Source organism: Arvicola amphibius, chromosome 2 (genome assembly GCF_903992535.2).
Source record: "Arvicola amphibius chromosome 2, mArvAmp1.2, whole genome shotgun sequence".
NCBI classification, from domain to species: domain Eukaryota; kingdom Metazoa; phylum Chordata; class Mammalia; order Rodentia; family Cricetidae; genus Arvicola; species Arvicola amphibius.
In genome coordinates, this window is record NC_052048.2 from 56959382 (window position 1) to 57031470 (window position 72089).

The 72089-nt window shown below is 46.7% G+C and overlaps 1 protein-coding gene across 1 annotated transcript; it reads right to left on the reverse strand.

Moving 5' to 3' along the window:
* Nucleotides 1-9607: 9607 nt before the first annotated feature.
* On the reverse strand, nt 9608-28015 carry Hdac11 (histone deacetylase 11). The gene is made up of 10 exons (XM_038318567.1): nt 27931-28015; nt 27246-27394; nt 25575-25675; nt 19560-19676; nt 18951-18993; nt 16184-16260; nt 15103-15165; nt 14475-14571; nt 11933-12111; nt 9608-11239 (listed from the first exon to the last, which is right to left on the reverse strand). Coding segments are annotated over exons 1-10 (1044 nt in total). The 5' UTR covers nt 27933-28015; the 3' UTR covers nt 9608-11023.
* Nucleotides 28016-72089: the final 44074 nt, after the last annotated feature.

Genomic DNA, 72089 nt, shown 5'->3' on the forward strand with positions numbered 1-72089 from the left:
TCCCTCTGGGCGGGGCTATCACATCCATGAGACTTCACGTGGGTGCTCACGGAGTAAAAAAGGTCCTTATCCGACCCTGGGTTACTTAGCTGCCACCCTCAGAGGTCAGAACCAGCTCCCAAGCTGGAATAAAAGCAGCAATCATGAGGACCTCTGATGCCTGGAACATTCACTGTATCAGGCATATCTGGTGTCTCCTGTGGAGTAGCTCATTGAGAAATAGCCATTAATATTCTTAAAGATGATAGAATTGTGAGACTATGGGATCGTAAATCACTAGTTCAAGACCAAAGGACAGGGCCAGGACCGGCTACTGGCTCAGCTACCCCAGGTGCCATTGCATATAGAGGGGAGTCACATTCCTAATGCATCTGCTGGTGTCTCAAGCTGAGCCACCTCCTGGCTGCCAGTGGTTCCTTGGCCATTGCAGGTGGAAAAACAATTGTGGTGTTGGCTGAGCTGGGGTGGCTGGAGAGCCTGAGTCTCCTCCTCCAGTCCTGCAGTGCCAGGCCTGGCTGACAAACTTGGGAGAGAGGGAGGGAGGGAGGTGGAAGGGCTGTTCAAGGGTGGGCGTGGCCTCACGGACTGGAGGAGCTGCCTCCTCCCCTGCCCCCCCCCCAGCAGGGTGAGACTGGATCAAGTCTCTGGCCCTAGCTGTTGCTGGCTTCTAGCCCCACAGTCTGGAAGAGGGGGAGCCCCAAGACACACTAGCTAATTTCTCTCCCAACAAGCAGATGACAAGATGTTAACTAAGCACCTACTGAGTGTCTGCAGCCTTATTCTGGGATGGTGTCAAAGGCACAGGCTCCAGGACAGCTGCTTACACCTGGCAGGAAGGAACAGTGAAGCCAGAAGTAACTAGAATGTGCTTGTTTCCAGCACCCCAGGAATCTTCTCTGGACAGATGAAGCCAAGCCTCAGAGAGCATATGCCACCCCAGGGTCTCAGCAAGGCACCCAGAATCAAGCTGTGGAGTTCCATATCTTGGCAAGCTCTGGGCACGTAGGGGCAGAAGGTCTTGCTAAGTACCTACAGTGTGCCAAGCTGTTTCCATGCCTACCTGACCCTCCTAAGATCCCTCAGTATAGCCAACATCAGAGGCATGGTATCTGAGGCTTCAGGTGGGGGTACAGCTTTCAAGGGTTCCCCAGCTGGTTGGAAAAGACAGTGTTGGCATGCCTGCTCCTAATCATTGGGCCTCAGGGCCTGTAGCTATCCCCACATTTCCTCTGAAACCTACTATCATTTGGATCATGAGAGGATGCTGTCTTGGCAGGACACAGCAGGATCAGGGCACTGGCTGGAGGGGGTGGTGCTGATCCGCCTGTACAGAGGACACCTGGGAGCTGGACCTTGGCTGACACCATCCTTTCTTTGACAATGGTACATTATTTATCTAGCTCAGCCACACACATGAACTCCCTGGACAATTCTGACCTCTTCTTCTAAGCAACAGCACTGTTAGAATTTAATGGTTGCAAAAGGAAGCAAAGCATATGCAGCGTCTTTTCTGTATTCCTAAAGAATGTGATCATGACTGACACTTGCCTGGACCCAGCATGAGACAGCAGGAGCCCCATGTATCGGAGTAGGAGAGACTCTTGCACCTACACAAATGGTCCCTGCATTAGCCAGTTTGTATTACTATCAGGGTGGCACATGCGGACCATCACCTGTGCCCAACCAGGTTCTTGTCCCAATCTCCTTCAAGAACGTAGTGGGAAGACAACACCACGTAGGTATGTACAAACAGGAGATACTTCATTATCAATTCAGGATCAAGAACCTTAAATGAGGTAGAGGAACTTAAATTGTCTCACAGACATTTGGATGCTGGAAACTGAAGCATGGAGCTTCAGAGGACCGTGTGTGTGTGTGTGTGTGTGTGTGTGTGTGTGTGTGTGTGTATGTGTGGTGGGTGGGTGAGTGGGTGAGTGGGTGTAGGGGACTCTGTCTCCTGTGAGTCCATCCCAGGCAAATCCTGCTTCATCCTCAGTTGAATTCTGATGCCGATTGGCTGACTATGGGCATGGAACTAGAGCGTAAGTGAAGCCCAGTCAGGGAAGAGCCCTCAGACGTGGAGGGGAGAGGAAGAGCACCCCACAGCCCAACCCCCACCCCACAGCACACCAATAGCTGCTAAAGGCTCACAACCAGGCTTGCCAGTCTGTCTGCGGATGCTTGTTAAAATGTTCCCCACAGTTCCCTTGGCCTGCCACTTCCCTGTGTTGTTCAGCCAGGGCTTTCTGTGGTTTTTGCAATGGCTGCTGCATGAACAGCTATCAGCTGCCAGGAGACCGTGGCTCTGTCCTGGAGTCCCACATACACCTAACACTAAGGGAGTAACTTTATAGAAAAGAGCTTTATTGGGTTCACAGTCCTGGAGCATAGGGGCAGGGCTCCACCTGGCTCTGGTGACCACCTTAAGACTCATCACAGTGGCAGAGTGTGTGCAAGAAGGAGAGGCCACAGCACCCGACAGGCAGCCAGAGGGTGATTCAGGAAACAGGCTCTGGTTCTCAAGAGAACACTTTGGGGGTCTCATAAGACCTACCCCAGTTGCTTCTGGGGGTAGCATGACCAGGAATCCCAGCTTCCCCTGCCCTGACCACCTTGTAAAGGTCCCACCATCCCCACACAGCCAGCTAAGCACCAGGCCTCCTACATAGGAGCCTTTGGAGAATGAAAACCACATCCAAACCAGAACAGACCCTTTCTGCTCTGAGATGCTGTGTTTGTCATTACTATTGTTGCGTGTTTTTTTTTTTGTTTTTTTTTTTTTGTTTTTTTTTTTTTGCCCTGGAACCAGAGTGCCAGGTGGAAGCACCTGGGGGCTCTGAGATGCTGTGTTTCTCATTACTATTGTTGCGTGTTATTTTTTTTTTTTTTTTTTTTTTTTTGCCCTGGAACCAGAGTGCCAGGTGGAAGCACCTGGGGGTGACTGGAGGGCTAACATCTAGCAGAGGGTGTTTATCACATGGATACATTCTAACAAGTATCTATCAAGTCTGGAGACCACACAATGGTTGAAACTACAGGCTTGACAGGTATATCTGTCAACCTGCATAGCAATTGCTAGCCAGGTACCGAAGGGCCTTCTTAAGACATTTGCCTACCCTCAGCTAGAAAGCTGCCCTAATCACGAATCTACTGCACCTCCTGGGTAATAGCAGTGTGTAACCTGTGCATCTGCTCATGGTAGCCCTATCGTGACGTGGCCAGGATTCTTATTCTTCTTGCATTTTACCTATCCATTACCAAGACCAGACCTTCTGTGATAGGAAATACGGTTGTTCTAAATGTAATAACCATAGACAAGGTTCCTTCTCCCCTCCCAAAATGAAAATGTATAAGGACTCTATTGTGACATGTCTCAGTAAACTGTAACAAAGAACATGTATCAGTCACCTTGGACAAGATTATGCTATAGAACAAGTCGCCCCAAGGCCTCCTTAGCCCAGACACAAAGGTTTATTTATTACTGTCTCTGGATTCTAACTGGATTCAACTGGAAGCCCTCCTCATCCTGGGATCTCAGAGACCCATAGTGCCCAGCACTGAAGCTTGAATTGAATTCAGCATTGTGCTGGGGGAACAGTCAGGACTGGGCACCGGCTCTAACAGCATGCACAGGAAATCACCCAAACCACTGAGCTCACAAGTTCATAGAACAAGTGTACAGCCACATCAAACCTCAAAGGGAATAAAGAAGGATAGCGCTGCTCAGTCTGAATGATACTGGGCTTCTGTGATAACAGGCGTGGCTGGTGCTGGGCCCAGACAAGGACTCCAGAGTGGAACTACCTCAAGGAAGGGACAGGGTGCCAGCTGGCCCCACACAACTGCCCAGGGCGGCAGCCAAGAGTCAGTCATCCTGGAGGAGAGACAACATGGAGTAGCTCCCCAGTCTCCGGACATTGCAGCCAGATGGACCCCCAAGGGACCCCAAGGGACAAGAATTCCTGGGTAGGAACAAACACACACTCCAGCCAAGGAAGAGTGTAGGCGTGGTCCGCCTAGGCCCTCCAGATGCTTTAGATATGGAGTCTGGGTGTTGGCTCTCCCCTCTGGTTCTTGGGTGGCTGTGGGTGACAAAGGGGTTTAGGCATAAGAAACAGCCACCAGCTTAGCATCCTTCAGGTGGCTTTTCCTGACCAGGCTTGGAGCAGCCAAGGGGCCTGTTCAAGTTTATGGTACCCATTGAGAAACTGGGCAGAGGTTCCAGAGCACCCCAGAGCCAAGGGGGACACCTTTGAAGTATCTGCCCTCCCCCAGCACTCTTGGGGTTTTGGAGGACTTGGGGAAAGAGCAGAGTTCCTTTAAAACAATGATGGGCGTGACCACGACCAAGCAACTGGGGAGCAGATTGGGCGGTTGCCGGCTTGTGTTTAAGTACATTCCTAAGTTACGGAGGAAGAAATAAAAGTGGCCCCTTGTCTGAAGCTGAAGAGACAGCAATATTGTGGTATAACTAGGACCAGATGGGCTCTGGGAATTTCCAAAGGCGTTTAGCATATTAGACAGAATAGCCTTGCAGACACACGCCATAACTGTGTCTGGCTGCCTGCATATCAGTTATGGAGACAACAGACCAGCAGGCTGTGCCTTGGCTGGAGGGTGGAGAAGATCGGCCTCTGAGTGGGCTCTGCCCATTCCTCTCTGCCCAGTGTGGGCCCCCTAGACAAGGCCCCATCACCTCAGCCTGAAAACAGCGAGTCAGAACCAAGAAGGGGCTGACAAGGTTTTCGACCACTTAGTCAGCCTGGTCCAAAGGCCCAAACATTCCACTGACACAGTTATTGGGGTACAGGGGGACCATGTTCCCCAGGGCACTCAGGGGTGGAGCTAGAGCAAGCATAGAAGCTCTAAGATACCTGGAGGAAACCATCAGTGAGACACATAGTTCCCACTGAGCGGACATGGGAATGAAGGCCCCTCACATTCAGGGGTGCCTCAAAGCATTTGTGACACTCTCCAGTCAGTTCTGGCTCTAAGAATGTCCCTCCCACTCCAAACAGCATATTCTTAGTCAATATGGAAAGAACTGAGTCTTTTGGTGAGGTGTGCCAGGCATCAGGAGAACAATAGGCCCAGGTGCTCATGAGGGAAATCCTGGCCTCTGCCTCCCTGTGGTCTCTAGCGCCTGCCTGGGGCAAGGCTCCCTGTCTCTGTGGTCTCAGGTCCCCTGACTGCACTGGATTGCCCTCATTTTCTCTGTTACTGTAATGAAACACTGACCTAGAACAACTTGGGGAGGAGAGGGTTTATTTCAGATCACAAGTCAACCCCCCACTGAAGGAAGTCAGGGCAGAAACTCATGCAGAAACTGAAGCAGAGACCATGGAGGATGCCGCTTACTGGCTTTCTCAGCCTGCTCTCTTATACAGTACAGGCCCTACCTGCCCAGGAATGGCCCCACCCAGGGTGAGCTGGCCCTCCCCACACCTATGGGCCCCATAGGCTTGTCTACAGATCAGTCTGAGGGAGACAACTCCTCAGTTGAGTTCCAGCTTCTCAGATGACTTTAGTTTGACAAAAACCAGCTAGCATAGAGGTTTAGGATCTTTAAGTTGACAAAAACTAGCTAGCATAGAGGCTTAGGACCTTGAGGGTCCCTTCTGTGCTGACCCTTGTCCTGTCCCTGGTTTGCTTCAGCAATGTGACAGCAGTTCTGCTCTCAGGAAATACAGATCATAGTGGGAAGGCAGATGCAATCTATTGCCCATCACCCAGTACCAGACCCTGCATCCGGAAAATCGGGTAAGCATCACAGAGCTCTGTACCAAGGGAAGTGAAGGCTGGTGGCTTACCCTGTCACTGACCCAGGCCATGGGTGACAGAGCTGGTTGTCAGCTGCAGTTTTGGCATCCAAGTGGGTTTGCTCACCTCTCAACCTGAGGGGTTGGTACTTACATAACCCCATTTTATAAACGGGGAAACTGAGGCCTCTCTCTCTCTCTCTCTCTCTCTCTCTCTCTCTCTCTCTCTCTCTCCCTCTCTCTCCCACTTGCCTGAAGGACAGAGGCAAGGCTTGAGCCTGCTGCCCATCCTGCTCACCTGCTTCTCAGAACAAGCAGTGTGAACAGTGGGTTCTGTCCGGGATGGCCAGCAGGGCCTGAGGTAAGGGACATCGGCCAGTGCATTGGCTGCTCGGGCTCCTTCAGTATCAAGCCAAACCTGGGAATGAAGGCGTTAATGCCTACATTAATGCACGGGGTGGGGGGGAAATTGAGGCACAAATAGTGATGTCATTTGCCCACAGAAGCTAAAACCTGGATTCCAGACCATGGTGCCTGAGAAGGCAGCTGCCCCCTGGGATAGCAGCAGAGACTGCTATTGTCACAACAAAAGCTTCAGAGAGGTTCAGAGAGGTTCCCACAGGCCAAGCCCTTGAGTCCCCACACCTGACAACCTTGTTAACTGTCCAGGGCTTACCCAGCCCACAGGTGAGTATGAAACAGAGGTCTCAGCCTGCTCTGTTGCCTAGTGCCCAGGCTACCAACGGAGAAACAGCTTCACCAGTTTCCACAGTAAAGTAGAGGGGAAGAGGCACTTTCACGTGCATTATGCACCTACTGTATGCCAGCTCACTTCCATTATCCCAACAGTCCTAACTAAACATGTTCAGAGGTGGGATGTACTCTATGCGTAGAGAGAATTCAAGCCCAGGGTGTCCATACCCCATTCCACTCCTCAGAGAGCTCATGCTTCCTCCCTGCTCAGGCCCTAACCTAATGACAAGCAAAACCAGGGAAAGTACCCTGGTGGCAGAGCCATTTAGCCAGCTGCCTGTGGCCTCAAGAATGCCTGCAGGCCTCCCTCAGCCTCGGTTTCTAGGCTAGACAGTAGAGCCTCTGAAGTAGTTGGAATGAGCAAAGCTGGGGAGCATACAGGGTGGCGAGGCTTGGGGGAAGGTGGCTTTTGGGGTCTGGTATAGTACAGCATAACCCCACTATCCTGTAACCCCCAGCTCCCCAGGGAATGTAAGAGAGGGAAATCCCAGGAGGTGAGGACCTGCAGAGCACAGAGCCAAGATGCTTCATATCATCCTAGGACAGTCTGTCTCCCAGAGCCCTGTCCAGTCACAGCGCAGAGGCCACCTATGTACTCCCAGAGCCATGAATGGAAGTTCATGTGATCGCCAGGCCTTCTGGTCCTCTGCACATAGCCACCCATGGGCACCTTGTAGTTGCCTGCTTCATTTCTGGAAAAAAAAAAACTCTTGGCACTACAAAACGTTTAGCTGACAGTTCACACTTCAGAAGGCCTGGTGTGTTTTCCATATGAATCTTTTAAAAGTGGCAACCCCCTGCATTCAGTCCTGTAACCCCCACTTCCACCCAGTGCCATCATGGCTGACATTTCTCCAGGCTCCCCACATGGTCTGGACTATGAGGGTGCTGCCACCTGCCTCTCTAAGGATGGCTGGTAAGCTGGGAGCTGGTGGGGTCAGAAGAGGGGGTATAAGGAGACTACATCTCACCAAGACATGTTGTACCAGGGGACCAGATATGAGAAAAGGCACCATATTAGGGTCAGATGACATGGGTCAATTCCTCTCCCCATGGCCTGATTGTGACCATGAATGTATTACTTTATGTCTGTGTTCTTACCTGAAAAATGGTGCAGAGGAGGCTGGGAATATGAAAGCAAGTTGATGTGCTCATTCCTGTCTTTGAACTCTCTACTAAGGCCCTGTTAAGCTAGATTTGGGGTACTCTGTCAGGGCCCCTACAGCTGGGCACTGCTGTTCCTATCCCAAAGGAAGAAAGCTAACTCCAGAGGGGAGATTCTTTCTTGTTCAGACAGCCTGGTAGCCAGGCAGGACACTATGCTGGGGTCTGTGGTGATGAGGCTGAGGAGGCCACATCCAGACAACACAAGCTTAGTGCCAGGTTCTGACTGCCACCTGTGTCAGCCTCCTAGACGCACACACAGCTACTCCAACCCTGCCAGCTTAGCACAAGGGAGGAGGCTGCCAGAGCCAAGGCCCCCACAGCCGGGCCCAGGCCCCCACAAGCCGGGCCCAGGCCAACAGGACTTCTCAGGTAGTAAGTGATGCTTTAAGGTCTGCCCAACCTGTGGGCACAGAGGACTCCATCTCACAAGTGGGGTGGTTGGGGGCACTCCTCAGGAGAGTATCCAGTATTAGGGAGTCACATGTGGGCGTGGCATCTGAGCCTCTGTGAGCCGAGGGTGCCAAGGACTTATGGCTTTCTAGGTTCTCTCTCCCCAGGACCCCGGGGTCTCCAACCAGTCTCTACCTTTGATCCACAGCAGCCCACCAGCCTCTGCAAGAGTCTCCATGTTCTCCTGGGGTTGTTTCCTTCTTATTCTTTATTTCTATTTCTCTAAACTAGGCTCATCTACAGCCAAGAACTCACCATGAAGGCCAGGCTTACCTTGCACTGTCAAATAATCCCACTTCAGCCTCCTGAGTGCTAGGATTGCAGGCCCAGCTCCAATGATTTCATGTTTTGTTTACTTGGAGACAAGTTCTCCTGTAACCCAGGCTGGCTTCAAACTTGATTTGCAGCCAAGGACGACCTGGAACTTCTGATTCTTCTGCATCCACCTCTTGAGATCCAGATTACAGGTGAGTAAGACCACCCTCCTTTTATCCAGTGCTGGGGTGGAGTTCAAGGAGTCATGAAAGTTAGGTAGGTTCTCTACCAACTGCATCATAGCGCTCCCCTGAGAAAATATTCAGAGGGCAATTTACATGGCCCCCAAATCTGAGCACTTGCTTCCAGTGGGCATGATGCTTCCGCTAGTACACGCTGCTGGGTGCAGCAGAATGGTGTCTTACGGGAGGCATTTGGACAAGTCTTTCTGTAGCCCCCATGATACAAATGAGGAGATAGCTTGCAGACTACTTGAGCTGAGACCTTGGTTCAAATCCCCACTCTTTCACTTCAGGACTTTCATCAAGGAGCTAACCCCTTCCTGCCTGCGTTCCTGTACCTATGAAATGGGTACAAAATGGTACATCCTGCCACCCTGAACCAATGCCTGGCACCTGTGCAGTTCTGTCAGTGCCAGCCTTTATCCATGTGCTCACACCCTCATGCCCCCTTGGGGTTTCATCCCAGTTCTCAACCAGCTGTGCCACTGGGGCAAGCCTGGTCACTCTGACAAGCTGTCGTGTTTCTTCTGTCTTCTCTGCCTACCAGGAAACTCGCCCTGGAACAACACAGCCCCATGTGTTCCAACTGCATCACAGGTCTGTAAGACCCTTCCACCCACTTCCCTAGCTGGGCCCCTTCCACTGTGCACAGCCACCATTCTAGCCAAGATCTGCCTGCCTGTCACCCCTCGCTCCCCCAGATCCCACCCCCAGTGATCTTGTTGCCAGAGATGCCACACCTACTCTGACTGTAAGCAACTTCTACCCTTCACCCCTGTAATGGATGAGCCTCAAGCTTCTACAGCTGACGGAACAGGGTTGTAACCCTGCTTGTTATTCGAAAGACATGTGGTCTGGGGCAAACTCCTTACCCTCCGTCTGGGGCTTCAGTTTCCTTATCTGCTAAAATAGGACTTGTGCTATCCACAGGCCTCCATCGATAGAGAAAAAACAACAACCCATCTTGGGCAGCCACCCTGGTTAAGTGTCTGGATTGGTGAATTTTGAATCTTTATTTCCAGTGGTCCTCAGGAGGCAGGACTGTCTACCTCAGAACACACAAACAACCTGGAGCCTGAATGGCATTCTGACAGAAACTCCACAATGACAAACTGCGCTGTCACCACTCCCCAATGTCCTGGGAGAGACCTCCAGTCAGATATGGAGAGGCCATGGCAGAGGGGTGTACTGTGGGGTCTGGTCCAGGTCCATGGTTTGGACAACTGGTGACTTTGGCATCCTCCCCACTCCAGCAGAGGGAGCGTGAAGGACACCACGGTGGTTGTGGGAATACCCCACATGGTAATGAACATGAGTCCTGTAGCTGGGGCAGATCCAGGGCAGGAGAAAGCCCAGTGGGCTCACATCCTCCTACCCCTGTGCCTTTGGTTAAGTTGGCAATCACCGGCCTGGCTAGGGGTGGGTGCTTTCCTGCCTAGGTCATGGAGAGCTCTGACTGTCCCCTTCAAGGCAAAATGGCCAGAGGGCGGTAGACCTTGGGGCCGCAGACAGAGATGGAAACTGGCACTTTAGATGAGGCCAGTGGAAACTGTCACCTGGGGTTTATGCAGTCACTGCACTTAAATGTCACCTTCGCTGCCCTCTCTCTAGGAAGTCCCACCTAGGGCTAGCTTGGCCACCAGCCTCCACATGACTCCTACCTGCTGGGCCTCTGCTTCCTCTCCTCTCTATCCTGGTCAGCAGCCCCTTAAAAGCTCCAGTTTGGAGGGTCACTACTGAGCTAAGCGTCCCCCCAAATCTGCTTCTATGCTGAACAGAGGAGATTACTGCCAAAGTAGGGGCCTTAGGTATCCTCAGTGTCCCACCCTATCATCATAGAGGGGCTTGGAAAAATACAGGTCTGGACCTTGATTTACTGAAGGGAACCCAAACTCGAGAATCCCGGTGTTCTTCCCTAGGCCTCCACATCCTTACCAGGACCGCCTGCCTGTTGGCTGAGAACCCAGCGCCCCCTGGAGGCTGGGTATGGAAACTTTCCTCAGACCCATGGGCATTATCACCCAGCAGGCCCTCTCCATACTGAAGTGAGGGAGTGAACCAACTAGGTCAAGGGAAGGTCCATCTTCTGGATGACTTGGACAGCAGGCTGCCCTATCCTAGGGGTCCCTCCCTGAAGCTGGAGCTAAGCTGTCCTCCCTGACTCTTCATGACCTGCCTGCATCCCACGTGGGATTCCCCCGGGACTCAGCTCTTCCACCCCAGGGCCCAGAGACCCTCGGGCACCTGGTGGGGAGTGGAGGAGCGGCCAACAAGGCTGGCTCCTGCTCTTCCTGCCCCTCCACGCTCTCTGGCAGCTGTCTTCACAGCAACAAACACAGGCGGGTGGGCGGGTGGACGGGGTTGGGGACAGGTATGGTAATGCTCTGTGGGTAGCCGTCAGGGCACAGCACATGGAAGCAGGGGGATGTTGGAGCTGTGCGCAGAGACGCAGGGAAACTCAGGCCCGATGAGCCCCAGGTCATGCAAATTGAGGATGGAGTCGGCGATAATACGGGCTGTGCGCTTCTGGTACCCTCCCGAGGTCACCATTAGGATGGGTATATCGTGGGCTCGGACCAACCGGAAAACCACTTCATCCCGCTTCACAATGCCCTGTGGGAAGACCGAGAGGGTGAGGTCAGACAGGCCCGAGTTGCCACGGTGTCCAAGTCTAGCCCTGCTCTGAACTGCTGCTGCTTCAGCCCATCTTCTCCAGACATAAGACCGCCCATGTTTTCTGTTGCTGCCAAACCTCAGAGCATGGCTTCCCTGCCCCACCATGGCCAGGGCACACAGGTTGGCAGATAGACAAATGCCCAAAATGGCCCCCAGGATCAAGATTTCTGGGCTGACGGATACATGTCCTAGGTGGCCCTAGGGTCAGTGTTGTGGTTTGAATATGAACTGTCCCTCACAGGTTCATGGGTGTGAACACTTGGTCCCCAACTGGTGATACTATCTGGGATGGTTCCAGACCTTTAGTTGGAGAGCTTGCTGGAGAAAGTACACCCACCACTGTGGGTAGGCTTTGACATTTTATAACTGGGCCCCACTTCCTGTTCTTTCTCTCTACTTCCTGTGTGCAGATGAAATGTGGTTTCTCTGCTTCCTGACTGCCCGGTGCTATGCCTTCCCCACCATAATTAACCATATTCCCTCAGGAACCGTGTGTGAGTCAAACTGAACCTCAAAGCTGCCATGTTTATCAGGGTAATCTATCACAGCAGCATAAGGTAACTAATACGGTCAGAAAGCGACCTCTGCTACGGGAAAATCCTCAAGGTGGTCCCCAATGTCAGGACATACCGCTGGGCTGATGGACAGCCCCCCCAGGCGGTCCCCTTCGAGGACGTCTGTGCCTGCGTTGTACACCACCACATCAGGCAGATGCTCCTGGAGGGACCTCCTCACATTCCTCTCCACTTTTTCCAGGTATTCCTCATCTTCTGTGCCCCAGTCCAACTCCACCTTCCGCCTGATGGCCTCTGGGAAAGAGACACAAATAGCCCTGAGTCCAAGGCAGGGAAAACAAGGCTGAGGATGGGAAAGATGTGGGGACTTGAAGCCTGTAGCAGGACTGACTTCATCTCAGTCTGGCCTCTTACATCACCAAAGCTGGCAAAGGGGTGCCCAAGGGAGGGGAGGTGATTAAAGCTGAGACAGTTAGCCTTGAGGGCCTACAGACCTATCCTCAGGCCCTACCAATGCTGGACACCCCCTACACGTTCAAGACCAGGCTCCAAGTAATCCTGAGTAAGCTTCAGCAGAACCAGTGGTGCACTGTGCATAAATGGCCTTGCCATGTTTTCATCTTAAATGTCCCCCAAAGGTCCATCTGTTGCAGGCCCGGTTCACAGCCTATGATTCTACTGGTGACTGGACCTTTAAGAGGTTGAGCCAAGTGGAGGAAGTGATGCACTTGGGAGTAACATATCAGGACCATGCCTCGTGTGCCTCTTTGCCTTCAACAATCATGAGGTGAGCTTTGCCCTATCACGTGTAGCCACAGTGAGAAGATGACAAGCCCAAAGCAACAGGGCCATCTGAACATAACCAGGACCTAAAGCTATGGGCCAAGGCATCCTTTGCTCCTCTCAAGCTGTCATTCAGCTCCACTCCATGGGTGCTGCTGACCCATGGTGCTGGCCTCTTCAAAATTATGCTACATATTCTGCCATCGAGACAGAAGGCTGAGAGTACATTACCTGTGGAACAGGCAGGTGACTGATTTCAAATCAGGTCTCAGAGCCTTTGGGTTATGCATTGAGTCCATTTTGTTGCTTTTAAAAATATTTTACTATATTTTAATTACATGCATATAGAGGTGCATAACATTAGTGCAGTGCCTGCAGAGGCAGAAAAGGGCATCAGATCTCTTGGAGCTGGAACGATAGGTGGTTGTGAGCCACCCGATATGGGAGCTGACTGACTCGACCCATTTTCTTAACCTCATTTTTGGTACCAGGTCATGGGGGTATTGCTGTGACAGACTTTGGGAAAATTTTAACCTTGGGCTAGGAAAGCCACTGAGTACTCAATGGCTCAGTGTGCTTTTCTGTGGGAGCTTGGAAGGCAAGATTGGTACGGAATCTTTTCTCCATGAAGGGGCCATGGAGAAAAGCTGAGGCTTGGCACCATGTGGCAGGATAAGGGTCCCTGAAGAGAGGCCAGGAGAGGCTGCTGGAGTCACAGTGTAGACTCCAGAATTCTGAAGAGCTTAGTGCCACGACATGACCACCAAGGTCAGCAGCAGCTGTGGAACGGAGATTGCCTGATCCTAGGATGCAAACTGTGTATACTGCAGAGGCTGGAGCTGGAGAAGGAGCCTGGGCCCCTCGGAGCCCAGAAGTTGTAGTGAGTCCCAGATGCATTGAACTTCTTCCACTGTTGAAGTTTGGTTTTGCTCTGGTCTGATTGTGATTGTACTCTGGTTCCTTCCTCTCAGAGTAAAATAAAAAAGTGTTTAACTTATTTTGAATTTATAGGAACCCAGTTATCAGACTGTAGATATTTTCAAGAAACTTTGAAGTGTTAGAGAGACTCAAATTTTGGAAAGATTATGGCTATTTTAGAGAAACTTTGAAAGAGATTTTGGATGTTTTAAAGAGACTGAATTTTTAAAGTGCTTGAATCTTTAAAGACTAAGAGCTTTTAAAAGTTGGGAATTTTGATAAGGTGCTATTGCTATTAACATACTATCCTGGGTCACATGAGAAAGGAAAGGCTATAGCTGAATGGTGATGTGTTTGTGTGTCAAGCTGACAAGGGGTCAATTGTGCTGTGTTGTATTTTGTGGGTGATAACACTCCCGGGCAGGTGGTCCTTGGGTTTAAGAAAAGAAACTGAGCAAGCCAGTAAGTAGCATTCCTCCATGGCTTCTGTCTGCTTCAGTTCCTGCCTTGAATTCCTAACCCTCATAATGGACTAAATATAGACTGCCCCTCAAGTTGATTTTTGTCATGATGTTTTATTACAGTCTAGAAATCTAAGGCATAAATCTTCTGAGCTTACTTCTGCCACCTTTATGTTTTCTATTGTTCGCTCTCTCTTGCTCTGTCTCTGTCTCTGTCTCTGTCTCTGTCTCTCTCTCTCTCTCTCTCTCTCTCTCTCTCTCTCTCTCTCTCTCTCTCTCTCTCTCTCTCTCTCCATCTATGCTCATCTCTAATGTGAAGTCCTTGGGTGTATTTCCTGGATGGATTTCTGTGGTCTTGGGGGTTGAGTGACTCTCTCAGGTCTCCATGTGTTTGTGGGTACAGTGGGAGCACCCACTTCCTGGGAATACTGGAGATAAATGAGGTGGCATAATCATACAAGCACACACTGAAGACAGAGGTGGGGCAGAACTTACCTTTAGCAAAGCGGTCCCCGGGGTAGATGTGGCGGTTGTAAACGTCCATGATGTATACACGCCTGTCACCCATGAAGTCTCGCTCGTGGCCATTGCCCTGTGGACAGACACAACTGTCACTTCAGGCAGGAGCTCTCAGGAAGCGGGGATCTAGTGTCACATAGCAGAGCTGCACACACTGCAGGCATGACCCAGTAACCTCCTTCAGAACCTGCAGAACCCTGTCTCTCACCCTCTCTGCGAAACTGGCCCCACCACCCTCGGTGGAACTGGGACTGGAGAACAAAGTGTAAAGGGCTGTGTATGTGTGACTTGGTTTACTTGGTCAGGGAGAGCAGCTGAGGGTTTTGAGGAGTTTCCTGCCCGGTGTACAAGTGGTTATCAGGAGGCAGTGAGCCCCCTTGGAGTCAAGGTCAGGAGCAATGAGAAGGATCTGCCACCCTAGTTGGACTGAGCTGCCAACAGGGAAACTAAGAGCAGATTAAACTAGCTGAAGCACACTTGGGACCATTTCCAGAAGGAGGGCACCCCACAGTGTGGGGCCATTTGATAGACAGAGGCTGCCAGGGACACTGGAAGGGGGACTCTCACCATGGTAAAGTCCCTGGGCTCCCGCAAAGTTACTCACCTGGTGGGCATCAAGATCAATGATGGTGGCCCTGGAGACACCTTCCACCCGCTCAAACAGGAACTGACAGGGAGAGAGGAGGTGTGAGGACCGGACAGGCCAGAGGACCCAGCCCTTTCAGGACTAAGGGTATCAGAAGGACAACGGGCAAGATATGGCTTTCCCAGGAGTGCAGGGTGCTGGGAGAAGTGTGTGTGTGTGTGTGTGTGTGTGTGTGTGTGTGTGTGTGTGCATGTATGTGTGTGTGTGCGTGTGTGTGTGTGTGTGTGTGTGTGTCGGCAAGGCGGGGGTTGGTCAGGGAAGGATCTGGGGACAGGCAGTATACTATAACCTGAAAATTGGGTGATCAAATCCTGGATTCTCCAGAAAATGTGGGGGTTAACAGATGAGCCTCACAGTCGTGGAATTTAACTCCCCAAACTTAGACTCATCCTATATGCTAATCCTAATGCCTCTCCCTCCTCAAGGAGACCTTTCCCTCACTACACTTCCAAGTTCTCCGGTGCCCTGTTCTAACAGCCAGGCCTACTGACAGCCCATCTACATGCCTGTGAGAACAGAGATCCCATTAGCTTGGCACCCAGCATGAGACTAGGCAGAGAGCACATGGGGTGGGGGGGAGAAGAAGGGGTCCATAGAATCTTCCATTTAGGCCAGCTCCGTTCACCAGTTTCCTCATTTGTAATGCTCAAGGGTTCAGTGAGGGGAGATGGGGAGGTTAGAATACGAAATCAACAGCAGCTATGCAGAGTCTCTAGTCTCCTTATCCCCTCCTCCCCTTCCTCCTCTTTTTCCTCCCTCCTGCAGCCATGCCCTTATTCCTGTCCACAGTCCAGAGACCTGCTTGTCCCTCCTCCCACTTTCAACAGAGGCTCCCTCCTGCCACAGACAGGTTTCTAGTGGCAGGAATGTGCCAGACTCAGTTTGAGTCCTGGCCAGGTTTAACAGCTAGGAATGTCCTTCTCCACTGTGAGGAGGCTCCTCCCCGCTGTGAGCCCGCTTCCCTTCCTTGGAGCGTGTGGTAAGCTATGGAAAGCTATGGGAGGACTTTAGAAGTAAGGTACCGCAGGTTCAGACACACCTTGATAGCTAATGTAATGTCTGCATAGGCACAGAAGCCTCCTCCACGGTCACTGGAACAGTGGTGGAAGCCGCCACCTGCAGAAAGGTAGATGGTGGCAATGGTCAGAGCCAGGGCCAAGTACCCTCTAATCCCTACCATGCCCACGTCCCCTTCCTGTTGGGATTCCAGGGCATGACACCACTCTAGGCCAAGAGGCACCTCCGTGTCATATCTGCAGGGTAAAAGGGCCAGCTGAAGAAACCCATCCTGACTCTGAACCCAGAGCCAGTGAAAGAAACACTTTAGTCCTGAACCCAGAACCTAAGAAACACACCCTGACTCTGAAGCCAGAGCCAAAGAAACACAATTTGACCCTGGAACCAGAGCCAGTGAAAGAAATATGCACTGGCCCCCAAACTAGAGCCAAAAAGCTAAAAAAAGAAACAGTTTGGCCCTGAAACCAGAGTCAACTCTGCCACTGATGAGCTGAACACAAAACCAACCAATCCCTGAGCAGGAAAACCAACCAATCCCTGAGCAGGAAAACCAACCAATCCCTGAGCATGAAATCTAACACACTGACTCTGAACCCAGAGCCAATGAAAGGAACACGTTAGCCCTGAACCCAGAACCAAAGAAACACATCTTGACTCTGAACCCAGAACCAAAGAAACACATCCTGACTCTGAAACCAGAACCAAAGAAACACACTTTGGTCCCAGAACCAGAACCAGTGAAGGAAATATGCCTTAGCCTTGACAACAGAGTCAAAAGGTTAAGAAGGGACAGTGAAAGAAACCAGAGCCAACTCTGTCCCTGATCAACTGAACATGAAGCAACCAAGCCCTGAGTAGAAAATCTGGGAAAAGCTCCAGGAAAACTCTGCCCGTAAGAAGCCCCTCTGCCTGTTCAGTTGGGGGCTGTCCTTTCCCACCCTGGCAGAAGCAGCTACTTTCCTGGACTCCTCCTTCCCAAATAATTCTTTCTTAAAAGAGTTTTGGTTGAAGATCTGTCGCCTTCTTGGAGCAGAAGAACCTTTGCTGAGACATTCCCTTAGGGAGTCAGAGTAGAAAAAAACAGAAACAGTTACATCTGCTGGGAAATTCCCTTGGGAGTGGAGCAGGAAAAGTAACTTTTTCGTTTGATCTGAGATTTCTACATTTTCACAGGGGTTTTCCCTTTAGTAGAGAGAAGCAGAAGAAGGAAAATCTTGGACTGGAGAAGATGAAATGGATAGCTCGGCTAAGATGTTCCCTTAGGGGGACCCAACAGAGCTCAGCTGCTCTTTCTAGGAGAGGAGCAGGATTGCTACATCCTGCAGGGAGACCATCCCCCACTGCACCCCAATTTCAGTATAGCCTGACTTCCCAACAGGTCAAGATATCTTTCCCTCCAGAGCTGTAACACAACAGCCACCTCACCCCACAGAAAGGGCCCCTCCCACAGAGACTATGTCAGCCAGCTGAGCTGCCCTGGAACTCCCACGCCAGTAAGGGGCAGCTCTAGCAGGCTTGCCTTGGACCCAGATTCTCCTAGTGGTGGACAGAAAAGACTGGGAAGAATACCTTCTGCTGACCACAGCTGTCCCTGCTATCCCTAACCCTGAGACACAGTCTGGGAGCCCTTTTTGATTTGGACCAAAGAGATGCTGTTGTAAGTTTTCTGCTAGAATGGCTATTAAGCTGCTACTGTCCCCTGTATTCCTGGAGACCCAGGATTATAGGAACCTTCTAAAATGGGATCCAAAACTACCCTACCCCCAGCAGTGGAAGTGGGGCCATACGGACAAAGGGCTTGCTTTACCCCTAGGACTCCTAATGGCACCGGCTTGCTGAAGCCTCTCTATAGCCCAGAAGAGAGCTCCATCTCACCAGTACCTCTTACATGAGCTGCTCAGGCACAGAGAAGATCAACAAGTTTTCCAGAGAACACAACCAAAAATGGCAGCACCATCCATGAAAGCCATGCTTGATCAGGACTCAGATGCTCAACTTTGACAAGGCCCTAGTTTCCACTGTAGAAGTGGCCCTTCATGAACTGGGAACCATGTTAAAGGCACGCAGGGTATGAATCACACAAGTGTTTGTGTGACTGGATATCTTAATACCATGGCTATGCCAGGCCTAATGTTGAACACCTGATAATGCAAGCAAGAAAAAACATGCCCACCCACCATGCAGAATTCACAAAAAGGGCCCAGGGTCCGCTATAGACCGTGCCCAAGCCAGCACCTTCTCACTATGTTCAATTCCCCACAAGATAACAATACCACAGCAAAGTAAAGGCTGCCAAGGAAAAGGTTCTTCAGCTGTCAAGGACTGTGAAGACAGACGTGCAAGGGCCACAAAGAGCCCACGGAGCTGGGGAGCACTAGCTCTCAGGGCCCCTGAGGTGGTACCAAGCCTGGTCTATCCATTCACATGACTAAGCCCTAGCCACTGGCCTAGACCTCAGAAGGATTGAGTCTTTCCGGAGACTAACATGGAGGCAACTAATTCCACACAGACATGCTCGGGGGACCTGCCCAGGGACCTTTCAGAGGGATGGCACAGGCTCTCTGGGTAGGAAAGGACTTCTTATCATTGGAAATGAGTACATATTAGGCAGGGGCATTCTCAGAACAAATATTCCTCAGCAGATAGAAACTGGTCGGGGCTTCACAGGAACAAAAAGGCCGAATACTTACTTCCAGGCTACTGACTGACTCTGGGGTCTTTCCTGTCCCTCTGTCCCTACACCCTTTCCAGCTCCACCAGGCTAGCCATTCTGAAGCCCCACTACTCACCAACATTGATGGCCCAGCCTCGTTCCACAGCCAGCTTCCCCGCCTTTGGAGAAAGCAGAGGGTAGGAGCTCAGGCCTTGCCCTGAGGCAAGCATGCATTCACTCCATCAGTATAGCTCTGGGACACGAATAGGTCACGGGATGGACCAGGCGACACCCTCCCCATCCCTCAGAAGACCAGCCGCAAATTTTATCTGGCCAACATGGGAAAAGAGCCAGAATGCCAGCATGGAGAAGGGTTTGGGACGGCCCTCCTGGTTTTACAAAGAAAACATCAGAAATTCAAGTGAGGTGAACTGAGGATTTCCCTGTGGCTTTCGAGTGGAAAAGAGACGGTTTGCTTGTGGAAATATCATAGGCAGGCGGCTGAATCCCGCAGGTGTTCAGGGTGAGTGTTAATACAAAATGTGGCAGTGTCAGGGCAATGGCCATGGTTGGGACAGACCTCATTGACTGAGACACACAGTGTCCCTCGACCAGCTTTCCAGTCTGTGACTAGCGCTACTGTAGAATATACTTCTGCTGGGTCACACACACAGCAACTCAAATTGTTATTAGGTGGGGAAAGACACTACAGGGCAAAGTAGGGTGCACACCCCACCCAGCCTACCATGATGGTGCCTCCAGTTTGGGTCCGCAGGGGCCTCAGCACCTTCCTCTGCACAAGGAAGTTGGGGAGAAAGATAACCGGGGGTATCTCAGTGATAGTAGCCACCACGAAGGACCACTGTGGAAAGAGACATGGAAGTCAAACTTGGTGCCAGACCTGGGCATGGCGGCTCGCTGCTCTGCGTACTATCTTTGTTGGGGAGCGATAGCTGTGAGCCACCTTGGTACTCCCAGCTTTGATCTAAGCACAATGAAGTTGATGTCGGTGTTCTGAGGCACTCTTCTGCCCTCTTGTGTCCATAAAAAAAACTGCAGATTGCTCTAAGGCTTAGCCTCCATGTGGCTTCTCAGCTCCCCACTGCCCAGCAACTACCAGGATAGTGGCTCTGGTGCCAAGTGCCAGCAAGCACTTCCCAAGTACTTAGGACCTGTAAGACACCCAGGTGTGCTTGAAGTCTTGTCTTGTGCTGGGACACGTAGCCATGGCTAACAAGCCAGCTGGTGCAATAATCCATCTTCGTGGGAAGGAGAGGGCCTTGTGGAGAAGGCAACATCTACAAAAGGTAAACAGTGAACAACAAGTCCCCAGATGCAGGCATTGCGCCAAAGAGGCAATTTAGGGCAAAGCACTGAGTGCAGGAATGACAGAATCTGGGCACAGCAGGGCAGGCTAAATAAGCTTCTCCAGTCGTTCATGGCCTGGTCTCCTAACACAGCATACTCGCAGAAACACAGGAAAACCAAAACCAGAACTGAAAACTCATAGGACCCCCGAGCTCCACATCCAGCTGCTGGGAGCTACTTTGTTGCTTTTCTTGCACTTTCAAGCAGGTGACTCCAATCCTTTCTGCAGGGCATTGCAGAAGCCTGACTGGAAGCCTCTGGCGCTCTCCACTGTCCTGGTTCTTTTACTTTTGTTGGAGACCTGATCCCAACATATCCCTGGATGTCCAAGTGTGATGTAGACCAGGTTGGCCTCTGATTCAAAGAGATCGCCTGCCTTTGCCTCCCGAATGTTTCAATTAAAGGTGTGTGCCACTTTATAATAATAATAAGTATTATTATTTTATAGATAGTTGTTTCTTGCTTTCCCCAGGGGACAACTTCTTGGCCAAGATCCACTGGGACTCCAGGCCCATGTGTAATGGAGTCATATTTACATGGAACCTGGGCACATCCTCATACATAAATCATGCCTAGATTGCCTATGACATAGGCTGTGTTACCGCTCTGGGAGAAGTTTATGCCACGGTTAGGGAGTAAGAAAAGAAATTTGTATGTTAAGATGGATGCAATATTCCTTCTAGAATATTCTCTAAATTTTCAGAGAATGGATGGTTGGGCCTGAGAGCAAAGGACCCAAATATATAGACTCTTTCCTGTATTTATAAGTCACCTGAGCTAAAGGTAGTATGGTAGTGCATGGCCACAATCCCAGGTTGAGATGTGGAGGCAGAAGAATAAGTAGTACAGGACCAACCTTGGCTACACAAGACCCTGACTCAAAGGACAAAACACAAATATATGTTTAATTAGAATCTCATGCCTCAGTTACTTCAGGCATATTTCAAATGCTGGCCAGCCACTGTGGCCAGTGGTGGGATGGAGCAGATCTAGGATGTGCCAATCATGATAGCTTTATCAGGCAGGACTGCTACGGAAAACAAACTGTTGGTGACCGAATAAAACATTGGAGTGGGGCATCCTGTGGCTCTGGAAGAAGAGGGAGAAAGGGCTTGGCAGAGTGGGCTGTGGGTCAGGGAGATGGTAGTTACAGTGGGGGTAAGTGGATATAGGGTCTCACAGTGGCATTGACACAGGGCAGGGTGAGCAGCAGAAGACAGAGCAACTGAGAAAGGCACTGGTGTGGAGGGGACAGCATGGGACAGATACGATTATCTGGGATGTGTAGCAGGATAGCCAAAAGACAGCCAGATTGTTCAGGCAGAACTCACCCAGAATGCTTTGTGACTAACTTGGTAAAGACAAGGGTTTAGGGATGGTCGGATTGGACACAGGGTCGGGACAGGGCTTTCTAGTCAATCCGGGCTCTGCCTCAGCTGTACAGGATGTTTGTGATGGAGCCATTTCCTCTGTGCCTGGCTCCTTATCTGCAGAGCAGGGTCTGGAATGAGGGTGTAACTGTGGAGCCCTGCTGCAGAGGCCTGTCCTCTCCTCGCTGCTCAGAGGCTGTACCAGATCTGCATACCACCACCAGCACACATGTGTCACTATCCAAGGCTACATGACATCTGTGTCTAGCCCCTTCAAAGGGGTACCATCAATCCAATCTAAAGCAAAACTGCTGGGCCTCGGGGCTCACACCTGTAAATCCTGCTGCTCAGGAGGCCAAACTCGAAGACCATGAGCTCAGACCAAACTTGTCTCAAAATGAAAGGCTTTTAAAATTATTTTTTAAAGGGGGGAGATTGATGGAGTGGCTTAGTAATTACGTGCTTGCCTAGGTTTGCTCTTTAGTATGGAGAAAATAAAATTAAATAACTACAAAGGAAAAAACTAAACTCACAGAGACCCCTGGGCTCTGTTACTTCTCTTGCACTGCCAGTCAAGCTAATTCAATGCTTTGTGCTGGGGCTGTTACTTCAATGCTTTGTGTATCAAAATATCCTAGTTTTATATCTTCTTGAGCTCTCTCTCTCTCTCTCTCTCTCTCTCTCTGTTGCTTCTGCTATTTGTTATTTTTGCTTTTGCTTGCCATAAACTTATTCACTCAAAACTCATAACTATGCTTGATCTTTTTGTGGTACAGAAATGGAGTATGTATACCCCAAATAACTGAAACTGGGTATCCAAACAAATATGTATGGGCATATCCACAGCAACACTACCAATGATCACCAAAATGGATAAATAACTCATATGAATATAAACTAATGGATGGGCAAGCAAGATGTGATACACCACATGGTAGAGTATTAAGTATCCAAGAAGAGGGATGTGGAGCGTGGGGCACGGCTTGGTGACAAAGCCCTTGCCTTGCATACTTAAGCTCTGAATCCCAGCCACACTGGGAAGGAGAATGCATGGCACCTGCCCAGTGTGATGTGTAGTGAGGCAAGCCAGACACCAAAGCTCACACACTGCTTGATTCTATCTGTACAAAGTCGGGTACAAAGTACAAAAGTCTGTGGAGGCACGCCACAGCGGGGCGGTGACCGGGCAGAGGGCAGGGAGGACTAAGTGCTCTGTAGGGTCAGGGTTTTCTTTCAGGGTAATCATGATATCACATGGTGGATGATGGAAATGCTGCTTTAAGACGATGGATTGTGTCATAAGTAACTAACCACATTTTTATTTAAGAAAAGGAGAGATGGGTGTCCTAGGGGAAGAACCAACAAAGTCAAAGTCCCAGGTTCCCATCCCCCATAGTCTCTCCCATAGCCCTCCAGGTTCCCTGAGGTTTGCCTCTCTCTCTCCCACAATACCTTTGGACTTGTGGCTCCTATTTAGACTGCCTCCCCTCACTCCAGGCTTGCTGGCCTCACTGTCCTCCACACCCTACCTCACTGTCCCCGTCCCTACCTCACTGTCCCCGTTTCCGTGAGCACCTGGCGCCTGTTCATCTAGTTATGTTTCTTCTCTGCTCTCCATTGGAGAGGCACTTGGTCTCTGCTTCCATCCCTTCCCTGCAGGACCCAGAACAGTGCATGCTGGTTATGAATGTGATGATGGGGTTCATCAGACAATTCAGCTCTGACCTGCTCCCAGGGCACGATTCTAGAGCTCACAGCAAGGAAGGGAACAGTGCTCATGCTGACAAGATGCCACCCTTCATGGGTCCAGCCCCGGGGTGTGCACACAGTTGGTGCTCCTGCACCAATGTTATCTTTCTCTTTGGGGGTCCTGCTCATTTGGATGGAAGGCTATGCAGTCCAGGACCAGGGATGAAGGCCAGGGCAGGTGTGCACAGAGTAGATGAAGCAGGGGAGAAGGTACATGGTACACGGCACCCACAGACAGACCCAATAACAACTCTGGGAACCCTGAAGGGACCTGCCGGACACACCACTTGGGATGTCTATAGCAGAGGAAAAGGACAGATGATGCAGACATGGGGTGAGAGAGCCGTGGCACTAGATAACGGGTCTCACCTGAGTGTCAACAGCACCTCACCCATCACTCCCCAGCTGCAAACCTGTTCATAGTACTCAGGATAAAATCCATGCTTCCTCCTCAGCTAGCCAGACCCAATGTAGCCTTGGGCTGGCGACCTGGTATATTATAAAAGTTATGTTTCTCCCTTTTTCTGGCTACCAGGGAGCTCTGAGCCCAATGTTGTTACCTCTTCATCATCTTGGTGAACCCCTATGTTACACTGATATAGCTAAGTCCTCCTACTCCGGTCTCACTTTCTGTTTGGGACTCACAGACTACACTGCTTCCAGATTTTGGGACCAAAACTAGACAGGCAGCCTGCCTTGTAAGCTTCCCTAAAGGTTTTATATACAGGTGGGATCCTGGCAACTCCCCACACCAGCCCCAGCCTGAGTCCAGCCCCATGCTTGGTCTCTTCCTGTCCAAACTCAGAGCATCTACCCCTGCCTTCCCCTCTCTGTCTGCACTCCTGGCCAGGCCCCTGGGCTGTGCACTAACCACGCATGCCTGGGCCCCAGGAAACCAGGGCAGCCAGGCACTGGGCTTCCGGCCAATGCCTCACACCTCTCTCCTGGGAGCCAGGGTGCAGCCTCTTCCTGGCAATCTTTCATGAGCTCACACTGCCATGGCCCATCTAGAATTCTCACAGCTCAGGCCATGGGTGGACGGGTAAGAGGCCAGCAGCTGGGGCTCCGGTCCTGAATAGATGCCTACAAAGGTCCTCCCCACGCTTAGCCAGCTCTCCCCAGTAATGACCTTGAGCAGGCTCAGCCCAGTTCTGAGCCAAGGTCTTTCCAGACAGAGTGAAGGGGGCTGTTGACTTCTGCCTTCTGTGGAGTCCTGACTTCAAGATAACTCTGACAGGAAGCCTGGGGACCAGGGCTCCCACACTCTGAAGCAGAGAATCAATGGCACCCTGATGCAGCCCCAGCCAGAGAGGGCTCGCAGCCAAGGATTCTGACACAGGATTCCACGCCAACCTGCCACAAAGATGCACTAAAGACCCAGCTCCCAATAGGAGCTTGCAGTGACCTCCTGTACCAAGAAGCCATGGGGAGACAGTGGTAGTCCAGTGTGGCCTGCATGTGGAATTTAAGAACCTTACAGTTAGCACATTCGGAATCAGAGTAGGCAGCTGGGGGTATGGCTCAGCGATAGGGTGCTAGCCTAACATGTGTGAGGTCCTCAGTTCAATCCCAACAACCATAAAAAAAATAACCACCCATACCCCAAATCCCCAAAGCAAAAAAAAAAAAAAAAATAGAAAAAAGAAAGAAATCTGAGAATATCATTTAATAATCAGCATGTGGCTTCTCTTGGAAAAGCGGGCACTGCAGTCATGGTGGGTCCCACTGTGTGCCAACCAACCACATGGCCCACGTAGGAGGGAAAGATCTGCAATTCACCCCAGACACCTCCACCTGCCCCCCACCCAGGTCTTTATCTTCCCTGCTGGACCCTGGGGAGTTCCAAACCCATTTTTAGCCCAAGAGTTTACATTTACAAGAAGTTCTTAGACTACCATCTCAGCCCACTCCCAAAACAGGCCAGAGTAAAGTGGCCTTAGTGGGCAGGACAATGGCTGGTAAACTCCTCTCACTAAAGTGATCCCAGAAAGGGCCTCTGAGGCCTGTCCAGAGCACAGGCTGAAAGTCACTGACATGCCCAAATCCTCTAAGGGGTTCTGTCTGTACCTCCCTGAACCTTCAGGTTTTCACACACCCTGAAGATGGGGAGCTAACTACCCACAGATATACCTTCCTACAGTCCCTCCGTATCTTAGGAACTAGAGACTCCCATGTCTCCCTGGGCTAGGGGCAGGAGTAGGTTCCCCTAAGGCCGAGCTGCCCCTCCTCCAGTCACTGCGCCTGGCCAGAGCCCACAAATCCCTGTACTGTACCTTCAGCTCGTTGAGATAGCGTCTTGTATGCACCACCAGCAGGTCCTCCTCCGAGGCCTCCCGTGCCTCCACCAGCATCCCGTCCGACAGCAGCTTCTCTTCTGGAACCATAGAGCAAGCCCCTGCTCCCTTTCTGATGACTCTCAGGGCCAGGGGTAGCCCCCAGGCCCTCCCCAGGCTGCACGCTGGCCTCTGGCAGCCCCTCAGCACACAATGAACTTGTGGGAATTCTGAGAATGGCTGCCTCCCTAGGCCAGTGTGGCCAGTGACTAGGTCCTCTACCTCTAGGTGTTGAGCTTGGAACACAAAACAGTCTCTATATTTTCTGTGTTGCTGACAGTCACCAGGTGAAGTCAGGTACAACTAACCGGATGACTTCCAGAAGCAGGTGGCACAAGGAACCGGAATGCTCTCAAGAGAGAAAAGGCTCTTAGCAACTCTCCCTCAACAGGTGGCTTAAGACATCATGCCTCTCCTCCACCTCTGTCTGAGCCTTGCTCATCCCCCTTGCTAACCAAAGGAGAGCAGTGGTTCACAGGCAGAACAAGCCAGAGTCAAACAACTGCTGCTTTCAGAGCACTGCCTTCCTGCTGGAACCTTCTATTTATGGCAAGTGAAACTGCCTTTTCCCATATTGATGACACAAGATTCCTTTTAAAACAAATTTAAGTTAAAAAAAAATCCCAAGATTCAGTCATTTAAAAATATGCAGAAACACAGGAGTAGCTGGTTCAGGGGACATCAGAATGTCTGAGTGGCTTGAAGATGTCTAGTATCTGCTGAGAACATGCTTACCAAAAACTCAGCTCATTTTGCAAAAGAAACTGAGGCTAAGAGAAGGCACAGCTCCAGAGTACTGGGTTGTGATGTTCTGGGTTCTAGAGAAATCAGAATCTAGGATCTATTTTCAGTGAATCAACCCGTCCCATTCACTTCTACACACACATTCCGGCAGGTTCTCCCTTCCACAGCATTCCATGACCTTTGACACCTCCAGACTCAGCTCCCTTCCTGCCAGGGCCTCTAAAAGAGCTTGCCCTGTGGTCCTGCCTCCCATCTTCCCTCATCCTCAGGGGAACAGGAGCAAAAGGGCCTGGTTGCTCGCTCCCAGCTGAGGGAGATGAGGGACCCTTCTTTTGAGGTAGGAGTCCAGCCTGCAGAGTGTGTACCAGCAGGAAACCACTTGTGCAGGCAACAGATGTGCGAGACTAGCGTCCCAGGCTCACGCCAACACCACACATCATCTGTGTGCTCTCTACTCCATGCTTCCCTTTGGATGCTCAGGCTGGTACCTACTGTGGAGGGGAAAGCTGTACCACTTGCCATAGATAGAAGGCCACCAGAGGGACAAAAACAAACCCAACAGAATGGCTGTTTTGGTACTATTTTCTGCACGATGCAGAGGTGGGGACCTGCTCTAGATTTTTAGGGAGGGAGATGGGGACTAGGTCTAACTGGAGGGACTATGAGACATGGTCCATTTGTGCTTAGCAGCCTGCCTGCAAAGGCCCTTTAACAGCAGGGCAGAAGGCAGTCTGGGACTGAATTCAGATAAGGATGAGGATGGGGAGAAGAAATGGAGGAGGCAGATGCAAGTCTGAGGGGTGGTAAGGATAGGGAGCTGGAGGGGGCAGATGCAACTCTAGCGGGGGCGGGAGGGGGCTTTCTTACCTTTCAGGAAGTTGATCACCTTGCCCCATTTTCCAGCATCAAAGGGGTGCAGCTTCTCCAGGCCCATGAAAGTGATGTTGTAACGTGGCGAGTACACGATGGGCCAGCGTTTCTCTGGTACATGCTGGTACAGCTGTGTTGCGTGCGGCCTTCAGTGTGCAGAGAGACAGACGCAGATATGGAAGGCAGCCTCCTTGTGGAAAGCAGTCTTCCCCTCCCCATTCACGCCAGGAGTTCACAACACCGACAAGTATGAAAACAGCTCTTCCCTGAGCCCTGACTGGCTTTGCCTAAACCCGCCTCCAACACAGTCCTCATAGCAGCTCAGGGGACCAGGTGTGCCCAAGGTCACATGCCACTGCCAGGTGCATTCAGCAGCGCTGGCGCCAAGGCCCAAGGCCTGCACCCGGGAAGGCGGGATGAGGGTGGTGGAATGTGGCTGTCTCACGAGTCAGCTCACGCATCTGCGAAGCTGGGAACAAAATGTGCTGCGGGGGAGAGGGCGTAGATTGCGACTGCAGGAGGCTGTGCCCTCGTCGCAGACCTGCAGCCCACAGCGGTGCCCTGGGGAGGTGAGACCCACCATTCGCACTCCCTGTCTCCCATTACGCCCCACCCGTCCCGCCGCGCCCACGGGGACCCCCAACACTCGGCCTTGGCCCCATGCGCGACCCCACACACTCACATCCCGCAGCCGGCCCTGCCTGCTCCGGCCGCCACTCCGCACGGGGAGGGGTGGGAGAGGTGCAATGGGCGGGCCCGGCGCAGAACACGCCTCCGTGGCACTGGGAACTGGGGGTGGAGCTCTGTCCTGCAGCTGCGTCACAGACAACCAGACCCGCGCCGGCCAAGGAGAGGCATCCAATGGGGTTCCGCCTAGGGGGTGTGGTCATGCGCAGCTCCGCCCGCATCCCCAGGGTAGAAACAAGCAGATGTTAGCTTAGGCCGTGTGACCACGAGCATTTTTGCTTCTTTCGCGCCTCTGGCCTCAGTGTGGTGGAGGTGGAGGGTATGTTCTGGGCCTGCCATCCCCGATACATGTTTCCTCCTGGGGTACAGCCGTCCACTCCTGTACCATCTGTGGCGTTTTCACCTTGGTATAATCACTCCTCACTTGTGGTAACGCTCCTTGAACCTCAGTTTCCCTATCTGTAGAACAAGCCTGGTGATTCCCCCCTTTAGGGTACAGTTCTGTATATTTGAACATTTCATTTCTCCTGTCTCTATTCCTCCTATATCCTTACCCTGGAAGTTGGCTGACAGTTGGGGGTGTCCGTGTGGCTGGAACCTGGGAGGAAGCCCCAACAATAGAGCCCAGAAGAATAGACAATGGGCCTCTGTTGGCCCAGCTGTCTCCATCAACCAAACAGAGGCAGCTGACCAGAGGACTGCCAGGAGCTAGAATGGCAGCTGCTCGGAGTCCAGGGGCTTCAGGGTCACGTGAAGGGAACCAACAACATTTTTTGCTTTTTAGGGGGTGGGGGCAGCGTGCCAGTGTGTATGTGTAGATCAGAAAACAGCGCTGTGCAGACTATTTTCTCCCTCCACCTTTGGGTGGGTGCCAGGGATTCAAGTCAGGTGCTCTGGCCTGGGCACCAACAGCATGTATTTGCCAGCTGAGTTCTATGGCGGACAGTTGTGAGGAGCACTTTCGGTGTGCCTGTTGTTAGTGCTCAGAAAATGTGGCACAGAGTGTGAAAATGGCCTTGGGAGTGTGAGGTTGTTCCAGAGTCAGCACACGAGCCAGCGGTGTTAGGGTGGAGCCTGAGGAGACAGCGCCTTCAGTTTAGGGGACAAAGGCAATTTCTTGTTCTTAGAAGTTTGAGGGAGTTTACGTCATGTGACCGAGCCTATGTGCTAGGAGTTAAAGAACCTGGATCATAGTAGACAAGGCAATGAAGTTATAACTCAAAGTTACTTTAGACCTGTTCAGGAAGAGGGTATGGTGTTTATTACAAACTAGGAAGGGAGTCTTCTTTATCTCTTTGTTATCTATCACGAGGCTCCAGCCTGTATTCAACCGAGACGGGTCATTTGCCAGCATCCTGGCCTAGGAAGGTTGAATCAGCTCTCTGGACTTTCACTGCTGCATCTAGAGATGCAGGAGATGATCGGGACAGTCCACCTTCTGGGATAGCTGAGAGACTCGAAAGATAACATCAGCTCTTATGGAATGCCTGTCGTGGGCCAGGTCAGTCCCAAAAGCCTCATGCATATTGAACTCCAAACAACCCTGGAAGGCAAACTGCCCTCATTTTACATGAGTGGAACTGAGGGCAGTCTCACTCATAGAAAATATCAGGGCTGCAGATAAATGGGTAAATTTTAGTGACAAAACCAAACAACAATAAAGTCCACACGTCATACTGCCAGAGAGGCTGGTCTCGTCTTAGAGTACCGGCTTGCTCTGGGGTTTAGCAAAGTGGTACAGCTGAGCAATGGGTCAGGAAAATGAGGGTCAGAGCATCTAGGAGCTGAGGCCCAAGAGAGGAGTTAGTCTGTCTAAGATATGTCCTCGGATTTGTTCTCGTGCCTGAGGAAGAGGGAGGTAGTCCGAGGAGCACTGGAGTGTGAGGATCCTTTCAGGCGCTCATGGCAGACTGGACCACCTGTCAGCACTGTCACAGGTGCAAGAACCAGCTGTGTGACCTGAGCTGTCACAGGTGCGAGAACCAGCTGTGTGATCTGAGCTGTCACAGGTGCGAGAACCAGCTGTGTGATCTGAGCAGTTGAATTTAGGGAGACTCTTTGTCACAGCGTTCTAGCACATCTGTTAACACCCAGCAACAGGGTCACATCTGTGCACACAGTAGATAGGGTGAGAGCCCCGCCAAACCCATGGAGAGTAGGAGGAACAAACCGTTTATTTTTACAATGTATGTTGGGTTTTGCCTGCATGTATGTCTATGCACCACATGTGTGCAGTGTCCATAGAAGCCAGGAAAGGGTGTTGGATCCCCTGGAATTGGAGTTATAGATAGTTACTAACTACCCTGTGGGTGCTAGGAATTGAACTTTGGGTCCTCTGGAATAACAGCAAGTGCTTTTACCCATTGACTCATCTCTCCGACCACCAGGAAACCAAAGTCATAATTACTAAATGTTGTATTATTGTAAACTGTACAAGCCGAGGTGGGAGGCAGTGGTGGGTCTTGGTTCGCAGCAGTCTGGGAGGGCTGCTCGCATGAGGAGTTTATTTTGAGCACTGTATTTTTACAACGTCATTGTGATAAGACACTGACTTACTGAACACTGTGTGTTGATTATCCTTTCCTTTTGTATCATTCATATCATCGTGGGATAGATTTCAATTAAAAATGAACAAGAGCTGCAGGTGCAGCTCCGTGGTAGAGCAGGGGATTTAGTAGCATAGTCCTGGATTTGACACCATCCCCACCTCCACCCTCTCTGTCCAATCTGAATACAGAGTTTCCTGTGCAATCTATAGGTGGTAGGAGTTGCAGGGGCTTTTTGAAGCTTTTTGACAGCTGCCAAGCTCAAGCAAGGCTAAGCTGGTGGGACTGTAATTGACAGCCCGCCCACCCCAGACAACACTGACAGGAAGAGCTCCAAATACACCCGGGACAGGGAAGCAGCCTGCAGATCCTCAAGGATCACACTGTTGCCCTGGCAACATCACCATAGTAACAACAACAATGATTGGCTCTTGGACTTTGCAGCATTTTCTGGTGGAAAGGTGATCAGAGCATTGCTATGGCAACCAGAAACTGAGGGAAATAGGTTTGACAGCTCAGTGCCCACTTCCTTAACATCATGGTGAGAGACATGGGACCTGTCAACCTAATTGAGAACACCTTCTTTCTCTTTGTCCTCATGTTTGACAGTTGTAACCAGATTGGCCCCATTTTGTACCTTATTTGTGTGTACACGCATATGGCCAATCAGAGCTCAGTTGGCCCTGTTGTTGAGCAGAGGAGCTCTGAAGGGGCCATTCTCTCCTTGATGCCCTTCTCAGAATAAGAAAAGAAGGAAGGTTCCAGAGTCTGGTATCTAGAGGACTTCCACTCCAATAGGGGCTTGGCTCTTTGGAGAAGGAAGACCAATTTGAGAACTTGCCTAAGACAGACCCACTGGGGACTCCTGGAGCCTGACACATCCTCCAAGATACCACGCCTGGGTTGCATAGGAGCATCCATCCCGCAGCCTCCAAGAAACCTACCGCTCCTGCTATTCCTAGGGCTCTTATCAGTGGCTGGTGGCCCCGAGATGATACTCTAAGAGCTTTCAATGCGTAACACTTGCTGACCACCTCAACAGTCTCTCAGCTGGCACGCTGGAGCTGAGCACACAGAACTGTGGTAGAACTCCTGTGAACGGGACCTTGCTCCCACTGAGGGTCCCAAGATCCTTCATGCAAGCAGCCTTGAGAAAGGCTGCCCTCATTTGTGTTGAGCTTAGGGCTGTCTCCACTCTGAAGGGACTCTGGCCAGCTAGAGCTTGACTCTGACAGGCATTGACCACCCTCCCCCTTCCCTCTGTCTTCCTAAAAACCATTAGATTACATTTCTAAAGCCAATCACCAAGCCTATTCCCTTATTTGGCTGCTCCCTCCCCCTGAGGCTGACTATCATGGTTCAGCTATCAAAGTATAGTCCAGCAATCAAAAGTCCCCTTTGGTTCACCTAATTAAAGTGCCCAACCAAAATATACCACCACATCCTGGCCCATTCTAACACAGACTCCCCCATTTTTCTCTTCTTAAAAATTATACCTGAGAGTGGTGGTGGTGCACGCCTTTAATCCCAGCACCCAGGAAGCAGGGCCAGGAAAATCTCTGTGAGTTCCAGGACAGCCAAAGATACACAGAGAAATCCTGTTTTGAAGAAACGAATTACACCTGCAAGGTCATTTGTTGCTGTGTTTTTGTTTTTGGTTTTTTCCCCTTGCCTGAGACAGAAAACAGTCATTTTAACTGTCCCCTCCAACCCCACTTAATAAAGGCTCTCTCTGTGAAAACATTTGTTTAGGTGTGGTTTGTGCCTAATCCAGGGTCCCGGAAGGAATTCCTGCAGTGTACTTAGGGTCTACTCCATTGGTTCCGTGACTTGGAGGGACCAGTAATCCCCTAACCTTTTATACATGTTCCAGTCCTTCTGACTCCCAATTCCCTCATCCAACACTGGTTGGCTGGTAAATCCCCCACCGTGGCTGTCCTAAATAGTTCTCGAATTATTAGGTGACAGCCATCGAATGTCCGGTGTCCCTGCTCTGGCCTGGGGATTGAGACTGCACTCTGCCATGACTTCACTGGGTACAGTGGCCTCAGGAACTAGCTGCCAGCTAGGCACATTCCATCCAGTCTGGTTTGGTAGATGGTAGCCCCCTTTCTCTCATGGTGGTTGCACTGCCAGAATCTGGTGCCCTTTCCTCCGCCTCTGGAAAAAAAAAACTATTCACAGGTCCCAGCTTCATCTTTGGACCCACCCAGGTCCCTCTCTTGGTGACAGAGCCCAGGTAACGGCCCCCTCCCTCCCAGAGACCTCTCCTAGGTCTCTAGAGATACACAGGAATGACTGACTCCTCTCTAGACAGTGGCCCACTACCAACAAGGGTGATGGGTTCTGTCCCTTCCATTCCAACTAACTTGCCTTTGAGAGATATCTTCTCCAGAGTCTCGGAAGGGTAAAACTCTCTGACATCAATTCTCCTAAGTTCATTCATTATAGTACCCAGGCTTGGCCTCTATGTCTACTAAATAATCGATCTAAGTAGCCACTGTTGTTATTTTTCTAAATGCTATAAAGTCCCAGGCAGCAGCTGTAGGCAGGCAGCGGACTCTGCGAGCAGCCAGTCCCAAGGTAGAGAAGGCTGCTTGTCCCAGAGCGGGTCGCCCAAGATCCCCGGGCGGGTCACGGCAGGTCCCAAAGCGGCGGTTAAAAGACACATAGACACAGTAGGCAGACATAAAAGTAGACATTTTTTACTTAGAGGAGAGAAAGAAAGAGAGGAGGAGAAGAGAAAGGGGAGAGGGGAGAAGCGGAGAAGTGGGGAGAAAGGCAGAAGCGAGGCTGCCTCTCCGAGAGGAAGATGTAAAAGAGAGCGAGCTCAGGCAGGAAGCTGAAGCTCAGCCTGCCTCAGCGGATGGGGGAGGGAGTGGGCGTGGCTTGTCTCTTAAAGGGACCAGGGACCAAAACCATAACAGCCACCTAATGGCTCTCTGGATCTTAACACTATTCAGGACCTTTACAACATTTCGTGAGCACACAGGAAGATGGAAAGAGATCCTTTATGTCTCTACTTTTTCCTTACTCTGCTCTGAGCCTTCCCTATACACCTCTTGCTGGCTGTCACATGTCCTTCTTGCTGTCCAGTCCTCAGCCCCCCACCTCACAACTCTTTAGGTCCTGAAACTGAAACCCCATCCTCAACCCAGCCCATGAACCCCCTTCTCTTCCTTCCCATCATCAGTAGCCTTCCCAATAATCTCCTTTGTCCACCACCATCCCCGCACCTCCATCCGCCTGGATTTCACCATAGCCAGACAGACCAGCCTCCATGTCCTTGGCTCCCACTCTTCCCTCCCCCACTTCCTCCATCCCAACCAGGCCACCTCTGCCTAGTCCCCCTCCTGTTCTCAGTCCTTCTCACACTCGCTCACGTGATAAACTGAGCTCAGGCCCCATCTTATCCTGCCCCTCAGAGAAGTGGCAGGCATGGAGGGCCCTACTCGAAGATGCCTTGTTTGTTCTCAGTGAACTGGCCCTGGTTTATAAACTTTTGGGCTCTTGTACCTTAGACCCCACAATCTTCACTGAACAATTCCAATACCTAGCCAAGGCCTATGTCCATACCTTCCATGATCCTTTCTAATAACTTATTCCCTCAGGAAGGCAGACATGTCAAGGAGAACATGCAACCACATAACCAAATCCACCAAACAGAGACTCTCCCACCAGGGCCACCGTAGTCCCTGACACAGACCCTCACTGGGACCTCAGCTGCGATGCTGGTTGTCAGGCTAGGGACAGTTTCATTACTTGTCTCCTCTCTGGCCTAAGGAGATCAGCCCTTAAAACAATTAACTTTCAGAAAGTCCAGGAGGTAATTCAAAGCAAGTCTGAACATCACTCTCTGTTCTTCCCATGCCTTACACAGGCCCTGCTCCAGTACACAAACCTGGCCCCTGAGACCCCAGATGGCCAGCAACATCTTCTGACATACTTCTTTGCCCAATCATATGCAGACACAAAGACCAAATTTAAATGCCTAGATCAAGGCCCACTTACAGGCGGGCTGAGGTCCTGGCTGTGGGTTTAAAGTCAACCACACCATGATAAGCACAACCAAAGACACGATTATCAACTCTTGGCTAAGGCCCTCCAGCAAATGCCCACTGCTGGGACAGCCCCAAGGAGGGAGGGGCGGATCAGAAGGAGCCACCAGGACCCTGATTTAAACGTGGCAAGACTAATCACTGGGCCCATTTCTGTCCAAATCCTCATAGGCCTACCTGGCCTTGCCTTATCCTAGGTATAGATAATGGGGCCATTGGGCATCAAGGACTCGGCCTCCCTAGGGTCATCCAGGGACTAAACCTCTCTAAGCCCACACAAATCCCTCTCTAGGAGCCTAGGATCTCGATTTTCTCAGCGCCACGGGTTATCAGCTCTCACTTTCCTCTCCCAAGCCACCTCTCTTGAATTCTCTCTCACACCAACCCAAAAACATCTCTCTTGCCCATCTCTGCACCTTACCTCTGCCCTCATGGCCAATTTCCTCCACTCACAGATCCCTAAATTCTCATTCCTGATAACACTCCCTATACCAAGCTGCTCCTGGACCTCCTCCTTCCTCCTTTCCACAAACAATTCCTTAAACTTAATTCTCATTCCTGATAACACTCCCTGTATCAAGCTTCTCCTGGACCTCCTCCTTCCTCCTTTCCACAAACAATTCCTTAAACTTAATTCTCATTCCTGATAACACTCCCTGTATCAAGCTTCTCCTGGACCTCCTCCTTCCTCCTTTCCACAAACAATTCCTTAAACTTAAAACACTCTCCTTTCTGCCCCAGCCTTCTGTCTCCCAGACCTATATAAACCTTTCCATCCTTACTTCCAAGTGCATAGACACTTCCCAGGACCGACCTTTGCCTTTGCACCCACCTCTCCAAATCTCTAGAAAACACCGTCCACGGCGGACCTCCTTGTCTGCAGCTCCTGCCTCTCTGGTCACCTCTACATCTAACAAACTCTAGGATCCCCTCTCACCGTCTATTCCCACCGCAAGCTCTGACTCACAAAGGACTCCACTGTCCCTCTCACGGTCTCAGATTCCATCTCTCCAAACTTCTCTTATAAAACCCATCACTCACATTTCTTACTTATCTGTCCTCTCCTCAATCCCTCCACATTAATCCCTTTGCCTCAATGCTCTCCAGATCTTTTACAAGTCTGTCCCCAAACTCTCAAAAACAGTCCTCCCAATCCCTGTCATACACAAGAGGGTCTTCTAACTACTTCTGCCTACACTTTCTATGCAGAGGGCAGTTCCTTCCTGTCAGACAGCCACATCAGACTGACCCCTCCATTTTCAATAAAGACAATTGTAACATCAACATCACAGCCTGATAAGCCACCTCCCCACTTTGAAGATCCACCCCCGCTACTCCCCCAGGTTACCCTACTACATAACCCAGATACTTACCCCCCTTCAACACAGAATACTCCTCTAACCCCCATGCTTTGTATTCATCCCCTTCCTTTGGTTCCTGATCCCTCACGATCACCTGTTCCCCACAAATCTCACCTCTCTTTTCAGGATCCCTACTCTTCTTCTGCCCCAATGACTGCCATACACCCACCGCCAACTGTCTCCCCTAAATTCATTAACTGTCCAGATGTCTCAGGCATCCAATACTAAATAAATCCTATACTCCCAATTACAAGACATAGCTAAACCCCAGCCATCTCCTAAAGGGCCCAGCCCTCTTACCGTTTGCCAAGAGCCTTCCCAATCAATCATGTCCAAGCAATATTTCAATTTCAGAACCCACCTGAACACCCCAGGAAAAAATATTGTGATGTAACAGAGTCTCTAAAATTGAATTCTCCCAACACAATTAGACTCTGCTTTCAGATAACAGTTGTTCCCCCAATTAACCTTCTATAACCAATCTAAGTTTCCCTGCTTACTCTCAAGAACTCTCAGACTCCAGGTAAGTATTCCTGTCAACCAGTAGCCTAAGTTTTTCTGCCCGTTGCCTACTCCTAGGGGAGGGATCTCTCCCCCTTTCCCTATTCTTGGGATTACTTTTCCCAACTACCAGAACCATGGACCTAAAATTTTGAAATTTATATCCAAAAACTATTTTTCTAAACTCCTTAACTCTACCTTTGTCCCTAGTCTATCTGTCCCAACACGTTTCAAATCAACTTCCCGCTGCTCCAGTAATGCCAGCCCTAGCCCCAGCTGTTTGCTTGGAATCTCCATCCTGGCCCAGCCTCACAGTCTACACTTCTCTAGCCTCAGATGATCCTGCAGAACCTGGATATCAGCTGACATAGCCCACTCTTCCCAAACTTGACCAGAAACCCAGCTTCCTTGAGTTCCCTAACAACAACACCCCAAATGTCAGCAGGAAGCGGCCAGAGAGAAAGATGCCCAGTTACCCAACACCCAACAACCCAATAATAAAACAAAATGGAGGGAATGAAGAGACCATGGTCATCTTTTCCCCCTCCCCTCTGACTTGCTAAAAAAAAAACCATTAGATTACATTCCTAAAGCTAGCTACCAAGGTCTATTCCATATTTGATCAATTCCTCCTCCTGAGGCTGATTACCAAGGTCCAGCTATCAAAGTACCAAGGTTCAGCAATTAAAAGTCCTCTTTGGTTCACCTAACTAACATACTCCATCAAAATGTGCTACTGCACCCTAGCCCATTCTAACAACTTTTTTTTTCTTAAAAAGTACACCTGCAAGGTCATTTGCTGCTATTTTTCTGCCTGAGTCAGAAAGCGGCTACTTTTTCTCCCCACTTAATAAAGGATCTCTCTGTGAAAACAGGCGTTTGGGTGTGGCTTGTGCCAGTCCAAGGTCTAGGAGGGAACCCTGATATGTCGGGGGTCTCCTTCACACTTAGTTATGCATCCTCGGATCCACCAACCCTCAGAGCACTTTGCTATTCAGAGAAGCCAGCCTTCCCCGGAGCAGGATGGGGTGGAGTCCCTTCTGCAAAGAGCCTGGACCAAAATTGGCATCCTTTTATACCCTTATCAATAAGCAACACAGAAATCTGTTTTCTGTATTTTTACACATGTTGCCAGCCTGGAAAGTGGAGTCACATCTCAGTGTGTGTTTAGTATCACAGATTGTATAGTGTGCACCTTTCCTTCACTAGACTCAAGAACCTGGTGCTGTGTGGTCCCAGATCCAGGACCAAGTCCATTCTATGCAGTGATGTGGTTTACATAGCACATACCCAAAGTCTGCTGCATACCTTACTTAATATAATTTAATCTTACTTTTAATTTAAATTTGAGATAAGGTCTCATGTAGCTCAGGCTGGTCTCAAGTTTCCTATACAGTGGGAAATAACCTCCAGCACTGATCCTCCCGCCTCCACCTCCCCGGTACTGGAGTGACAGGCATGCACCATCCAGCGCTGATCCTCCCGCCTCCACCTCCCCGGTACTGGAGTGACAGGCATGCACCATCCAGCGCTGATCCTCCCGCCTCCACCTCCCCGGTACTGGAGTGACAGGCATGCACCATCCAGCGCTGATCCTCCCGCCTCCACCTCCCCGGTACTGGAGTGACAGGCATGCACCATCCAGCGCTGATCCTCCCGCCTCCACCTCCCCGGTACTGGAGTGACAGGCATGCACCATCCAGCGCTGATCCTCCCGCCTCTACCTCCCCGGTACTGGAGTGACAGGCATGCACCATCCAGCGCTGATCCTCCCGCCTCCACCTCCCCGGTACTGGAGTGACAGGCATGCACCACCACTTTCAACTTTTGGAAGTCAGTTTTCCCCAATGTGGGTTTCAGGGGTTGAATTCAGCTCTTCAGTCTGGAAGCAGGTGGTGCATTTACCTGCTAAGACATGCCACCAGCTCCAACATTCCCCTGCCGTTGCATATAAGAGTCCTATGTGATTTCACATACTTTTCAGTCCAGTAGCTTACTGTATTCCAAAACATTGTTTTATATTGTTTGTGAATTCCTTGTAATCGTGTCATATAAACACATAATTTCCACAGTATTTGTAGAACATTTAGATGATTTATACTTTTTAAATGTGCATGGTGGTGTTTTCCCCATGGGTATTGTGTTCCCTGGAACTGGAGTTACAGACAGCTGTGCGCTGCCATGTGCATGCTAGGAACTGAACTTGAGTCCTCTGGAAGAGCAGCCAACGCTCTTAACTCCTGAGCCACCTCTCCAGCCCCCCTGATTTATATTTTCTGCTAGTATAAGTAACACTACCATCAAAATCATTTTGTACAGAGATTTGATTTTTTTTTTTTTAAATCTGTACCAGGTGGGATCACATGTGCATGTGCCTGTAACCTCAAGCGTCAGGAGTCCGAAGCAGGGGCATCATTTGAGCTCTTAAGCTTAAGAACAGACTACAGAGTAGGTAAAACAGCAAGACCCATGTCTTGCATTTATCCTGAAATGTCAGATTATTTTCTTAGTCAAGCGAGACAAAGAGTGACAGTGAGGGCAGATGAGTGGCCGCGCCTGCGACCCCAGCTGCGACCCCAGTCCTTGGGGGGGGGGGGCAAGAGGCCAGCCTAGTCCACACAGTGAGTGTCAGGTTAGCCTGGGCTATAGGAGACATTGCCTCAAAATACAGACCAACAATGACTTAAAAGCCTTTGCTACACCTTAGCAAATGACGTCTTACAAATTCTAAATCAAGAGAGGCCCCTCCTTGATCACTTCTGTAAGACAGGACAACTTAGGCCTTGGGCTACAGAGCCCTGTACATGGTAGGAAAGCATCTATATATTCTTGCAATGATGGGCAGGAGGTGCAGACGTGAAAGTGTAGGGGGAAACTGTATATCAGTTAGCTTTTACTGCATAGCAAATGATCCCCACACTTAAAATGAAAGCATTCATTGTTTCCGATGAGTCCACTGGCTTTCTGAATCTGAATCTCCTTGGCTATGGTCAGTTAGTGGGTCAACATTGGCTGGAATAACGCACCCCCCGGCTTTGTCCACATTAACCTGTACTTCTTACATGGCTCCAGGGAGCTAACCTAGGCATGTCAAATGGCGGTGTCAGGACCCCAAGGAACAACTTTGCAATCATGAAAAGTTTGTTTTCGTTGTTTTTCCTTTTTTTTTTCTTGCTTAGATTACATCTCCCTCTGATCAGTTAGTCAGAAGCAGTCACATGGCCAATCCTGCAGCAAGTGTTGGGGAGAGGAACTACCAAGGGATGTGAACATTGGGAAACAGGATAATTGTGGCCATCATCACAATCATCCACCACAAGTTGCATCCTCAGCAGATGGAAATGCAATCTCCATGGCAACCAGCCATGGACCACCCCTGAGGCCTAGATGGTAGCAAGGAAATCTCAGCAGAGTCCTCTGACCTCTGCCTAAACATGATTTGGCATGGCATTCAGTCCCTAGAGTGTGGTGCCATCTCAGGGGAACCTTGAATTGCCAGCCTAGAGGCATGGGATCTGCAAATAAAAGTTAAGCTGAGATATAAAAATAAAAACCAAAGAAAGGCACAATTGACGACAGCTGGCTTTACAGAGCAGAAGCCTCGTGAAATGATAAATGGCCTCTGGTAGGGTGCGCAGAGGGCAAGGAGGACCCCTAGAATGCAGAGGAATTATCCAGTGTTGGAGGGAAAGCATCCCAGAAGCATAGTACATCTGCTCTCTGGAATCGCCTGGTTTGAGGCCAGCAGTGTTTTAAGCAGTCAGCCCAGCGTCCTCATTTAATAGCTTCCAAAACAGCAGCGGGGAGAGGCTGTGTGAGTTGCCTGAGGTCCCTAGTGAGCAACCACACTAGGAGGAGCCTGAGCACCAGACTCTCTCTGCTCTGCTGGGCAGCCACTGGGGTTTGCAGCAAAAGCTCCAATCGTTTCTTAATTAGAGTCTCCTGCTTAATTAGCTGCTTCCTGAGCAGCCGGTACTCCTTGTCTGTAAAACTCAATCACCAGCATCGGCTCTAAATTGCTGTGACCTCACTTTTCTGGTCTCCAGTTTCCAAGGGGGATTTCGGATCTGCTTCATGCTTCTGCCCTGCAGAACAGCTGGGGAAGGGGCAGGGACACACAGGAAGCATGTGGAGGAAGCTGCTTTTTCTATCATACTCCAGAAACTTCAGAGGGCTTCCCAGCCACCCACAGGAGCAGCAGGATTCAAGGCTGGATTTGCCCGAAACTCCCCACATCCTTGTGGGTGGTCTCTGTTCCTCCCTGGGCCGTAGTGACCCTGGAGCATCTTCTCCAAGTCTCAGTCATCAGATTTAGCAAATAAAATTTCAAGATGTCCAGTTGCATTTGGAGTTTGAAAGAAACAAGCAATTTTATAGTATCAGGTGGATCTACGAGGGCTGTGTCCACCTTCACGAAAATGTGCAGTTACCATCGCTGTTGTGTGTAACATACATTCAGCAGGCTTCTTGTGCTCTATCCAACAGCTCTCCTGCATGGGGAAGCCCTTTTCCTTTCTGCCAGCAGAGAGGGACTGAGAAACGTAAGCAACGTGGACAGTCTTTTCTACTAAAGGGTTAAATAAGAGGGAGCATCGGTTAAAAGCAAACAGAGGGCTGACGCAATGGCTCAGTGGTTAAGATCCCTGGATGCTTTTGAAGGGAACCCCAGTCCAATTCCCAGCACCGCACAGCAGCTCGCGACCATCTGTAACTCCAGTTACAGGAAATCTGACACCCTCTCCTGGCCTCCGAGGGCATGAGACACTCTCGTGGTAGGTACGCAGACACACGTAGGGGCAAAACACCCATACACACGAAACAAAAATAGATATGTCTTTTCAAACAAATGGCAAAGAGGCTGCTTGGCAGAAAGTCAGATTCCCCCAGGGTCAGCAGAGCACGCGCTGGACGTTGCATCTTCCTTTTGAAAGCTGTGTCTGCTCATCATCTGCGCCATTCTGAGTTAGCCCACTGAGAATGAGTGTGAGGCCACGGGGCTCAAGGCGGCTCAGTGGTGAAGAGCGTGCACTCCTTTTGCAGAGGGCTGGAGTTCAGTTCCCACCACCCATGTCAGGAGCCTCACAACCTCCTGGAACTCCAGCTTTAGGGGTTCCAATGACTCTGGCTTCCCCAGACATTTGCACTCACATACCCAGGCCCACACACAGACTCATAATTAAGACTACTCAACACTCGGGAGGCAGAGGCAGGCGGATCTCTGAGTTCGAGGCCAGCCTGGTCTACAAGAGCTAGCTCCAGGCAGGCTCTAGAAACTACAGGGAAACCCTGTCTCGAAAAACCAAAAAAAAAAAAAAAAAAAAAAAAGACTACTCAGAGTGGCACACCGCACCCAGAGGGACTCCCACCGGGTGTGCTCGCCTGCTGGATTCAGCATGGCTGTGCTCCCTTCTGCAGAAGTAAACTTTCTGCTTGCTGAAATACTTTGGATGGTGCGGTTATTTTCCCAGGACCCCAGACCTATCTCTAACAACACCCAGCAGAGGTTGGGGAGTCCCTGACGGGTTACCCACCCACTCCTTTGTGCTCTTGGGCAAGCGGGTCATCTCTCTGAGCTCAGGTTTCCTGAGCTAGAAAGCAGCTGAGTTCATGATTGGTTGACTCCTTCTTGGGACAAGTGAACGGACACAATTCAAATCCCACTGCAGTCTGCAAATGTGCTGTGAACTGGATCACCGGTTGAAAGCCACTGTATGCAACACACTCCGCTGACCGACAGTGGGAGGCAGACAGTGGGATCGGAAAGGCATCAGCAAGAAAAGCCCTGGCCTATTGTTCATAGTGACTTTATACAGTGAAATTTCTCTGAATTGGGACTGCTTTGAACTGATAAGAAATCATGTTTCAGAGGGGAAAAGTGTGCAGCCCTGGGAAAGTCCCGGTGGGCTAAGTGCCGGGAAAGTTGGAACGAGTCCCTCTATACACTGGACTGTCAAATCCCCCACCACAGTACCTGCCCTCTTCAGGAAGGGGCTGTCTCCACAGGCTGACTAAACCCATCAGCACAGGCAGAATCTCACTATCTTGCCTCTGGCCATGGAGATAATCAACTGTCAGGGAAGAGGTGATGCCTAGAAACCTAGATGATGGGGCTGGGTACTGGTGGGATTGCTGGTCCAGCATCTTCTCTGAGAAGCCAGCTCTCCTTCACTCTCAGTTCAGAGGGTTTGAATGTGCTTTGTTTGCCTAAGCACTGAATTTGGCCTCCAAAGTCTCCTGTTCATAGTATTAACAGAGAGGAAATTGAATTCAACCCTGGTGTTTAGAGGTGGGGCATGGGGATGCGATTAGATTAAGTTGTGAGGCTGTAGTTCTAATGATTGGATTCTGGTGACTTTAGCAGAAGAAGGAGAGAGGGCCTGGAGAGATGACTCAGCTTCCCAGCTTCTCAACACGTCTCTGGTGGACACAGAATGACAGGACTTAGACCCACAATACACTGCACTTCCAAGTGTCACACTATTTTCATGACAGCTGCTCCAGGAGCTGTCACTCCCACATTGTGCATCTGAGAGCAAGCTGGCACCATGTTGGTGCAGCCATCTGAAGACAAGCAATTCTTCTCTGCATTAGAACCTGATAGCTGCACGCTCTGAATGGCTCCAGCAAGCTTTCGGAGGGTTGGGATACCTCCATAGCCTACTGTTCCCACCAAGCTCACCCAGCTGGCATGCGAAGGCTCACCAGCATTTGACCCCTGAATTAGTTACCTTTGCTGTTGCTATGGCAAAATACCCAACAAAAGCAAGCTAGAGAAAGAAGGGTCATTTTGGCTGGCAGTGTGAGGGTGTGGTCCCTCGGGGTGGAGGTGTGGTGGCAGGAGTGTGAAGCAGCAGGTCACAACACATCCACAATCCTGAGCAGAGACAGATGAGTGCTGGAACTCAGCTTGTTTTTTCCATGTCATTTGGTCCAAGAGACCAGCTCATGGGATAAGGTCTTCCCTCCTCAGTCAAACCTCTCTGAAAATGCCCTCACAGCCACACTCACAAATGTGTCTCCTAGGGAATCTCAAGACTGAAGATTATGGAGGTGGAGAGTTTGGCTCAGCAGTCAAGAGCACTGACTGCTCTTCCAGAGGACTGGGATTTGATTGCACCCATATGGAGCTTCACAGCTCTCTGTAACTCCAGTTCCAGGGGGATCTGATGCCCTCTCCTGGCCTCTGTAGGCAACACACACACACACACACACACACACACACACGAGAGAGAGAGAGAGAGAGAGAGAGAGAGACAGACAGAGACAGAGAGAGAGAGTCCATATAAATAAATAATTGGAAAAAGATTAACCACATCTGCCCTGACTTACCCCTAGAAACAGCCCAGAGGCTCTTCCTAGCTCCATCTTATTGTGCTATTGGGATTGGGCTCTCAAGTGATGAAGACTTGGCCTCAACCCGTTGCACTATTGGGAGGAAGTGGAACATTTAAGACTTGGGAGCAAGCGAGAGGAAGTGAGGTCCTTGGGGCCATGCCCATGGGAGACATATTAGACCTTTTACCTCCCAGACCGTGAGACGAGCAGTCGTCTCCTCCAGCGTGGAGATCCCACTCCAAGGCCACCTCCAAGGGTTATAAAAAAGATCCACAAATGCGGCAAGGACTAGACTTTTCTATCTGAGGGTAAATAAGGAAACTCATGCTTAAAAAAAGGAAAAGGAAAGAGGAAAGAAGCACACACTCACACTTTCCTGATGGTCACCTTCTCTTCTACTTCAACTTAAATAATCTCTCTTTCTTGACAGTCTCTCTACACAGTTACATCTTTCCCCAGCTACAGCTACCATCTACACAGCCACACATCTCTCTACACAGTAACAATCTCCACATGTTCTCCACACAGCTATATACCTTCATACTTCTTTTTTACATGGCCATATATCTAATCTCTCCTACTCCTTCCTGCACATTCACATCTCTCTCTGCACATTCAGATACATCTTCCTAACAACACACACATGTAAGCGGAGGCTGCTTGTTTGTACCCTGGCCAGTCAGACCCGAATAATAACACAGAAACTATATTATTTACAACACTGCCTGGCCGATAGCTTAGGCATATCCCTGGCCAAATCTTATATCTTAAATTAACCCATTCCGATTATTTCATATTTTACCACGAGGCTTTTGATTTACTGGTAAGTTTCTGGGGCATTTGTCTCCTTTGGCATCTCCTTGACTCCGCCTACATTCTCTCTACATCTCTGGATTTTCTACCTGGTTTTACTTGGTTAAGCCATCAGTAGAAAGCATTATTAACTAATAGCAATAAAACATATTCACAGTCTACAGAGGGGAATCCCACATCTCTCTCTCTCTCTCTCTCTCTCTCTCTCTCTCTCTCTCTCTCTCTCTCTCACACACACACACACACACACACACACACACACACACACACACACCTCTCATATTTCCCCTACATGGCCCCTGCTTCTTCTCACAGCCAAAAACCTCTGGATCACATCTTCAGGGTCACGTAGTACTTCTTGAATAAACAATAATAAACAGAGCCATACTGATCAAAGTTTCTCTCAGGCTAGGGAGGTGGCACTGACCAGCCAGCCAGTGAGCAAAGTAAGCATGTAGTTTTGAATGATTGGGGTTCCCAGACAGAAAGTGACATTGAAATACAGGACTTAAACAATAAAAAAGTTAGTTGACTGAAACTTCAGGTTGGGGAGTACGTGCAGAAAGTCCAATGCTGAGAAAATTATGTCTCCTAAAGTTACTTCATGCTCTGGCCTTGAATCAGCAATAAACACCTGGGAAATTGACCTCATGTATTTGTCTCTAGAGAAACCAGATATTCGTCGCCAGGGGCAACCAGATTGCTTTGAATTGGTTCTGAAGGCTAAAATTGACTGTCTTTGTGACAGAGAATACTATTACTTTCCTATGTCAGTCTGAGTAATGAAAAATATCCTAGTGTTGTTCCTATTCATCAGAATTATTCGGCATAAGTAGAAATCATTCCTGACCATCCACAGCTATATGTGTGCCCAGTAGATGGAATATTTTCATGAGAGAAACATGCAAGCAGTGGGGAAAATACCCATAGCTGCTTTTAGTGGCACATGAGAAAAATTACAGACAGAAACAGTCATTCATAATCAGCAACCCCACAGTCTTTTCCAAGTGGGGTTCCCTATCAGGGAGCCACTCATCCAGTAGGTCAGCCTGTTGAACACCAGTTATCACCTTCTGTATACTTCCATGACCTCTGGTATCTTTCCCTTTAAGGAAATAGGCAGGTGGGGAAACAAACCGCAGCTTGATAGCACTTTTTACAAGTTTTTCTCAACCTATGGACTTTTGTGGATTCAAGTCAGTCTTCCAAAGCTTATGAGAACCTTCTTAAAGAGACAAGATTTTCAGGTTATTTAGCATTATTATTGTTTGTGGGTATGGTAATGGTGGTGGTATTTTGTCGGAACCAGGCCTAAAAGAAACTCAGCTGTGAACAGTGCCCATGGGTTGAAACCTCTAAAGTCTGAGCTAAGTGAACCCACTCTCTTTCTAAGCCGGTTACCCCATGTGTTCTGTAATGGAACGCTGGTTGTCACAGGACTTTCTGCTCTCTGCGAAGATCACAGGAGCAAAGTCCAGCTGGCTCCCTGGACATGTCCCTGAATCCTCTCCTAGCAGGTCCCTTATCTGGCAGATTCCCCAAATACTTGGTCCAAACTCAAACACAGAGCGTGTTGTGACGTCTCCAGGAATCCGAGTCAGGAGCCTGGGCAGAGGGCACTAGCTGTCATTTTCAAGGTTTAGAGACCCTTGCTGAGATTCTCTTTCCATGTCTAGAAAAGGCAGGTGGGAGATAATGTGTGTTCTGGTTAGTTTATATATACTTGACACAAACCTAGACAGATCTGGGAAGAAAAAATCAGCTAAAGAATTGCCTTTGTCAGATTGTCCTGTAGCCAAGTCTATGGGGGTATTTCCTTGGTTAATGATTGATGTGGGAGGCTCAGCTCACTCTGAGCTTGGGTGGTGCCATACCTGGGTTGCATGAGAAAGGAGGTTGAGCAAGCCAGTAAGGAGCATTCCTTCATGGTCTCTGCTTCAGTTCCTGCCTTGAGCTTTTGCTCTAATTCCCTAAATCATGGACCATTATAAGAGCACATAGGCCAACTAATTCTTTTCCTCTCCCAGTTACTTTTGGTCATGGTGTTCATCATAACAATACAAAGGATTGGATGCCCTGTGTGGTTGATTATCTGTGAGGCTAAGTGACCTCTCCTCCCATTGCAGAACCCCACTCCTAGGCGACCGACACTGACAGGCACTTGTTAAAGTTGTGCCATAGGCACATTCAACTTGCAAAACATCAAAAGAGCAGATCCCTGAGTTCGAGGCCAGCCTGATCTATGAGTGAGTTCCAGGACAGTCAGGGCTACATAGAAAACCAAAACAAAGGGGAAGGAAGAGCTTTAATACATAACTTTTCCATAAGTACTGTCAAACTACACCTGATTTTCACTGAGGAAAGACAAAGCCATAGCCAAACTTCAAAGAGGAAAAAGTTTCACTGTTATTTTTCCCTTTTGCAAGGACAATGTATTTGCTATTTTTCCATTATTAAACCAAAATACTCGAAGAAATTAACTAATACAGAGAGAGTTCTTGGCACTGGAGAGATGGCTCAGTAGGTAAGAGCACATACTCCTCTTGTAGAGTTTGGTTTCCAGCACCGACACCGGACAGCTCACAACAGCTGATAACTCTATCTCCAAAGGATCTGGAGCCCTCTTCTGGACTCCATGGGTATCTGCACTCACTAGCACATACCCACAAACAAATATATGCATAGTTTTGAAATATGCTAAATTTAAAAGGGAGAGGGGCTAGAGAGATGACTTGCTGATTCAGAGGCTGCTCTTCCAGAGGACCCAGGTTCAAATTCTAGTACCCTCAGGATGGCTCCTAATCGTCTGTAACTCCAGTCCCAGGGGATCTGACAGCCTCTTCTGGCCTCTGTGGGTACTGAATTCACACGGTGCACAGACATGCATAAAGGCAAACCACATAAAAAAAGAGGTTTATCTTGGCCCGTGCCTGTAGAGGCTGCTGTCCACGGATGAGTGATCCAAAGCCCAGTACATCATGGTGAGAGGTATGGCTCAAACAGCTTTCATTGCCATCTGGAAAGTAAAAAAATGAAGAGAAACTGGGTGGAAGGTCTCCCAGTTCTTTTCAAGGGCAGTCCCAATGGCTCAGGGGGCTCCCATTAAGCCCCCAACTCTTAGAGGTGCACAGACTCACCACCCTGGAAACCACACGTTAGTGCATCCATCTCTCGGGTGATTCAGCATCTACACTACAGCAGCTCCTACTTCTGTTGATGGTAATTTATGGGTAAATTTAAAGAGAAGTTACCTATAATGGAATTTGAATTTTATGCACAGGCTCCAGAAGCCAAGCTTCTCACAAGACAGAATTCTTTTAATATCCTTCTAGAACCTCCTCTTCTAGACCACTAGACCTAGGATTCCCCGTTTCCTCTGAGACAAGGAGGAGCCAAACCAGCTCTTTAACACTGTTGCTTTCTTTTCTGCCACAAGGTGGCGCTGTGAAACAGTGGTCCAGCAGAGTGTGGTGAGGGTTCTTTGGCCTGGTAACTTCTTTTTGGTCCAGAGGTCCACAGATCTATTGAGAAAGTCATCGGCCGGTGGCTTAAGTCAGCGCCTAATAGCCTAAGCCAGGAAAAGTGAAACAGGTATCAGTCACTAGTGTCAGTGGGTGCAGAGACCTGAGCCACTGCCGTCACAGACACCAAAACCATCCTGTCTGGTAGGTTATGATCTGGATGTGAAATGTTCTCCAGAGGCTCACAGGTTTAAAAACTAATTCTCAGCTGGTGGCACAGTTTGGCAGGTATGGAGCCTTTAAAGGTGGGGTCTGACTGGCAGAAGTGGCACTAGGACCTTTGAAATTTTTCTTAAGCTGCCCCTGCTGCCATGATGGGCTGAATCCCCAAACTATGAGTCCTTAAGTTGGGGGCTTTGTCACAGCGATGAAGACGTGATTAATGAGAGGCTCTGGGTTCTTAATTTATTTATGTGGATTTATTTATTGTATGGGTATGTGTTGTGGGAATTCTGTCCGAAGCCAGTGGTATTGGGGAGATAGCCCTATGAGCTGGGTCTTCTCTGGGTACATGACTGGGTAAGAACTGAGGACGAGGCTCTCTCTCTCTCTCTCTCTCTCTCTCTCTCTCTCTCTCTCTCTCTCTCTCTCTCTCTCTCTCTCTCTCTCTCTGTGACAGTGAAGGAACCCGCTTGGAGTCGGCCCTTGAGGATCGAGGTTATGGTGCAGCGGAGAGCTGGTTACCCAGCGGGATTGCCAGAGCAGCTGGTGATGAAACCTGGACTCCTCCTCTGTCTTGTAATTATTGTGCATGAATTTGATTAATAAAAGGTAATAAAAGTCTCAAGGATTTCCCGGTTTTTGTCTGCATGTATGTATGTATGTGGACCATATGTGTGCCCCGTGCCCATGGAGTTCAGGATAAAGCATCAGATTCCCTAGGACTGGATTCACAGACAGTTGTGAGTCACCATGTGGTACTGGGAAGAGAAGCTGGGTCCTCTGCAAGAGCAGCCAGTACTCTTAACTGCTGAGCCAACTCTCCAGCTCCATTGTATTTGTTTTTAATCTACAGAAGGTGCTTCTGAGAAGTGATATTTTCCTTTTCTCATGTAGGTGGATTAAGCTAACTGCTGAAGAACACTCATTTTGAGAAGCATTGAGTGGTTTCTGTTAGACAAATACAAACAAATCAAGTTCAGAAGGGCCTTGGTGCGGATGGAGTGGTCAGCCACAAAACACCCCGACCCAGCAATGTAGCCCTGGAGGGAAATCGGAGGATCTTGTGCTGGAGCAGAAATTCTAAGTAAATTCAGAGTAACTGATATCCTAGGGTACTGTGGAGCAATTTTCCCAATCATAACATATTTCCCAGAGGGAAATAAACAACTGGCAAGTCCCAGGAAAGGTCTGAAACCCACCGGATTCACAAGTACCCTCCCACTTTAAAGTTATTGTTCCAGCTTGTTTTCTGTTGCTGCAATATAAAAACCTTGGGGAAAAAAGCAATTGGAGAAAAAAGGGTTTATTTGGCTTACACGTCAAGGCAGGCTCAAAGGAGGAACTAAGGCAGATCCCATGGAGAAACACTGCCAATGGACTTGTTCCCCCTGGCTTCCTTGGCTTTCGTATACAGCACAGACCCACCTGCCTAGAGATGGTACTGCCCAGAGTGGGTTGAACCCCTCTCTGTTAATTATTGATAAAAAAAAATGCCCCCACAGATATGCACACAGGACAATCTAATGAAGGCAATTCCTCAACTGAGGTTCCTCCTTCCTAGGTGTGTCAAGCTGACAACCAGGATCGGCCCTTATGCACACTCCTGTAAGTAACTCAATGAAACCGTTGATGTATCAGGTTGGATTTGGGTGGTATTAATAGAGGATAGAAAAGTCCTTATCCCTCCACACAGAGTTATGAGCCCAGAGGCCAAGGTGCTAATGGTAGACTTTGTTTGATAGTCTACCACCATGAGTGACTAGATGGGACCTGGCTTACTTACCCGCAGCAAGGGAATGAAGCACACACTAGAGGCCAGCAATTGGTGTTTGACAGCCCAGGCAAGAGAAACTGCAGCCCTCCCTCCCCTTGCTACACGGAGGGAGAGGGACAGAGCCGTGGGCCTAAGTGAGACCATCTTCAAGTTTTGGCATTTGGTTTCCAGGACTGACACCCCTTTTGTAAGGTCCAGTTTTGTGCAGTATTTGCATGCACACACATTCAGTAGACAGACTCTGTATATTAGACAGAGATGCAGACAGAGATACAGACAGACTTGATCTCAAAAGACTGAAACTGCTTTTTTTGGTACAATGAGGGGCCCCAACCTTCTATGGGATGAAAGCTGAGCTTATTCAGAGGGGATAGGAACACATACACACATAGGTGGCTACCAGGAAGTACAGCCACGAGACCTGATCCTCCAGAGACCTGCAAGTCCAGCCTCCAAGTCTTGCTCATGAGGTACGGAATGGAAGGTGGAGATTTGCTCAGTTTCCCTCCTGATACCACCAGGGTCTCAGTGGCAGCTTTCCTATTCTCAAAATCTTCATGTTCCTGTGGAACCAACACCGCTTCCAAATGAAGTTTCTCTTGCTGCCCCTTCACTCTCTGCAGACTCCATTCTTGCAGGGAAGGTGGGGCAGAAGCTGTGGTATGACAATGACCATCTCAGGATTGTGACTTGGCCTTGTCATCACCTCCCTGTCTACGATGAAGAGATATTTGTTCAAGTCTCCCCCAAGAAACTGACATATGACATTGGGACTGGGAGAAGAGTTCAATGGTGCAACGTGGCTTAACATACTCTAGGTACTAGGTGTTGAGTTCCAACCACAACACCAAAAACAAAACCGAAAATCTATCTCGTTACATTTTGAGATTACACTAACATAAATCTGTGGACATACAAAGGGTGCTCCTGATTAAAAATAACCCTGCAATGCAGAAGTTGGGAGTAATGGAGGTGGGGACAGCTTAGGGAGGACAGGAGGTATAGAAGAAAGGACAAAGTATAACAACATGTGAGTGGATGTGGCACAATGAAACCAATTACTCTGCATGTTGACCTAAAAATTAATAAAAGAAAGCTGGGAGATAGTGGCGCACGCCTTTAATCCCAGCACTCGGGAGGCAGAGGTAAGTGGATCTCTGTGAGTTTAAGGCCAGCTTTGTCTACAAGAGCTAGTTCCAGGACAGGCCCCAAAGCTACAGAGAAACCCTGCCTCAACCCTCCCCCCAAAAATTAATAAAAGAATGATGTTTGCAGCAATAGCAATGAAGAGCTCCCTCCTGGAACATCACACTGTGACATAGTGGCTTGTCTGTGCTTGGTAGGAGGAGCCACAACTAAAAACCATGGAGTGCTGGGTACAATAACTGAACATGAGAGAGTCTGACCCAAGCCTCAGCTGTGTCCATGGCCAGCAAGAGATCCGGAACAGTGAGTGTGTTAGAATGGAACCTAGTTGCACAAGAATGAGGTTCAAAGGCTCAGAAGGACTGCAATGCAAAGCTGGAATGGTGTGTGTGTGTGTGTGTGTGTGTGTGTGTGTGTGTGTACATACAAATGCACACACATGTACTCACAGTTGAATAGCTGAGAATGTGTCTAGCATGTGAAAGATCCTGGCTTTCATACCCAGCACCAAACCCCAAAGCTAGGCTCTGCTAGAGAAAGGCTGGAGCTCTGAACACAATTTACTTGGGCTGGAGAGTACTCAAAGGTAGAGCACAGGCTTAGTGAACACTAGGTTCTGGGATCCATCCCCAACATAGAAGAATGAATTAGGGGAGGAAGGAAGGAGGAAGGAATGAGAAGCACCTGCATACATGTGCACATGCACACAAAGAGAGAGAGAGAGATCCCTTTGAGTTGTTGGACTGAGAAAGACCCTAACATTTCTTAAAATTCAGGGAGAGACACTAATAGACTCAAGACTATTTTTAATTGGGAAAATTAGAGCTATCTTCTTGTTGTAGCCCCAACTTACAAAATAAAACCCATGTTGCCCCATAGTTTTGTTATGTTGTCTGTTGCCAGAGGCTGCTCATTCATTCCCGGATACCTAAACAAGAAATAATCACTCATAAACTATGTTATTTGCAATACTGTTTGATCAATACCTTAAGCATATTGTTAGCTAGCTCTTATATCTTAAATTAACACATTTCTATTAATCTGTGTATCGCCATGTGGCTGTGGCTTATCAGCAAGGTTCCCATGCATCTGTCTCCTGCAACAGATTGGATCACTAGCATGGGGCAAGAATTCCCATGTAAAGTCTAAAAAATTTAAAAAAAAGGCTTCTAGACCCACAAAAATGGGAGCCAAGCACATCTTCTTGGTAACAGTATTTTTTTCAGATTGGCTCTGTTTGCAAGGGAGGTACAATAAAAACTGCACAGCTTCTTTAAAAAAAATGGCAGCTTCCTGGTTCACCAGCACAAATGGCTCTGACGTTTTCAGAAGGTCCAGCTACAAAGCATTTAAATGAGGTTTGTGAACAGAGTGCTACAACCTACTTAATGGAAACATAGACCCACTGTGTGCTTGAAAATGGGGCAATGTGCATGACTCTCAGAGGCAGTGAACATGCCTCTGCCATGTTGAACTGGGCGGAGCCAACAGGCAGAACTGCAGAGTTGGTTCTAGCCACACCCACTTAGCATTAAAGAAAGGTGGTCCTGGTCAGAAAAGGATTACAGATATGCAATAAAGTCAGATTCCAATGAAAAAGACCTCTAAATGGGCAACATTGTTGGACAAATGTACATAGGCTTGAGGGGGGGAGAGTACAGACACAATTATAATATACAAGAGTACAGACATTCATAGGTTAAAGGAGTAAAGATAATAAAATAAATATTAAGCTTGTAGAAAAAGTAATAGAGTAAGAAAAATAGCCACATAAAGATGGAAAATACACAGAGGGTTTTGTGCTGATTAGACTGTTTGTGGTTGTGGTGCTACATCTTTTTAAAAAGAGTAGGTCAGCTATGGAATGCACCCTTTGCTGGCTGGTGTGTCCCTCATCTCCCTCTCTCCATAGCCAGAAATCAAAATTTTCTTATCGCTAAGCCTTCTTTGTTCTCTGCTTACTTTGTTCCCTCCCCCAGTCACTGGATTCAGTTTTATAGGGATTTGGTTGTCTTTTAGTAATGGATACTATTAAAATGTTGTTTTATGCAGTTCTATTTCAATGAAAATCTGGCTATGGTTGGGGTATGGCTCCTCACCTCTAGGCCCAAGCATATTTGTTTAAAGGTTTCCTCCAAAATCTCTGTCCAGGTCAGGCTACCTGACTTTGTGACAGAGAAAAAAGCAAAACAAGACAAAAGGACAGCTACTCCCAACGGGGGTCACTGATGCTCATCTCATGCTGTTTTGGGTTTTGGCTTAACGATCTAAAACAGTGGTTATTAACCTGTGGGTCATGACCCCTTTGGGGTCACATATCAGATATTTACATTACAAATCATAACAACAGAAAAATTACAGTTATGCAGTAGCCAGGAGAATAATTTTATGTCTGGGGCCACTACTACATGAGGCACTGTATTAAAGAGTCACAGCATCAGGAAGGCTAAGAACCACTGCTCCAAAACTGTTAAAATGTGAATCTTAGCTCAAGATCTGTAAGACTATCTTGTAAACTTCCTGTACTTCAATATTTGTAAGTTTATTGTATATTGTTAAAGATCTGTAAAATCGATAATTAAAAATTAGCTTAGCATGAGGGTTGATGGATGAACATCTATACCCAGGTAATCTTAATTTACTACAGTGTACTGATTGTGTAACTTAGAAACAACTCTTTTTTTTAAAAGGATTGGATGTTTTTGAATAACAGTGGCATTCTGAGATTTTTTTTGGATTGAGATGGATTTTTGTGTTGTTGGTTATTTTTTGCTTTTTTGCTCTTTGGTAGCCCACATCCCAGCTCCCAGATAAACATGCATGGAAGCTTATTCTTATTTATAAACACTCAGTCTTAGCTTGGCTGTTTCTAGCCAGCTTTTCTTAAATTATGCCATCTACCTTTTGCCTCTGGGATTTTACTTTCTCTATTTCTGTATAACTTTTTCTTTCTTTCTTTTTCCTTGTCTGTCTGGGTAACTGGGTGGCTGACCCCTTCTTTTCTTGATCTTTGATCTCCTCCTCCCAGATTTCCCCCCATTCATTCTTTCTGCCTGCCAGCCCATCCTATCCTTCCTCCTGCCTTGCTATTGTGATATTGGTTTCCCCACTGAATGCTGAGAGTACCATTGGTTAATAAAGAAACTGTCTTAGGCCTGTGCAGAGCAGAATAGAGGTTGTTAGGGAAAACTAAACTGAATGCTGAGAGAAAGAAGGCAGAGTCAGGAGAAGCTATGTAGCCCCACCAGAGACAGACAGAATCTTGCCGGTAAGCCAGTCACATGGCAATACATCTCCATTGAGATGGGCTAGTTTAGGATATAAGAGTTAGCCAGAAATATGCCTAAGCTATTGGCCAAAAGTATTGCAAATAATATGGTTTCTGTGTGATTATTTCGGGGCTGAGCAGTTGGGAACTATCTAGCCACCTCTTACTATATTATTGAACATTCAACTCTTTATTAGACCAATTAGGTGTTTTAGACAGGCAAAGTAACACAGCTTCACAGAGTTAAACAAATGCAACATAAAGGAATACAACACATCTTTGCATCATTAAATAACTATTCCACAGCACAAACAAATGTAACACATCTTAAAATAATATTCTATAACATTTTTGTATGGTGATTTTTTATCCAGAGAATAAGAATAACAGATAAGGCAAAAATCATAAAAATAAGGTTTTTTTGTAAAAAAAAAAACTGGGAAACAACACTGAAAAAGGCTGTGATGATTTAAAAATGCAATAATTTTTAGTCCTCAATCAAAGCAACATAAATGAGGTTTATTTATAGGGTTCAGTATATGACTAGATAACAGATCTTCTGGATGTCATGATGTCATGGGTTAAACCAAAATGCTTGTCCTTGAATGTTCTCAAAATTCACTGAGTCTGCAACCATCAGTGGTTTGATATAGGTAAGGACTCCTCTAATTACCAATTCTAGTCTTCACTTTAAACAGAGGACAATGGTCAGATACAAACCTGAGCTAATACACCAGTTCAGAGGACTAGGCCTGAGGAGTCCATTTAGAAGGTGCCAAGATGGAAATGCTGCTTGAAGCAGAACCAAGTAGGAAAGATCCAAAATGAAAATTGTCTATCTCAAAAGAACACATTAGCCCAGACCTCCTGGCTCAGGGCTACTTGTCTCTGGCCAGGTTTTGATGACAACCTGACAGCCCTCTCTAGCATCCCTGGTTGAATCTTCTGATTAAAAATATGACTTTAAAAAAGACCAGCAAAGGATTGATGACATGAAATAGATCTGACCAGGGTTTTGGTCAGACTAATATGTCAGAGAACTGTATTGGTCTAGATAAAGAATAATAGAGGCTTGAGAAACAGAATGAACCAGGATGGAAAGGGATAAAATAAAATTTAAAGATGTGTGGAAGGAGATGAGAAGCTAGGTAGTAGGACCACAGCTCTGAGCACCACTTACGATGTGTCAAGACAATGGCAAAAGCTTGGCAAGAGCATATGGAATATCTCTCCTTGCCTAATGTCTATTCAGACTAACACAGACTGAAATGAAAATGTATATCTGGCCTCTCCATCTTTGCCAACTTTATTAAGCTTTAGCTATTTAGATAATGGTGTAGGAGGGTCTTTTTTCTATGTGTCGCTTTCATTGGTTGAATAAAGAGACTACCTTGGCCTAGTTGATAGGGCAAACTCAGGTAGGCAGGGAAGACAGAACAGAATTCTGAGAGGAAGAAGGCAGAGAGAGAGAGAGCCGACCTCCATGAAGCTGCCAGGTCAGACATGCTGAATCTTTCCCAGTAAGCCACGACCTTGTGGTGACATACAGATTATTAGGAATGGGTTGAATCAAGATGTGAGAGTTAGCCAATAAGAGGCTAGAGCTAATGGGCCAGGAAGCAATTTAATTAATACAGATCTCCGTGTAATTATTTCAGGCATAAGCTAGCTGGGTGTGGCCGGGACAACAAGCAGCCCGCCAGCCCGGGTGTAAGCCAGTCAGGTGGCGGATGCAGCCCTCTGCTCCATTTTACAACAGATAAACTGAGTCATATAAGAAACTGTACTACTCTATGATGACGCATTATAAAAGGATCAGCATTAAGATTCACAGTCCATGGGCTACATTTTTTATTAACCTGTACATTTTCTCCACTCCCCTCCCTGCCTCTCCCCTCTCCCCTTCTCCCCTCTCCCATGATCCCCATGCTCTCAATTTACTCAGAACTTGTCTATTTCTACTTCCCATGTAGATTAGATCCATGTATGTCTCTTTTAGGGTCCTCATTGTTATTGAGGTTGTCTGGGATTGTGAATTGTATGGTGGTTTGCTTTATGTCTAAAAGCCACTTATGAGTGAGTATTATGATATTTGTCTTTCTGGGTCTGGATTACCCCACTCAATATGATGTTTTCTAGATCCATCCATTTGCCTTCAATCAAGATGTCATTATTTTTTTCTGCTGTGTAGTACTCAATCATGTAAATGTACCACATCTTCTTTATCCATTATTCAGTCGAGGGACATTGAGGTTGTTTCCAGGTTCTGGCTATGACAAGTAATGCTGTTATGAACATAGTTGAGAACATGTACTTGTGGGTATGATTGAGCATCCTTTGGGTATATGCCCAAAAGTGGTATTGCTGGGTCATGAGGTAAGTTGTTTCCTAATGCCCCACATCTTCTCCAGCATAAGTTGTCTTCAGTGTTTTTGATCTTGGTCATTCTGATAGGTGTAAGATGGAATCTCAGAGTTGTTTTGATTTTATTTCTCTATTGGCTAAGGATGTTGAGCATTTCCTTAAGTGTCTTTCAGCCATTTTAGATTCATCTGTTGAGAGTTTTTGTTCAGGTCCAAACCCCATTTTTTTGGATTGTTTGTTTGTTTGATGACCAATTTCTTGAGTTCTTTGCATATTTTGGAGATCAGCCCTTTGTCTGATATAGGGTTGGTGAAGTTCTTTTTCCATTCTGTAAGATGCCATTTTATCTTGTTGACTGTGTCCTTTGCTTTACAGAAGCTTCTCAGTTTCAGGAGGTCCCATTTATTAATTATTGCTCTCAGTGTCTGTGCTACTGGGATTATATGTAGAAGTGGTCTCCCATGTCAATGCATTCAAGTGTACTTCCCACTTTCTCTTCTATGAGGTTCAGTGTTGTTGGTTTTATGTTGAGGACATTGATCCATGTGGACTTGAGTTTTGTGCATGGCAATAGATACAGATCTATTTTCATTCTTCTACATGTTGATATCTAGATATGTCAGCACCATTTGTTGAATATGCTTTCTTTTTTCATATATATATATATATATATATATATATATATATATATATATATCTTCTTTGTCAAAAATCAGGTGTTCAAAGGTGTGTGGAAGGAAGGATATCTGGGTCTTTGATTTGGTTCCATTGGTCCTCCTGTCTGTTTTTATGCCAATACCAGGCTGTTTTCAATACTGTAGCTCTGTAGTAGAGTTTGAAGTCAGAGATTGTGATGCCTCCAGAAGTTCTTTTATTGTACAGGATTATTTTGTCTATCCTGGATTTTTTTGTTTTTCCATATGAAGTTGAGTATTGTTCTTTTGAGATCTATGAAGAATTTTTCTGGGATTTTGATTGGCATTGCATTGAATCTGTAGATGGCTTTTGGTAAGATTGCCATTTTTACTGTGTTAATTCTACTTACCCAAGAGCATGGGAGATCTTTCCATTTTCTGGTGTCTTCTTCAATTTCTTTCTTCAAAGATTTAAAGTTTTTGTCATACAGGTCTTCCACTTGTTTGGTTAGAGTTATTCCAACCTATTTTATGTTATTTGTGCTATTGTGAAGGGTAATGTTTTTCTGATTTCTTTCTCAGCTCATTTATCATCTGTGTAAAGGAGGGCTACAAATTTTTTTAAGTGAATCTTGTATCCTGATACCTTACTGAAGGTGTTTATGAGCTGTAGAAGTTCCTTGGTAGACTTTTTGGGGTCACTTATATAAACTATCATATCATCAGCAAATAGTGAGAGTTTGACTTCTTCTTTTTGGATTTGTATCCCCTTGATCTCCTTTTGTTGTCTTATTGCTCTAGCTAGAACCTCAGGTACTATATTGAATAGATATGGAGAAAGTGGACAATCTTGTCTTATTCCTGATTTCAGTGGGATCGCTTTGAGTTTCTCTCCATTTAGTTTGATGTTGACTGTTGGCTTGTTGCATAATGCCTTTTTTATGTTTAGGTGTGTTCTTTGTATCCCTGCTCTCTCCAATACCTTTATCATTAAAGGATGTTGTATTTTGTTGAAGGCTTTTTCAGCATCTAATGAGATGATCATGTAATTTTTTTTCAGTTTGATTATATGGTAGATTACACTGACAGATTTTCATATGTTGAACCATCCCTGCATCACTGGGATGAAGCCTACTTGGTCATGATGGATGATTTTTCTGATGTGTTCTTGGATTTGATTTGCCAGTATTTTATTGAGTGCTTTTGCATCAATGTCCATGAGTGAGATTGGTCTATAATTCTCCTTTTTAGTAATGTCTTTGTGTTGTTTGAGTACCAGGGTAATTGTAGCCTCGTATAAAGAGTTTGTCAATGTTGTCAATGTTCCTTCTGTTTCTATTGTGTGGAACAATTTGAGGAGTATTGGTATTAGTTCTTTGAAAATATTGTAGAATTTTGAGCTGAAACCATCTGGTCCTGAGCTTTTTTTTTTTTTTTGGTTGGGAGACTTTTGATGAATGTTCCTATTTCTTTAGCGGTTATAGGTATATTTAATTTGCTTATCTGGTTTTGATTTAATTTTGGTAAGTGATATTTATCCATAAAATTATCCATTTCCTTTAAGTTTAGAATTCTTTTTGAGTACAGGTTTTCAAAGTATGGCTTGATGATACTTTGGATTTCTTCCGTATCTAGTGTTATGTCGCACTTTTCTGGTTTTGTTAATTTGGATATTCTCTCTTTGCCTTTTGGTTAGTTTGGATAAAGGTTTGTCTATTTTGTTGATTTTCTCGAAGAATCAACTCTTTATCTCATTGATTTTTGTGTTGTTTTCTTTGTTGCTATTTTGTTGATTTCAGCTTTCAATTTGATTATTTCCTGCCATCTAGTTCTCTTAGGTGAGTTTGCTTCTTTTTGTTCTACAGTTTTCAAATATTCTGTTAACTCACTGGTGTGGGATTTTCCCAGCTTCTTTATGTAGGCATTTTGTGCTATGAACTTTCCTCTTTTTAACGTTACTTTCATTGTGTCCCATAAATTTAGGTATGTTGTATTGTCATTTTCATTGAATTTTAGGAAGTCTTTAATTTCTTCCCTGACCCATTGATGATTCATGTGAGCATTGTTTAATTTCCATGTATTTGTAGGCTTTCTGAAATTAGTGTTGCTGTTGAATTCCAATTTTAAGCCATGGTAATCTGATAAGTTACATGGGTTTATTCCAATTTTTTTTGTATCTGTTGAGGTTTCCTTTGTTACCTAGTATGCAGTCAGTTTTTAAGAAGATTCCATGAGGTACTGAGAAGAAGGCATATTCTTTTATGTTTAGATGGAATATTCTATAGATGTCTGTTAAGTTCATTTGAGTCATAACATCTGTTAGTTCCCTTATTTCTCTGTTAATTTTCTGTCTGGCAGACCTATCCAGTGGTGAGAGTGGGGTGTTGAAGTCTCCCACTATTAGTATATGGGATTTAATGTGTGATTTAAGCTTTAGTAGTTTTTCATTTACATATGAGAATGCCCTTGTATTTGGGGCATAGATGTTCAGTATTGTGATTTCCTCTTGATGATTTTTTTCCTGTGACTAATACGAAATGTCCTTCTTTGTCTCCTTTGATTGATTTTAGTTTATAGTCTATTTTGTTAGATATTAGGACAGCTGCACCAACTTGTTTCTTAGGTTCATTTGATTGGAAGTTTTTTTCCCAGCCCTTTATTCTGAGGTGATGTCTGTCTTTGAGGTTGAAGTGTGTTTCTTGTATGCAACAGAAGAATGGATTTTCTCTGTGTGTATTTTTTTCTAATCTGTTTACCTGTGTCTTTTTTTAGGTGAGTTGAGTCCATTTGTATGAAGGGATATTAATGACCAGTGATTGCTAGTTCCTGGCATTTTAGTTTTTATTGGTGGTGATGTTATTATGTGTGCTTTTCCCTTCTTTGGGATTTGCTGCTGTGAGATCATCTATTATTTGTATTTTTGTGGGTGTAGCTAACTTCCTTGAGTTAGAGTTTTCCTTCTAGTGCTTTGTGTAGGATTGGGCTTGTGGCTAAGTATTGGTTAAATCTGGTTCTGTCATGGAATATCACCGTCTATGGTGATCGAAAGTTTTGCTGTGTATAGTAGTCTGGGCTGGCATCCGTGATCTGTTAATGTCTGTATAATGCTTGACCAGGACCTTCTGGCTTTTATTGTTTCCATTTAGAAGTCAGGTGTAATTTTGATAGGTCCACCTTTATGTGTTACTTGGCCTTTTTCCTTTGTAGCTCTTAAGATTCTTTCTTTATTCTGTATCTTTAGTGTTCTGTTTATTATGTGGCGCAGAGACTTTGTTTTTTTTTTTTTTTTGGTCCAGTCTATTTGGTGTTCTGTAAGCTTCTTGTATCTTCATATGCATATTTTTCTTTAGGTTGGGAAAATTTTCTTCTATGATTTTGTTGAATATATTTTGTGTGCTTTTGAGTTGGACTTCTTCTCTTTCTTCTATCCCTATTATTCTTAGGTTTGTTCTTTTCATGGTATCCCATATTTTCTGGACATTTTGTGTTAAATATTTTTTAGATTTAATGTTTTATCTGACTGATGAGTTTATTTCCTTTATCATAACTTCAGTGCTTGAGATTCTCTCTTCCATCTCTTATATTCTGTTGTTTATGCTTGCATTTGTGGTTTCTGACTATTTTCCCATATTTTCCATTTCCAGAATTCTCTGGGTTTATGTTTTCTTTATTGTCTCTATTTCGGTTTTCAATTCTTGAATCGTTTCTTTCACCTGTTTAATTGCTTCTTCTTGATTTTCTTTAAGGGATTTGTTTTCTTCTATTTTTTTTGTCTTTTCCTCCATTTCCTAGATATAATTTTTCATTTCCTCTTTAAGGTCCTCAAACATTCTCCTAAAGTTATTTTTTAGGTCATTTTTTTCTGCTTCATCTGTATTGTGGTATTCAGGTCTTGCTGTTTTAGAACCACTAGTTTTTGTTGGTGTCCTGTTGCTCTTTGTGGTGTTGCATGTGTTCTTACCTTGTCTACCCATCTTGTCCTCTGATTGGTGTAATTGGGACAGTGTCTCTGCTGATCACTCTTCCATGTGCTAGTAGATCAGAGGCTCAGATGGTTGCTTCTCATGGTGGGGTCAGGGCAACAGTTTCAGTCACCCCAGAGGTCACTTGGTGTTTCCAGAGGTCATTTGGTGCTCCCAGAGATCTCTCTGCAATCCCAGAGCTCTTTCAGGCCTGTTCCCATGGAGGGTGCTTGCTTGGGCCTGTTCCCATAGAGGCCACTGGCTTGGGCCTGCTCCATCAGAGGTCGCTGGCTCAGGCTTGGTCCTGTGGAGATGATTGGCTAGGGCCTGCTCCCATTGAATTCACAGGCTCGGGCTTGCTCTGAAGAAAGTCGCTGGCTCAGGCCTGCTGCAGTAGAAGTTGTTCGCTCAGGCCTGGTCCCATGGAGGTCGCTCACTTGGGCCTGATCCTGTGGAGGTTGTCGGCTCAGGCCCGCTCCTACAAAGGTTGCTTACCTGGTCCTGCTCCTGTGGAAGTTACTGGCTTGATCTTGAGCCCACAGAAGTTACTAGCATAGACCTGCTCCCTCAGAGGTTGCTCCCTTGTACTTGCTCCTGCAGGTGTCCCTGCCTCTTGCCTGCTCCCACAGAGGTTACTGGCCTGGGCCTGCTCTGATGGAGGTCACAGGCCTAGTCCTAATTCCACAGAGGTCACTGGCACCTGGGCTACATTTGTGATTTGAAGCTTTATTTTGGTGCTAAATGAACTTCAACTCAAGAATGTAATTTTTAAGGTGATAATTAGGACATGCAGGTTAATAGTCACTTTATAAATGAGCAAATTATTCAACATGCTCAGAACGCTACTTGTTGTCATGCTAAGTCTCTCAAATTCCTCAGTGAATTACAAATGTAATTCATTGACAGAAATAAGCTTTACATAATCTGCATATGTTTCCAAGGTTAAACCTAAAACAATAACTAAAAACAATTAAAGTTTATTTAAAGTCAGACATAGTTGGCAAGGCTGTAGTGACCCACTCTTTTAATCCCTGCCCTGGGGAGGTACAGGCATGGAGATCTCTGTGAGTTCAAGGTCAGCCTGGTCTACAGAGTGGTTCTAGGACAGCCAGGGCTGTTAAACAGTAAAACCCTGTCTCAAAAAACAAAACAAAACAAAAGTCAGATGTACTTGATAGATAGCATTTCCTATCTATCCTGCTGAATATGCCATTTAAACTGTTCACTGAAAAACGCTTCCTGTGTTGAACAACAAAAAAAAAATGCTAACTCCTAGAGGCAGCCCTCAGATCTCCTCCAAAGAAGATGGGACCACCTGGACTGTGGTAATGCTAACCACTGAGGAAAACTGTCCTTGCCTCACCTGCCTCCAGGACCCTGCTGAGACGGTAGACAAGCAGGACACTGGAGAATTTATTGCCAAGGTAGGCCAGTCTCCCAAATTCCTCACCCATGGGAGAGTCTCTCGGATCTTTTGGGCCTGGCAGCTGAAGCCTTACGCTGCCCCGTGTGACTGATGGAGACTGAAGCCTCTCTACCTCCATGGGAATTTACCATGATTGCTGAGGGGGAGCCTGTGGTAATCACCCAGGTAGCGGGTAAGTTTCTGTCATTTTATTGATACAGAGGCCATTTGGTTTATACTTCCTGCTAAAATTTATCCTACTCAGACCTCTGACAGTGTTGATGATGGCTAACTGCAGCCTTATCAGTTTAGCAGCTACTGCCTGGTCAATGAATTTCATACGCGAAAATCAGGCCTTGCTTTTTCTAGAAGTACTGGGTCTCCTGGTGAGAAAGTCAGACTTACAAATATAGGTTTCCATGTAACTTGTTACTATTTTTCTATTTAAAAGAACTTGTTTTGCAATGATGGCAATCAATCACTGTGTCTCATGGTAAAAGACTGAATGGAAAAAAGATTTGAGTTTATGTAAGTTGTACGGGTTTGAGAAAATAATTAAAACTAATAATAAAACTTAAAGATGATACATGATGTTAACCTTCAAAGGTTCAGAATTTAACACATTAATCAACGGAGTCCTGATAAGCTATTAATCTGCCTCTGGTAAAGCACTATTATTATAGTTATAAGCTCAATTTTTTTGACAGGGTTTGTCCGTTTAGCCCTGGCTGTCCTGGAACTCTCTTTGTAGACCAGTCTGACTTCAGACTCACAGAGATCTGCCTGCTTCTGTCTCCCCAGTGCTGGGATTAAAGGTGTGCACCACCATTGCCTGGCAACATGCTCAAATTTTAAAATTTTATTTGGTTATTTTTCTAAGTAAAAACTAAAAGGTGCTTCTCATTGTGCTAAAAATATCTCTGTCCAATCTGTATATATATCCAGCCCTCCTGACAGGAAAATGTGTTAATTATTTTAACTCAAAATCATTTTTTTGGGTACCAAGTTTTTTTTTACTTTGATTCATTGACAAGGGTCTGCTATTTTTTTCTATAATATAAATTTCTATACAGATTACAAACAGTAGTAATGCTAATATATCTAAAACCTTTATCTCTTTTTGTGAACTTTAAATTCATGTAAGCTTCATGGAGTCAAGACTTGGATCCACCTGTCACAGGTAAAATGGACTCCAGATAAGCAGTCCTGTGAATCAATACAGACTTCTCCAAATGGCCATGAGTCCCTGGACTTGCTGAAAGCTGATGTAAACCAGTCCAGCCAATGTGATTACTCCCTGCTACTAAGTTGATGGCAATTTAGTCCCAATATGAACATGTGCCTACCACAGAGTCAAGGATTTGACTCAGGGTATAACTCAAGGGGGGAATGTGATGGTTAATGTTAGCAAAATTAAACCTCCAAAAGTTAAGGGCTTGTGGTGGTTTGAAAGAAAATGACCCCCGAAGAAAGTGGCACTATTAGGAGGTGTGGCTTTATTGGAGTAGATGTGACCTTATTGGAGTGTTATGCCCAAAGACTGGAACCCCAAAACATCACCATGAGACCGTATATGATGTGAAAGCAAAGAGTCTTTATTGCAAGTTAACTCGGGTCCCTCCGTCCATCTGAAGTGACAACAGCAGCAACAGCAGCGGAGATGATGACAGCAGGAGCAGCAATAGGAACAGCACAGAAGAGACCCCTGAGTGGTGAAAAGAGGGGGCGTATATAGGGGAAGGGGTTTGGGGAATTCCAATCCTCTGGGATTGTGATTGGCTGCTTCCCCCCCCCCCCCCCCACAGGGTGAGGAGAATTCCAGACTTCCAGGCTTGGGATTGGTTGCTCCCTATGATGTAAGGGTTTTCTAAGCCTGAGGGGATTCCCAACTGCCAGTATCTGCCTGAGGGCAATTCCAAGCCTCTAGGGCTCACTTATTGGTCCATTTTCCCTGCTCAGGGCTGGTTTTGTGTCAGAGACAGAGATGGCTCTGATTCTGGGGCCAAATTGTGTTTCTTTCTTTGGTTCTTTTTATATTTCTGACTCTAGTTTAGGGCCCAGGGTGAATATCTTAGATATGCTCTGAATCTAGGGGCTTAGTGCATTCTTTTGGTCCTGGTTTTAGGATCTGAGGACTTTTCTCCAACCCTGGGTTTGGGAACAAAATGGCTCTTCCCCTGGCTCTGGTTCCAGAGGCAGGTTACTCAGGGGTTGTGTGAAGACTATAGACTCACTGAATCTGTGGGGTCTGGGCTTCTCAGGAGGAAGTGTGTCACTGTGTGGGTGGGCTTTGAGGTCTCTTATGCACAAACCCAATGGACAGTTCATTTTCTGTTGCTGCAGGTCATGACATAGAAGTCTCAGCTCCTTCTCCAGGACCAATGTCTGTCTGCATGCTGCCATCTTCCACCATGATGATAATGGACTAAAACTGCAAGCCACCCTAGTTAAATGTTTTCCTTTATAAGAGTTGCCATGGTCATCATGTCTCTGCATGGCAATAGAAACACTAACTAAGACAGGGCTGTTAAGGATTAATTTATTTTATTGCTGTTTCTATTTCTGTAAACAAGCTTGTTCTGCAGAAGAGGACCTTCTGCTTACAGGAGAACAAATTGTAACTTTGTACTCTTTGCTTTTATAGACCCAACTGATGTGTCTGGGCCATACCTACTGGAATCCTGAGTACCAGGTGTAGACCATGTGCCAGTGTTTGAAAAAAGACTTTTCTTTGTTAAAATTTATTAATGGTCAGACTGGTAAATCTCTGAATGACCTCAGACCCATAACAATGATCTAAGGTAATGTTGAAGAATATAGGAAGTAAAAGGCAGATTAAAAGCAAGACTCCATAACGCAGCTTCCCTAAGGTTGCCATACATAATGGGAAGGGACTTTGATGTAGCTATTTGGGATCCAGGGGTGTTGTGGGAGCTCCTTCCGCTCTGTCAGCCAATAGCCACTGAGATACCAGCCCATTGGGGCATGGTCTCTCTCTCTCTTTAAAAAAGCAGCAACTGCCCTCCACTCAGTCTCTGGCTTCTGGCTCTGCTTCCAGTGACTAGGCTCCCTTCCTGATTGCGCAGAGGGCTGTTGTCTGGGACGGTGATCTGTAAGTTACCCCCTTAAATAAACAACCATTCTATTAATCATAATTCCAAACTGGTGTGGGATTGTTTGTGACTTACGCCTTCATTTGGCACCCAACATGAGGCATACTAGTCATACTGCCTTCCAGAATTTCTCCTACAGGGATTTTAATGCAGAGAGGCATTGGATAATGGAAAAAAAAACTTCTGAATTGAATCAACCAATACATTTCAAGCATGTGTTGACTTCACAATGGGAACCAGAAGATGTACCACATTGGGGAAGGGGTTTTGGTCTTGTTTCCACAGGAGAAGAAAAATTGTGGATACCATCAAAATTAATAAAGATTCGATTCAAAGAATCAACAGCTCATCCACAATGATGATATTCATACAGGTGGTAAGAAAAACATATAGAATGGGGGCAGGGTTCTGTTCTTATCTCCACAGGAAAACAGTCATCTTTGAAAAATTCAAGAGACACTGGATGTTTGAATACTGACAGATGGAAAAATAACTGCCCAGTAGGGACTATCAAGAAAACTGAATAGGTTCTGTAAGTAAAATATACTAAATCATATTTCTAAATTTATAGAGCTGGTTTTGGAGTTGAACTCTGACTCAGTCCTTCTCTAATTCCAAGCCTGTTGTTAAGAGAAAAACCCAGAGACTCTGGAGTTTCTGTCTCATGTCAAGAGCCATGATATGGGACAGAAAGAAATATGAGTTTAGAAAACATCTTTGCTTTTCTTCATATCTATCATACCTTTCATTGAATATATCTATCATGCCTTTCATTGAATATATGTATGTCTGTATATGTCTATATGATTAATATTTAAGTTTTTCACAGTGAACAACGAGTTTTTCTTGCAGTGACATTTCAAGTTTCCAGGAAGAAGATGGGGCCCCATAACAACAACTCCATCTGGTTGATATGACGTCATGATACTGATAGTGCTACTACAAGACCTGTTTTGCATACCAGCTGCACAAGATGGTTCCAATTTGGTTAGCTGAAATGATGCACATCTTGTACAACATTCTGGCCAGACCTCCACAAAATACTCAGAGACTATTTGCAATTTTAAAAGACATTGATCTTGAAATTTAACTATCATTTTACTTTCACAGGATCCCCAAGAAAGAATGTCACCCCATGACAGCTGGAAGTAATTCTAGAGGACAACGTCCCCTCTGCCAGTAAAATTTATCCTTGGGTATAGGGACATCATTTAGGGGTTGATTATAATTAGTATATAATTGAGGGTTGGGGGAGGAATTTTATAAGCTCAGGGATCTTTTGGGAAAAAAAGAGGGATAATTGGATGATGGGATAATAGATTTATACTTGTGAGTTATTGTTTTTAGACAAATATATTGGTATCGACTCTTGTATATTGATACAACGTTAAATCATGTTGACTATTGTATGCCACGGACTGGCTCAGGGGAGCCACTCAGACCGTGGGAGAAGCAGGGTCTTGGTAACAGGAAGGCACAGTTCGGCGAATGGCAGGCAGACACAACACACAAGAGAGTGGTTGGAATCTGCTGTAATTTTACTAAATTCATGTTTTCATTATATAGTATTCAAACAAAGAACAAATCAGAAGGTCATGTGTCATCAGTTGGCACAGTATGAAAGCTTCTTTTAGTCACATTATCAGGGACAGGTGTTAGACATAAAACATCCTTAGAAAAAGAAATCTTGTCCTTGGGAACGTAAACCTCAGTCAAGTGGTTTCATCTTAAGAATAGAAAGTTTCTGTCTCATTATCGCTATCATGGCCTTTCCTCTTTCTAACCCTTTCTTTATCTCATCTAGTGACCAAATATGCCTAATCAGCTCTCTGCACCTGTTGAAATATACTTTTTAGTATCTTCTTATGCAAAAGACACTATGGGGGTTGGGATCTAACAAGCCTATTCATAAAGTTCAAAGTATAACATAACAGTCTTTGTCCATCAACATTAACCCATCTATTCCCTTGCTCATCATACTCCCTGTGTATGACAAAGGTTCTGCTGTAGTCTTATACATTCCCATACTGTGCTTCCCTATCTCAAAGCTGTTCCTGAAGAGAATGATCCTTGTCTTGTATATGTAAAGACTATCATTATTATGAAAGAAATTGTGCAAAGCTTATATCCCGCATAGCCAGCTAATCGAGAAACCTGTCTATGCCCCAAGGGCAGCCAATACCGGGCTGTCTGCCATTGACCTCCAGGAAGCCTAGTCCCATGGGACACGTTGCTCCCATCTGGCATAATGACATATGTCATGTCACATAGACGGCACTGGAGTTGGTGTGGCAATTGTAAGCATGCATGCTTTTACCTCTGTTTAAAACATTTTTATGTATTGATATATATATATATTGTATTGATATTGTATATTTACCATATTGCAGTGTACATTTCTACCTCTTATTAAGATACTTATATAGTGTTTGTGTATTGATATATATATATATATATTTACCATATTGCAATGTATACTTGTAGATTGTTTACATTTGGAGTGATGGAGGACTTTCATTGGTTAATAAAGAAAGTGCCTTGGCTTTTTGATAGGGCAGGATTTAGGTGGGTGGAGTAGACAGAACAGGATGCTGGGAGTGAGGCACACACCTCAGGCAATCGCCATGCCTCTCCTTTCTGGGTCAGATGCGATGAAGCTCCGGCCCAAGATGGACGTACGCTAGAATCTTTCTGGTAAGCCACCACCTCGTGGTGCTACATAGATTATTAGATATGAGTTAAAGCAATATATTTGAGAATTAGCTACTAAGAGGCTGAAACTAATGGGCCAGGCAGTGTTTGTGTGTTGTTATTTTGGGGCATACGCTAGCAGGGCGGCCAGGAGCCAGGCGGGAACGCAGCCCGCCACTTCCACTACAAAGACAAACAAATTAGATAGCAGCAAATGCTGGTGAGGAGGTGGTAAAAGAGAAACCCCTTTCCACCCCTGGTGGGAATTCAACTGGTATGGCTAATATGAAAGTCAGTGCAGAATTCCTCAAACTGAAGTAGAATGCTTTATGTAACAAGTATAACATTACTATTCTATAAGACAACTAAAGTATGTTAAAAAGAAGTGTTATAAGGCCAATATTCTATTTTCTGTGTTATACTAGTCCTAGAATGCTGGGATTATTAAACAAAAACCATGATGAGGAACATCCTTTATTCAATGGCAATTCAATAGTAATACTGATATATTTATGTCCTCCATATCTGATAACTTTATATTCAAGTATTCTAATCATCTGATAGGATCAATCTTTGTAAAAGTTTTATGTGTTAAAATATAAAACACAGGAAAAAAGAAACAAACAAAGAGAGAATAGTTGGGTGTGGTAGTACACACCTTTAATCCCAACACTTGGGAGGCAGAGGTAGATTGACCTCTGTAACTTCAAGGTGTGGTACCACATGCCTTTAATCCCAACGCCTTGGAGGCAGAGAGAGATGGATTTCTGAGAGTTCAAGGACAGCCTGGTCTACAGAGTTATTCCAGGACAAAGATATACAGAGAAACTGTCTCAAAAAGTAAAAGTAAAAGTAAAAGAAATAAAGGTTTAAATAAAGCCACACAAAGATGGAAAATACACAGAGAATCTTCATACTGTATGCTGTTATGCTCTCTTTGAATTGTTTGAATGCTGAGGAAGGAGCAACAGCTGCTAAAAGATATTTGTTTATAAATACTGATGAACTAATCCAACATAGATATTTTGAAAATACCTTGACTTCAGAATTTGGATCTAAAGATATGATACTTTGGAAAAGAGATTCTTCTTTTTTTTTTTTACAGAAAATTTGTTTTTACAGAAAATGAGACCCTGTGGATTGCTTCTATCCCAATATGGTATGATAGACCACGCCCTCCTGAAAGGTTGCTGTGAACACCTTCAAAAATTACTTTACCTAACTGATGACTGAGTTGAACCTGGCACACAGGTTACACCATGAAAGATCTGATTAACAGCGCCCCCATACAGCAAGAAGCAGTTTGGAGAGAAATGACTAAGTCCATATTCCCATATATTGTTTATAAATGTTCTTTTACATTTAAAGGGGGATATTATATAGATATGAATAATTTGCATTGGTATAAATTTTGCCTTATTGATAGAAATTTAAGGTCAATTTTGTTATATGTATATATATATTTCTGCTCTTGATTAAGATATTGTGATTGTGCAGTTCATTCAAGAATGTAATGTATAATTAGGAAATATAAGTTGTTAATGAATAATCATCAATAATAGTCAAGCTTGTAGTCATGTTAGTTAGATTTTCTAGATATATAGAGATATATTTCAGTTATATAGGCATTCCTAATATCTTTCAAAGACTACAGAATATGGCATTTAAATGTTTTAATAACTTAGGGCTTTTCATGACAATGAGACACATCTGCTCATGGCAGCACCAGCTACTTCAAGAGAAAGATGGGTATCGAAGAGGCTCCTTATGGAGTTTAATAGCAATTTGGGCAAGACACTGCTCTTGCCTGGACTGTGCATAAACTGGACACAAAGAACCCACAGAGAGAGGACTGCTGAACTTGCCTAAAGGTGAGATGGTCTTTCAGGGTTCCTAATTCATGAAAGAGTCTGCAAGACATTCTGCAGGACACAGCAGATAGTGACTGAACTGTCTTTGAAATTTCCTGCTTTATGGAAAAGTCTGCTGGATACTGTGGGCCTGAAGGCTGAAGATGGATGCCCCAACAGTACAAACAGACATCCAGGTGACTGTCCAGACAGCGAGATGTCTCTGTCATTTCTAGAGTTTGGAAGTTGCTTATTTCTTGTTTACTTAGGTAATATTATATCCTTCTGGAGTCTTTGATGGAGTTGAAGAATAGACAGATAGTTATGGTTTTCCTTAGATATGATAAAAGATAAAATTGATCTAAATATTGTAACTGTAATTCTTGCTTGATAACTTTTGTTATATGAAATTTTACTATGTTAAGGTTAAAGCCTTTCTTTTTTGTTTAAACAGAAAAAGGGGAAATGATGGAGGACTCTCATTGGTTAGTAAAGAAACTGCTTTGGCTTTTTGATAGGGCAGGATTTAGGTGGGTGGAGTAGACAGAATAGGATGCTGGGAGTGAGGCAGACACCTCAGGCAATCGCCATGCCTCTCTTCTCTGGGTCAGATGTGATGAAGCTCCGGCCCAAGATGGACATACGCTAGAATCTTCCCGGTAAGCCACCACCTTGTGGTGCTACATAGATTATTAGGTTATTAGGTTATTAGGGTTAAAGCAAGATATGTGAGAATTAGCCAGGCAGTGTTTAAATGAATACAGTTTGTGTGTTGTTATTTCAGGACATACGCTAGTAGGGTGGCCGGGAGCCAGGCGGGAATGCAGCCCGCCGCTCCCACTACATTGGAGGCCATTGATCTCATTTATTGCACAGTTGTTTATTGTCTTAGTCTTAAGTTAGATAGGTATTGAGAATTATATAGATCAATAGTCATCTATGTTTGTCATTTATTAGGTATTGAGAATTATATAGATCAATAGTCATCTATGTTTGTCATTTATTAGGTATTGAGAATTATATAGATCAATAGTCATATATGTTTGTCATTTATAATTAGACTAATCAGGTTCTTTAAATACATAGAGATTATATTCAGTATAGATAGATAATCTTCAACCTCTTCAAAGAGCTGTAGAAAATGGCCTTTAATCTAACTCAGGGTTCTGTGGTTAAGATGCCATCGCTCCAGGCAACACCGATCTATTCCCGGGAGAATGTTGAACACCAAAGATACTACACCTGGAGCCTTTCTTCTTGGTAGAACTGGCCTTTGGGCAAAGAAATGCCCATACCTCAACCACTGACAGAGATACAGAGTATCCGCAAATGGATAAAACAGGACTGTCATATCCTGACAAGACAGGGTGTAGTGATGAGGTGAGCAGGCTTGCTTTTTGTCTCACCCGGATCCCACACGGCTAGCTTTACACCGGAAATAACAACACACAAACTGTATTCATTTAAATACTGCCTGGCCCATTAGTTTCAGCCTCTTACTTGATAACTCTCACATCTTGCTTAACCCATTTCTAATAATCTGTGTAGCACCACAAAGTGGTGTCTTACCGGGAAGGATTCAGCATGTCTGACCTGGTGGCTGGCTTCATGGCGACTGTCTCAGAGAGGAGAGGCATGGCGATTGCCTG

Excerpts from the sequence above, each read along its gene's own strand:
- Hdac11 (XM_038318567.1), bottom strand. Across the intron at positions 19,677-25,574 it reads GCTATCTCAACGAGCTGAAG|TGGTCCTTCGTGGTGGCTAC; the intron begins GTACAGTACAGG and ends CTCTTTCCACAG. Across the intron at positions 15,166-16,183 it reads ACATTACATTAGCTATCAAG|TTCCTGTTTGAGCGGGTGGA; the intron begins GTGTGTCTGAAC and ends TCTCCCTGTCAG.